The sequence below is a fragment of the Camelus bactrianus genome, chromosome 9, assembly GCF_048773025.1.
Source record: "Camelus bactrianus isolate YW-2024 breed Bactrian camel chromosome 9, ASM4877302v1, whole genome shotgun sequence".
Lineage (NCBI taxonomy): Eukaryota > Metazoa > Chordata > Mammalia > Artiodactyla > Camelidae > Camelus > Camelus bactrianus.
In genome coordinates, this window is record NC_133547.1 from 25,797,736 (window position 1) to 25,869,824 (window position 72,089).

At 41.3% G+C, this 72,089-nt stretch overlaps 1 protein-coding gene across 4 annotated transcripts; it reads left to right on the forward strand.

Annotated features, from left to right (window-relative positions):
• Nucleotides 1–8,147: 8,147 nt before the first annotated feature.
• Nucleotides 8,148–44,062, forward strand: ZNF326 (zinc finger protein 326). 4 transcript variants are annotated; one of them, XM_074369897.1, is made up of 12 exons: nucleotides 8,148–8,320; nucleotides 10,444–10,488; nucleotides 18,790–18,825; nucleotides 18,921–19,032; nucleotides 21,088–21,493; nucleotides 23,882–24,080; nucleotides 26,937–27,048; nucleotides 30,508–30,655; nucleotides 31,779–31,878; nucleotides 34,700–34,830; nucleotides 36,311–36,406; nucleotides 41,365–44,062. In XM_074369897.1, exons 1-12 carry the CDS (start codon nucleotides 8,305–8,307, stop codon nucleotides 41,719–41,721), a joined length of 1,758 nt encoding a protein of 585 aa, XP_074225998.1. In that variant the 5' UTR covers nucleotides 8,148–8,304; the 3' UTR covers nucleotides 41,722–44,062. The 4 variants fall into 4 exon arrangements, with proteins under 4 accessions (XP_074225998.1, XP_074225999.1, XP_074226000.1 ...); XM_074369898.1 differs by having other exon boundaries at nucleotides 21,352–21,493; XM_074369899.1 differs by lacking the exons at nucleotides 18,921–19,032; nucleotides 21,088–21,493 and having other exon boundaries at nucleotides 8,234–8,320; nucleotides 18,790–18,879.
• The last annotated feature ends 28,027 nt before the right edge of the window (nucleotides 44,063–72,089 follow it).

A 72,089-nucleotide genomic window follows, 5' to 3' on the forward strand; every position in this document is an offset into this window, starting at 1 on the left:
CTCCGTCTGTGTTCGTTTCTTTGCGCCAGACCGCAGCTCGTGCGCCCTTGCTAAGGACTGACGAACTGTGTGAAAGGGGAAGTAAGCTTCTCCTTCAAGACAGGAGAGTGAGCCTCTATGCGCCTACCTCCCCGCATAACTCCCCCGAAATAAAAGTAAGCAAGTGACCCCCAAAAGTATGTGACTGGAAAGGGCAGAAGCCCACAGACTGGAGATTTCAGCAAATTTCTAAAAGATAAAAAGTAAAAGGGGAGGATTACTGGTTGAACTGGGCAGAACATGTCACAGGCTAGAATACGCAAGACAAAAGGATGGTGAGGAACTTGAGAAGAAAACAAATTCAGAACAGCAACGTCACAGACGACATGTGAAGCAGGCTTCAACCAGGCATGAATGCGAGCAGGGAATGGAGTGGAAGGAAAGACAATCCGTCTGCCCTTGATGCTAGAAATGGCCCCGTTTGAGAGACCCGGGGGTCGTGACACTGGGCCCGTGGAAAATGTCACCCTCGCACATGAACACGGAACAATGTTTATATGGATCGTAACAAAATAAACGTGGTATATTGGCTTGCTTCCCAGTGTTTACTGTATTTTAATAAACTTCATTTTTTAGAACAGTTTTAGATTTACAGAGACATTGTAGCGACGCTACAGAGTTCCCCTGTTACTAACATCTACGCAATATCGTCCCTGTGTCACGATGGGTGAACGAGCGCTGACACAGCACCATTAACTGAAGTCTGTGCTTTGCGCGGATTCCCTGAGTTTTTGCCTGGTCTTCTGTCCCAGGGCCCCGTCCCGGATGCTGCACGCGTCAGCCAGCCTGCTCCTGAGGCTCCTCTTGGCTGTGGCAGTTTCTCAGACTTCCCTTGTTTGTGATGCCCTCGATGGGCCTGAGGAGAGCTGGTCAGGAATTTTGTACAATGTCCCTCGTTTGGGGTTTGTGTGGTGTTTTTCTTAGGATTAGACTGGGGCTATCTATGGGTTTTGCAGAGAAGACCACAAAGTCGAGTGCCATTTTGTCACATCGGATCAAGGGTGCATGCAGTGAACACGACTGACCACTCTTCTTGGCCCTGACAACCTGGCTGAGGTGACGTCTGCCAGGTTTCTCCAATGTAAAGTCACCTTTTCAGACTGTCCCCTTGGGAAGAAGTATACAGGCTATTAACTTCTAAAGTCAACTTAGAGACAAGGTAGGAACGAGTTTTTGTGATTGAAGTATAGAATGTAAATAGTCACAATTTTGTTCATGGTCAAGTGCTGCTGGCAAAAAGGAAATAGGAGAAGCGGAGGAACAGGACGGGGGTTGACACCTACATTTTATGGAGGAAATCCGCAGATACTCTATTCATAAAATAGAAATTTGAGCCCTTGCTTAAAAATATTAAAGTTTAGTTCCAGTAGAGGAAATAAAGCACTATCATTGCTGTGAAACCCTGGGAAGAGAAGCGTAGCACGAGACACATGCTCATCTTCATACTGTGAAGTTGACTGATCCTGACTGAAGCTGGTGATCCAAGAAGAGACACTGTGCAGTGGAAGAGAACACCAGTGACCTCACTCCGGATGAAAGCAGAGTTTTCCTCCGAAACCGGGGACTGGAGCTGCCTGAGCAAGGACAAGAGGAGAGGCTGCTGCTTTTCACTGGAAGTTCTTTTACACGGCTTGATTCATTACCATGTGCACAAATCGTTTGCTTTACCGCTGAAGAGGGCGTGTGGGGTGGTGCCAGGATGCATCCTGGACCACAGTGTGACCCTTTCTGTGTGGAACCTGCCTTCAGTGATCCAAGCAGATCAGTCAACAGCCTAAACTTCAGTCACACAAACCACGCTACTATGCAGTGTTTTGTTGAGGCAGAAACCTCATTTCTGAGAAAGTAAAGGGGTAATCTTCTTAGGTCTTTGATTTGTAGGAAAGGCATTTAAAAAAAACTCCTTTTGTTTAGAACTAAAGATTAGGAAGATTTCAGTTACAAAAGAGAAACTGGCTGAAAGACGTATCAACAGTCCCTGGTTGAGAAGTGCTGGCAGTCGGTGGAAACCCTCTGTGTCTCCTGCGTTTAGCATTACACAGCATGTTTCCGTGTAAAGCCTTTATTCTCACTAGCAGGGTTGCAGGGTAGTTGGAGGGAACACTGGAACCAAGTCAGATCTTAGCCCTGACTCAGGGTGTAGTTGTTACACTATTTCACACCCAGGGACCGATCGGTCAGCGTGTGGTTATTCAATCTATGAAGTTTCTTTTCTAGACTCAACATCTTCTCAAGAAATACAAGTTACTGAAACAGAAGCAAACTTATTCCAATAGCATCTCTTGTATGTGTCTTGAAAGTCAACATTGGTGACAATTTTAGATTCATCATTTAATCAGAATCCCCAGAGTGAGTCCTGGATTCTGGAACTTGTTAAAAGTGCCCGGATGGTTCTGGAGTAGAGCCAGGCTTGAGAACCACTGACTTAAATGGACCATAGCAACTTCTTTCCCTACCCTCAACAGTAACTATGTCTATAAAGAGAATGGAATACAACATTTGACTGAGGAGAAATTTTTATAAACACTGATTATTAATAAATATCACATGTTGTTGGGTATCAAATACATATTTTACACTCTAGATGTGCTCAAGAAGTTTGGAGAATATGGAAAAGTAAATATGTATGTCTACGGGCATATAAAAAGTCATCACAAAAAGAATCACTGTTCATGTTTGGGGATTTTTCTTTCCATTTTATTTTCATGCTTTGTCTTTTCAAAAAATTATTGACATTGTTGGATTCCATATACAATTTTGTACATTGCTTTTCAAATCTGCCATTATAATAAGCACTTTCTAGATTCATCCTTTAAAAGTCATCTCTAAAAATGGTATCTAGTGAAATGAGGGAAACAGGGACATTTATATCCACAATTGAATCAAAATAGAAATTCAGGTACTTAGAGCACAGGCCTATGGGAGTGTTCTCTACTCTGTGCCCATTTAGAACACGTCAGACCAGCACTATCTGGACCATGTGCTCAATTTCTGCAGCTGAATTTTGAGTATATGTGGTGTGTGGTGCCCTCTACTGGCTCTCCCAGGACTGTGCCTTGTTTCTGTTTGTAAACATGTGTTGGGTAAGGATCCTAAAGAAGGGGGTTGAATGCATGTTTGAGTTTTGTATGTCTATATTTTGATTAATATGTTTTGTTTTAATGTAATTTTATAATTTTTATACATACATTTATTTTCATACTCTTTTCCATAAAAGGTTATTACAAGATATTGAATATAGTTCCCTGTGTTAGATAGAAGAAATTTGTTTTTTAACCTATTTTTATATATACCGGTCAACATTTGCAAATATCAAACTCCCAAATTTATCCCCTCCCACCCCCTTTCCCTGGTAACCATAAGATTGTTTACTATGTCTGCGAGTCTGTTTCTGTTCTGGAGATGAGTTCATTAGTGTCCTCTTTTTTTCTTTTCTTTTTTCTCAATTCTATATTTGAGTGATATCATGTGGTATTTTTATTTCTCTTTCTGGCTTACACTCCAGGTCCATCCATGTTGCTGCAAAGGCATTATTTTATTCATTTTTATGGCTGAGTAGTGTTCCATTGTATAAATACACCACAGCTTCTCTATCCAGCCACCTGCCATTGGACATTTAGGTGCTTGCATGTCGTTGCTGTTGTATACAGCGCTGCTATGGAGATTGGGATTCTTTTGCCTTAATGTAGAATTGAAGCTGTCTGAATGCTGGGTATTTAGTGGTGACTGTGGGTCTGTTTCCTTTTTATTAATTGCACAAACATTTTAGAGTCTACCACATGCCAAGGATTGTGCTAAGGGCCTGGGGACACAAAGACAAAGTCTCCACCTTTAAGTGGCACATGGTCAAGTGGGAGGGACACAACCAGGTGGGACAACCTACGTAACAAGCCTTGGATATTCCAGCAGAAGAGCCTGACTCTTTATAGATCCTTGTCCTCCTCCCTCCAGAAAATTCATCCTCTTTGGTGAAGCGTGTGGCTCTAGCAAAGACACGTGTAGCAGAACCAGGAAGAAAGAGGACACCTTTCCAGCAAGGCAGATCCACCAAATCAATTCTGGCAATCAGCGGGGTTGATGGATGTCACAGACAGCTTGCTCTCAGTTTACTTAGGAAATTAAAATTTATGATGGACTATAACACATTAATAAGATGAAATAAAGGGCAATAATTCAGAGGTTTAATTGACCCCCTATAAGGGAATAAACCTCATTTTCTAGAAATGTATGCCTTATATCATATGTACCTAAAGAAGGAAGGTAATTATTACATTTTGATAGAACTTTAGCATTTAAAATTTTACCTTGATTTTTGGTGAAGGAAATGCATATGAAACCAACAGAGTTTTTCTAATCTGAGAAAGGCCGAAAGCACAGAACAGCATGAGGAATTTCTAAAGAGTTCATGATCACTTTTGTTGGCATGACGTTTCTTTGAAAACATTATGTATAATTATGCAAGATGAACTGTAAGTTAGCAAAGCACCCCTGCTTAACCTGAGGACTGTGATGGGGATATTGGGTCTACAAGGTTGACTCCACACACCACTAGAGCCAAACGTGACTGTGTAATATTTATCATGAATATGGAGCCAGCTTATATTACACTGTATGCCTTACACATATTGTATATATATATTGTATTGTATTGTATTGTATTGTATTGTATTGTATTGTATCGTATTCTATACCTCAATAAAATTTAAAAAAATGGAACCCACAATTACTTGCTGTGCAGTTTTGGACGAGTAACTTTCACACTGTGAAATCAGGACTCCCTTTTGTGACCCCACTGTCACTGCTGAAATGACTGTAGGATGCTGTGTTTTGTGCCACGAAGCTCTGGTTGTCCAGTTTGTCTGACGTCTTCATTCAGTGGCAGCTTGGCTAACGCGCCGCTCCCTCAGTATACAGTAACAGTGTGCTACACGCAGGCCTTACAAAGGGCACAGAAAAGGTGCCACGCGCCAAGGGTGTGAACAAGGAGCTGGACGAAGAGGTAGCTAACTAATTACAGCAAGAATCCCACTGTGACAGCTGCTATTAGGTAACACAGGGGAAGGGGATTCTGACTAAACGTTAGGGAGGGGCGTACAAGGAGGTAAAATTAGCGTTGAGCTCCGAAGAGCAGCAGAGGAGGAGAGGAAGCACAGCAGAAGCAGAGAGAACAAGACAAGCGAAGGCTTAGAAACATGCAACACACGACTGTCCTGGGGAGCAGCAGACGGCCCTGGGTTGCTGGAGCAGAAGGTATGCAGGTGGAGGGTTAGGAGATGAGGAGCAGAGGGGCCTGGGGCCTCTGGGCAGTGGGGTGGCGGGACCTCTCTAACAACCCCTCGTGACCAGGTCTTGGGCGTAGCCCCTCGATTCCTTCTCCCTGCAGTCTCCTCTTGGCCGCAGCCCCACATCCTTTAACCTCTGTACTTAAAAAAAAAAAAAAAACAAAAAACCCTATTGCCTTTCTTTTCCAAGGGACTGTGCTGGTCTAGCATTTACTAACCTTCTACCTCTTGCGAAATATACGACAGATGAAATGGCATAAGACTTTGTACAAAATGCTGGCCCCTCGGGGTAAAAATCAGAGCGGAGCAAAGAGGGAACAGGCCAGGTAGCCTGGCCAGACCCTGGGGCGGGGATGGGGGTCGGAGAGAGAGAACAATGAAGTCAGATAATGACGTTTGGTACACAGTTGGTGCTCAACCAGTATTTGTTCAATAAATGAATTGGGGTGACTTGATGGTCTCTCGAGTACAACGGGGTGTCTCAGGTATTGCCACCTGCCTCTGTGAGAACACTTCCCATTTGGGAAGAAGAAAAGAAGGGGAGAGGAGACCCGTGCATTCTGGCTCTCCATGCATTTGTGCTGAGGCCAGGTTTCTTCTGAAGTCAGGAGTTCCTTCCCCGGCAGTTTTCTCTTTCGGAGAGAAAGGGGTGTGTCACACACCTGATGCACAAATACGTATAGTGACTCACTGTTTATTTCCTTCCCCTCAAGCCGAGACCTGAAGACCTTAGGTTACAAAAGCATTCCTTTCCCACGGTAACAAGAAAACAGGTTAAAGCCGTCAGGGAGAGCTCAGTCTTGACGTCAGACACGGGCGCTCGGCACTTAGGGCGCAAAGCTGACGGGTCTAATCTCAGAGGGCTTTTAATGTGGGGAGACGCAAAGCCCAAGTGGCACTTGGTGCGAGGGGACAGCGCTACACAGAGGTTGGCCCAGGGAACTCTGAGCAAGGGCTTTGAATAGGGCCCAGGGCCTTGCGACTCCAGATATAGTTTGACAAACAAGCAGCATCTCCTGGAGATTTGTGAGAAATGCCGACTCTCCGGCTCCAACCCGGACTGACTGAATGTGGATCTGAATTTTAACGAGATCCCTGGGGAATCATATGCACGTTAATATTTGAGAAGTACTGGCCTAGGGAGCGTTTCTTAGAGGAAGTAAATTCTGAACTGTGTTTTGAAGATGAGTAGGGTTAACCAGGGGGCGTTCCAAGCAGAGAGAAAAACATAAACAAAGGTTCAGTGGCGTGAAGAAGCATCGGGGTGTTTTGGGGACTGCGAGTAGCTTGAAACAGTCAATCAGAAGGCAGAGAGCAGCAGAAGAGCAAGGAGGAGGGAGACGGCAGGTCAGGCAGCGGCCGGAGCTTGCGGGAGGGGCCCTGGGTTAAGGAGCTTTGCTTTAACCTCGTCCGTGATAGAGACGCACGATCTGTTCAGATTTGCATGTTAGATCACCGCAGCCCTGAGAGCCTGAGGTCAAGGTGGAGAGGCAGAGAAGTCGTCTAGGACGCTATGGCAATAGTTTGGGAGAGAGATGATGAGTCTAATTCAGGTAGTGCAGTGGGGTTGGGGAGGAAGGGCAAGTTGAAGGCATTTTAGGAGGTAATAAGCAGATGAAAGGCTTCAGTATGGATTGAGGGTGGGAGGATGGGAGAGCGCTGAGTCTTGGCTGCATGAGTTGCAGGCTTCTGGCTGGAATTAGTAGGTGGTTGCTCATGACGCCACTAACAGAGATGAAAGAATAAAGGAGGATGGGCAGGTTTGAGGAGGTAAATTACGAGTTCAGTTTTCAATATGTTCTGCTCAGGTGAATAGAAAACACGTACAAGGTGGGGGTGGGGGAGAGAAGAAAACAAAAGGGTGGAGAAGCGGGTGAATCAGTCAGGGTGGAGAAGGAAAACAATGAGGAAGAAGCAATGCCCTGCCCAGATTTGGGGCTACAGTAATGCACATCGTGTATCTGTGAGTCTTCTCTTTCTGTTCTACTTCCAAAGGCTGCCTTCTTGGAACTTGGTTCCATCAACAAAGAAGAGCAAAGGGCTTGATTCATGATTTCCTTTCCTGTGATTAACTCATTATTGACACCATTTGCTCCAGGAAAAAAAATGTTTTTTCTAACCTGGAGTTCAAGCTGCTCCAGGGTTAGAATGACCAAACAGCTGTCTTTGCTCACATTGTCTTGTGGGTGAATAACTGCCCACAGTCCCCAACACTATTTCCAAAGTGGCCGTAATACAGAGTAATATGTATGAATGTCTGCCCGTGGTCATTCTTCAAGTTCTTGGTGACCCCGGCCACAAATCTTCCCCGTCTGTTAACTTTTCCAACACTTTTAAAATTTTGCACCTTGAAATTCAGAACTTGTGAACAGCCTGAATTGGATCATACTCACAGTCGTCTCCTATCTAGCAATCTCACGAATTTCTAAACACGTCCCGGACTTCTGCATCCCCACCGCAGCAACTCCATAGATATTTTAATACTTTCTCACCAGTCATCCTCAGCCAATAAAAAGCAAAAGGTTGGCACGTGGTATATTAGTTTGGGCAGGAGGAGGTATTCCAACCAATCCTTTCGCTCTTGCCAGAATCAAACATGGCGGGGCCGCAGCCAGACTTCCAGAGCAGCCCGCCGTCTCCCCGCGACCCAGGCCGGTCTCCGGGGCCCCTTCCCTCCACCTGCCTTCCCCCGCGCAGAAGGCGGCCCCGCGCGGAACTGCACCTGGAGCGTGACAGCGGCCCTGCTTCCCGCCCCCACTCGAGGGCACGCCCACCGCCTCGCGCCAGCCAATCGCAGGACGCGCTGCGGCGGCAGGCAGCGCCGGCCGGCCCCGCCCCCAGCCTCGCTGCGGCCTGCGGCTCCGGGCCGGTAGCGCAGCTCGGGTCGCGCTGACTGGCTGTGAGGAACCTCGGGTCGCGGGCGCTCGCCGCCGGCCGCCGCTCAGCCCAGCCCCGCCGAGGCCGCGGGCCCCGAGCCTCCGCCATGGACTTCGAGGACGGTAAGCGCGGCCTGCGGCCGGCGGCCGCGGCTGGCGGGAGGCGGGGGGGCCCGGCCCGGGGTCTGTTTACCGTCTCAAGATGGCCGTGTGGGCTTTGTTCTGCGGCCCGGAGGCCGCGGGCGCGGCGCCCGGAGTCGGCCGCGGCGGGGACCCGGCCGGCCGCCGGGGGGGCTCCGCGCGGGCCGCGCTGCGGGGAGCGGCGCCGCGGCGGCGTCCCGGGCTCAGGCCCCGGCTCGGCCCCGGCCCAGCGCCCGGGCCGCCCGCTCGGGGAGCCCCGGCCCCGGGCGTCTTCTCGCCGGGGGCGGCGGGCAGGGGCTGGCGGCGCGCGGCCGCGTCGCGTCGTCGGCCCCCGGCGGGCGTGCAGGGCGGCGGGGAGAGCCGAGCGCAGGCAGGGCGCCATCCGGAGCGGGAGGGAGGGCGTTCCCGGCGAGCCGAGCGGCGCCCGGCCCCGGGCCCCGGCCCGAGACGCCTCTGCGCCGCGCGGCGCAGCGCCTCCCCGCCGGTGTGCAGGTGGGACTCGAGTCCGGGGTTCCGGCTGAGCGTCGCCTGCGCTTCGGGGTCCGACGGGGGCGCCGCCGCCTGCGCGGGCCTTGCTGTAAGCAGACCGCGGCTTAGCAAGCCCTTTCAGCGTCTCTCTCGCCCGTTCTTTACTCCATTTTCACACGCTCACAACGTAAAGTTAATTTGCTCTTCACCGTGTCTTCGTATCTTGCCCAACTTTTATAGGAATTGGTGTCAAGATAAAATGTGTACATAATGACAGCATTACGGAGACCCGAAAAAGAGTGTGAATGATTAAATTGGATTTTATCCTGTGTCACCACGTATTTCTGAATAAAACCAGTTCATTAACTGGTTGTAAGCCTCTAACCCAACCCCCCAGAAATGTTTAACTTTGAATGTGCTGTGAGTCTAACTGATCTTTTTGATCTTTGATTTGGTTTCATGCCACAAAGAGTTAAAGCTGTCAAACCCAAGGCTATGAAAGGGGTCTAGGAAAAAAACCCCTTTTGTGGATACGTTTCAGTTACTTAATAGCAAGTTCAGCTGTTAACAGTAGCACACTCTGGTGTTTTCCTTCATTTTAGTTGGACCTTGACTCATTCTGTTACAGATACCTTTAAATTATGAATATTTGAAGTGCTAGAGTTGAGAATGAATTTTAAAAATACATTATTGTGTTTTCACACCAAAGTTTGATGACAGAAGCAACACCCAAGTTACAGCAGAAACTACCAAGGTGGTGGGAGGGAGTGACGGGAATGGTTCCCTCCCCCCATAAAGGAATCCATTGTAGAGAATTGAAAAACACTAGTAACACTTAGTACATTTGCTTTTTATTATCACCATGTACCTACAATTCTAAAACAGTGTAAGTTATAAAATTCTAAACAATGTCAGTGATAAAATACTCCCTTTCTCATGCCCCCTGCTTACCCCCACTGCTATATTTGGGGAATGGAATTTGACTAACAATATATCTGAATCTAATCCTGTGTAGTGTAGTGGGATTCTGTTGTATCCAAATGACCGCTGTATTAGATTCCTTTCTTTCAATATTTATTAGTAAAATTAAGTGAAGGATTTAAGAATTGCCAAATTAATTTTGACAAATTATCAATATGATTTTTGGTGGTTCCACACCCTGGATAGATGTAGCACACCCACATATACACATATATGCATATGCATTTCTCAAATAAGATCTTGAAATTTTTAGAGAGCAAATTAAGTGGTAAAAGAAATATTAACTTTGTAGAAATATATTATGTAGAATCAATTCCCAGATGCCCCTGCTTTTTGCATTATTTGATATATAATTTAATCTGTCTTTCCTTTTGTTGCTTTGTATATGGATCCTCTTTTTTGGCTGTTATTTATCAGGTGTTTTAACTAATTTTTATATTACTGTAATTTTGATGATAAACTTGCCATTTGGGGAGATCATGAAAAGGATTTTTATTTTCCCATATGAAATACTTACAATTATTTATACCCTTTTTCTGCTGATAATTGAATTAATGGTATTTTTTAATTGCCTTTTTTGTCTTTTGAATAGATGTATAATTTCAGATTTTTGCTAATATTGTACTAATTCTTTTCTGTTAAATATGTCTTCATAGATTACACACATTCCGCTTGCAGAAATACCTATCAGAGCTTTAATGGTGAGTGTCCTCTTTCATTTGCTCTTAAATACGTTAAGGGAATGCATTTCGGTTTTTCTCTTTGTCCATATAAAGTACCAATGTAAAAAGTGAATTCTGCCTTGTTGCAGTTGTTGTTTGGTCTCTTGATGAATCTATGATTCCTTTAATTTATTGCGAAAAGCCCTGACTCCATTCTGAGTGATGACTGATGAGAAACTAGCTGAGAGTTATTTTTGTTGAATTTGAGGCTTTGGTATTGAGTAATGTAGATTAAGTGGATTATTGGCTTGGTTCTGTATTGCTTCTTTTGTAATACATTTTGACCTTGTTTTTGAGGTCACTTGCTTTAATTTGTCCAAATGTGTTAGTAGATAAAGAGCTGTCTATAGGAGTACATAAAAAAGCCCGATTATTTATTGATATAACATCAGAGTTGTGACTGCAAGCCTAGATAAAATCATAAGAGATATGCAGAATACAATTGGATGTCATTTTGTTAGTTTTTTAGAGTTAAGGCTCTGCCAGACAGGATGATAATACAAAAAAGAACATGGAACAATCCAAAGAGATTAAAAAAGCATTATGTGAAGGACCCCAAGAAGTGGAATTAAATACCCTGATTGCCAGAGAACTGCAAAATTCAGTTATTGTACAGAATGGAATATATTCACAAAATAATACTGAAACAAATGTATTACTAAATAGACTGTGCCATTTTATGGGAATAGTTACCACACAGTTAATTTCTATTTATCATCTACGAATTTAGAGAAACTTTGAATTTGATGTTGGTGAAAAGGGTTGAGCATATAGGAGGTAGTCAATATGTATTGAGTGCTGAAAAAAATATTTTTGAGCAGGAGAGTGACATAATAAAATTACCAGAGGAAGTTTTATTTGCATCCACAAGTAGATTAGATTGAAAACTGGAAAATTGTCAAGAAGACTGTTTCATAAATGTAGGTGTAAGGATTTTAAGACCCTGAACTTGGGAGGTGATGATAGTAATTTACAAAATATTAAGACATTTCTAGAGAAAATTAGCAGAACTTAGTAGTGAGTGGGAAATTGAGGGGGATGAATAAAAATGAATCCAGAATTTTAAACTGGAGTGAGTAGGGCTAGTACTTTTACCAAAAAGATTTGGAATGGTAGAAGACCATGATCTCCAGTAGGAGGTACCAGAGAGTTGGATTTAATGCCTAAATATAGAACCTTAAAATGCAGAATCATACAGGGCCAGAAGTTTCTTTTTTTTTTTTTTTTACTGAGTTATAGTCAGTTTACAATGTTGTGTCAATTTCCAGTGTAGAGCACAATTTTTCAGTTTTACATGAACATACATATATTCATTGTTGCATTCTTTTTCACTGTGAGCGACCACAAGATCTTGTATATATTTCCCTGTGCTGTACAGTATAGTCTTGTTTATCTACTTATGCCTGTCAGTATCTACAAATTTCGAACTCCCAGTCTCTCCTTTCCCACCCCCCTCCCCTGCCAGAAGTTTATTTTCTTAATGTACAGTGTTGCAAAAAGTGCTTCAGAAATTTCTGACACTAATGTTATGACCTTTTTTTCCTAAAGATGCACTTTATTTTTAGTAGAAATATAATTGTCATATTAGTTTCCGGTATACAACATAATGATTCCATGTTTGTATATACTGTGAAATGATCGCCACAATGTCTAGTTAGTATCTATCAGTGTAAGTATTTTTCTTTAATGAGAAATTTTAGGATTTACTTTCTTAGCAACTTTCAAATATGAAATACGCTATTATTAACTGTAGTTGCTATCTTGCACGTTGCATCCCCCTGCCTTATTTTATTTCATAACTAGAAGTTTGTACCTTTTGACTCCCTTTATCCGTTTCATCCCTGCTCCCCACACTCCAAACCCCAAACCCCCTTGTCTGGCAATTGCCAGTCTGTCAAATCTATGAGCTTGGCTTTTTTGTTAATTTGGTTTTGATTTGATTTGTTTCTTTTGTTTGTTTTTAGAGTCTACATACAAGTGAAGTCATACAGTATTTATCTTTCTCTGTCTGACTTAATTTCCTTTAGCATATGCCCTCAAGATCCATCCATGTTGTTGCAAATGGCAAGATTCCATTCTTCATGGCTAAGTAATTCTCTCTGTCTCTCTGTCTCTCTGTCTCTCTCTCTCTCTCTCTCTCTCTCTCTCTCTCTCTCTCTCTCTCTGTCTCTCTCTCTCTCACACACACACACACACAGCCCCCCCACATCGTCTTTATCTGTTCATCTGTCAGTGGGCACTTAGGTTGTTTTCATATCTCGACTGTTGTAAACAATGCTGCACTGAACATGGGGGGGGTACGTGTATCCTTACAAATTAGTCTTTTACTAGTGTTATGACTTTTATTTTGCTCTTATTTTTAGTTCCAGATGTGGTTCTCACTAGAGAGTGATTATTGGAATCCCCTGTGGAGCTTTCTCAAAATTTATCTGTTTAGCTCATACTCTAGTCCTCTTGAATCTTAATTTTTAAAGCACGTAGTCCTTGGCTGAGTAAGTTTTGAAGGAGTACTTTGAATGATTTGGGAATGCAGCTCTAGTTAAAGGCCACTGCTTAAAAGCACTTGGAGATCTGGTTTATCTACATTTTATAAACGAGGAACTTAATCTGAGGGATACAATTTGACCTCATTCATTCAACAGGTATTTTTTGAGATATTGTTCTTGGAACTGGCAGTATAGCAGTGAACAAAATGGACAAATATTCCTGCCCTTGTGAAGTATACAAACTAGTGGGCTGAAATAATAAACAAGATAGACAGTAAACAAGTAATAAATAATGTATTGCTACAGTTGCTAGGGAGAATAGTAACACAGGGCGAGGGGGAGGGTATGTATGTATGTTACAATTTTAAAGAGATTAGTTGGGGAAAGACTCCTTAAGAAGGTAATTTTGGAGCATAGATTTGAGGGACTTGAGAATGCAAGCCATGAAGCTATCTAGAGGAAGAATGCTGTGGGAAATAAAGAAATGTGTAGTAGTTACCAGCTGAAGCCAACAATGCATTGATTGTTAACATTGTATTTTCCAGTGACTGAAATGAAGTAGAAAATATTAGAAAACATGTCAGGGTACAGATTTCCTCCACACCATTTCTTGGAAGGAAGTTTTATTTCCAGTGTCTGCATGTTTCCTTCTTGTTTCAAAAATACTTCTTATATAAATAGCAGACAAGAAAAAGGAGAGTGTTTCAGGTAGAGGGAAGGCAGGAACAAAGGTAGGGCTGAGTGCATTGTGCTTCAGAGAGGACTTAAGAAGATGGGCTTGATTACAGCAGATGGTTCTTGCTGAGCAGTCTTAAGGCAAAGTTAGAGTAGTGAGGTGTAGCCAGAAGGCATTGAAAATCGGAGATAATTTGCTTATATCTAGGAAGCAGTAGAAAGCGGAGACCTGAAAGAGTTGAGAGAGTGAGCAGCACAGGTACAGAAGAGCGTTACTGGCAGAGGGGGTAGCAGGTGGGAACACGGGTGTAGGCCTGCTGTGTTCTGGAAACAGCAGGGGCCTGGTGTAGTTAGAGTGAGGTCAATGAGGGGAGGTCGTGGACCATGAAACTAAGAGGCAGTGGGGTGAGATTGTCGGTGGGAATGCAGTTTGGTGCAGCTGTTACGGAAAACAGTATGGAGCGTCCTCAGAAGACTAAAAATAGACTTACCATATGACCCAGCAGTCCCACTCCTGGGCGTATGTCCAGAGGAAATCTAATGCAAAAAGATGCAGGCACCCTGGTGTTCACGGCAGCACTGTTTACAGTAGCCAAGACATGGAAACAACCTAAATGTCCATTGACAGACGACTGGATAAAGAAGCTGTGGTATATTTATACAATGGAATACTACTCAGCCACAAAAAAGAATAGTCCCATTTGCAGCAACATGAATGGACCTGGAGATTGTCATTCTAAGTGAAGTAAGCCAGAAAGAGAAAGAAAAATACCATTTTTTAGATATGGAATCTGAAAAAAAGACAAATGAACTTATTTACAAAACAGAAACAGACTCACAGACATAGAAAACAAGCTTATGGTTAATGGGTGGCAGAGGGAAGGGAGTGGGAAGGGATAAATTGGGAGTTCGAGATTTGCAGATACTAACAGATAAAATAGATAAACAACAAGTTCATACTGTATAGCATAGGGAACTGTATTCAATATCTTATAGTAACTTGTGGTGAAAAAGAGTATGAAAACGAATATATGTATGTTCACATATGACTGAAGCATTATGCTGTACACCAGAAATTGATACAACATTGTAAACTATACTTCAATAAAAATATATACATTTAGGGGGGAGAGTATAGCTCAGTGGCAGAATGCATGCATAGAATGCATGAGTTTCTGGGTTCAATCCCCAGTATGTCTATTAAATAAATAGATAAAATTACCTCCCCTCTAAACAAATTTTTAAAAATTAAAAAAAATATATATATTAAAAAAATGTGATGGGGTGGATGAAGAGGTAATGGGCAGGATTTCTCAGCTTTGGTTCTGTTGATGTTGTGGACTAGATACCTCTTTGTTGCGGGAAATGTCCCGTGCGTTGTAGAATGTTAGCAGCATCCTTGGCTTCTGCACTAGATGCAGATAGCGCCCACTGCACATTTTGGTGACAACCAAAAATGTTTTTGGACATTGCCAATGTCCTCTGGGAGGCAAAATTGCTCCTGGTTAAGAACCACTGGTATAGGGCCTTATAGATTTTAAGGCTTTGGCTTTTACTTGGAGTAAAATGGGAAGCCATTGGAAGGTACTGAGCATTGAACATAGTTTAATTTACATTTAAACAGAATTCTTCTAGATTTTTTTTTAAGAATAAACAGAAAGGGAGCAAAAGTGGAAGCAGGAAAATCAGGAGGCTGCTGCAGTAGTGTAGGTGAGAGGTGTGGTGGCCTGCACCGTGATGCTGGTAGTGTAGAGGTATAAGAAGTGGTCCATTCAAGACTCAGCGTCACACACCTAGTTGTTTTGGTCACAGGTCGGTGGTTTTTTCCTGCCACCCCACGGCTCTTGTTTTGTGATTTAATAGATGCATTTTGCCATTTGCTGAGCTCATCGTTTCTGTGATAGCGCAGGCAGAGCAGTAGAATAGGTTTGGCTTAAATATCAGGTCAATTTAATTTTTGAGTGAATTACCTTCTTATTTAATTTTTTAAATTGAGGAGTGGTTGATGGAATATTACATGTTTCAGGCATACAGTATAGTGATTCACAACATTAAATGTTATATTTCATATAGTTATAAAATACTGGCTATACTCCCTGTGTTGTACAATATATCCTTTTACTCATTTATACTACTAATAAAGACATGTTATATTTTTATAGTTTTATTTTTTAAGTGATTTTTAGATTGATTTGGTAAGCTGGAGAATATTGTTTATATATAAACAGTCCTCTTATATGTCTATGTCCCTGTAATCACACTGATTATTTACAATACATATAAAAACTTTTCCTCTTTTCCTTTTTAATAGACTGAATAGTAACAGTACTGTGGAAAATGTACCAAAGTTATTGCTATGTAAAGGTAGCTCTGTTAATTTTTGTGTACTCCACAGTGCCTGGCAGTAGGTGAGTGTTCAGTAAATGTTAGGAATTTATGACTCCATAGTGAAATAGAAACATACAGAATCAAAAAACTAAACGATTTACTATCTAAAGGCAGCCTCTGCTTACTCAAAATAGAAATTAGCAGAAATAACAAAATACTGGTTTTTTTGCTTTGTGTTCCTAAAACTACTTTTTAACATGAGGCTGTAGAAGAAGACTTTTTATTTTGAAAACTTTATTTTAATTTCATAATTGTCTCTGTATAAGAGAAATGAGCATAAATTGTATACTTACCAACTCTAAAGACAAATAATTGACTACTTTATTAGTCTAGAATTATGTTAAGATGGTGGCCACTGAGCACTTGCAGTGTGGATAGTCCGAATTGAGGTGTGCTGTAAATGTAAATCACACACATGATTTCAACTAGTATGAGCAAAAAACAATGTAAAGTCTCTCATTAATGCTTTACTGATAAACTTTTTGTACTCTGTTTTATTAAAATCCATTGGGATGCCTTGCACTTTGAATGGATCTTTTTATGATGTATGATCCTATAATATCAGGCATTAGTTATTTGAAAAATAGTGGTTTACTAAGTTATTCGGATTTTCCAAATATTCACAGATTTTTTTATACAATATATAAGGTCATGTTCATTAATTTTATCAGAAATTTTATCAGAAATCAGTATCAATTTTATCAGGAAAGCCTTTAAATATTGGGAAGCTGTCAAGCTTAAGTTTTATAAAATTCTAATTTTTACTTGAGAGCTTGAATTTTATCATTGGCAACAAACATTGTCACTTGTTTTCCTTGAAGTGACAGTTTCACTTCATTAATTTTTGAGAAAATGCCTGCCAGATGCTCAAGTCTGAAAGCCATAGTTTTTGAATGTCAGTCTTTCCTTTTAGTAAAAATAGTATTCCTTGTAAAAAGTGGCTAATTCAGTTCACAAACCACACACTAGCACGATGGCTTTTCCTGGAGAGAACTATGGCATTTATGGAACTTTATGCCCTGATATGCAGCAGAATTGCTGTATGTGCATTTCTGTTTCACTACACAGGACGGCAGAGAGAAAGTATACTCAAAGGTCATGATGTACTGCAATTAATCTTACTGCTTCACTAAGGACATTCTTAAAGTGAAGATGGCATTTTTGTTACATCATTTTTTACTGCAGGTGTGCAGTACAGCTACTTGCATGGTCTGGTGTCCCTGCCTTGATTTGTGCTGCAGCACCAGGACTTTTACCCACCAGTGCTTTTGCATCTTCAGTGCAGAAAAAATTCCAACACTGTGGAAAAGGCAAATAATGTCTTAAGTATTATTTATGAAAATAGTTTGACCTTGTGGACCCCTTGAAAGGGTCTTGGCCAACAAGCTATTCCTTGAGAACTACTGCCCTAGAGTGTGTTAAAAAATAATGATTAGATCCTGACCACAAGACTCGTGAACATTTAAAATGAGGCCACAGATAACAGAATGTAAGGCAGAGTATCATAAACAGCACAGAGGAGCGACGGACTTTTGTACATATTCAAAGGAGAGAGATAATAATCAGCTGAGACAGCATCAATAAAAATGTCCTTGAAAGGATTAGTGTATGAAATGGACTTTAAAAGATGAGAAGATGTCAGTAAGCAGGTACTTGGGGTGGTAGAGGGGAGTGCTTTCATGCAGAAGCAACAGCATGAGCTTGATAGGTGATACTTAACGAGACTTTGGGAAAATCATTTCATCTCTTTAGACCTTTTTAGTTCTGTAATCTATAAAATGGGAAGATCAAATGTGATCATTTAGGTCCCTTCCATGTTTAAAGTTGCAAGATTTTGTTGTTAGAAACAGAAATACTTACATGATTGTAATTAAAATTTAGTGTTTTTAAAAAATAAAAATTAATGTTTTTGCTCTTCGTATACTATTATATATTAGTGCATAAAACTTGGAGAGTGTGATAAGGATTTAAAAGGACTTTATAGGAAACATTCTAAATTGTTTTTAAAACTTTTTGTTTTTATAATCATAGTAATTTCATGTTGTTATCTCTTTTGTTATATTTTCCATGTCAGAGGTTGAGATTTAGGCTTAGTGTCTTGATTTTATTATAATTTTTTTTAGTGTTTTTATTGTTAGAATTCACATTCATTCCTTTTATTCTAAATATTTGAGGATTTAAATATTTATAGGTACAGTACCGCAGATTGGCTCCACTCTGATTTTACTTTTTAAAAATATCTATTTCAGTTACTGTATGAACTAATTGAAATTAGGCTAATTTAAAATCTAGCTGCTTCTGAGTTTCTAGACATTTTGAGAGGAGTTAGGTGCAGAAAACTATTTATAACAAATTTTTTTCCTTTTGACATTATTAAATGCTGGCTTTTTTGAGAATAGGAATTTTAAATTGTGTACCATGTGGTACCTAACCCAGGGCCTTATGGTAATACCCTAGTCAAATAAATACCAGTTAAACTGAAGATAATTTTAATATAGAACTTTTTCATTGATAATGTTTTTCCTTGAAAAATTAGGTTTCATTAGCAAATCTGATTTTTCATTGGATTATCATCTCTGTGTTTTTTCCTACAATGTCTCGTATGAGTTTAGCTTAAATGTTAATGACAAATTTTCAACTCAGATGATTGATATGAATATCTTGTGTTTTATGCAGAGATTCCTGAAGAGAATGGTATTTCACTGATGTTTTGTTATTGACTCTCTTTTAGGAATGGATCGTGATTATGGCCCTGGATCTTATGGAGGTCTGACATTCAAGGATATTTATCTAAAAATTCTTCTTTTGAGAGCCAGTAAAGGTGAGCATCTCTTAATTTTTTTCTTTTTAAACTCTTTATAGGGATGGATCGTGACTATGGCCATGGATCCTATGGGGGTCAAAGATCCATGGACTCCTACCTAAACCAGTCATATGGCATGGACAATCACAGTGGTGGTGGTGGGGGTAGCAGGTAAATTGCATAATCACTTGGCCAAATAATTAGATGACTAAGATTCTGAATATTTTGAGTATTCCTTAGGCATGTTATTATAATACTTTTGAAATTGAATAATTGCCTTATTTGTTTAAAGGTGTTAATTGTTATAAAAATTGTCTTGGTGTCACTGGCAGACATCAGTTTAGGAAAACCGTTATCATTTCAATATAATAGAGTAAGATTTTTTGTCTTTAGCTGTGAACTTTCTTTTTTTTTTTTTTTTTTTTTTTTTACTTCTTGTGCTTTTACTGCTTATCAATCAGAATGTCCGAAACAAATGATATAAAAATGTTACTGGAAATATTATTTGTGAAGCTTTTTCCTAATGATTTTCAAAAAACTTTCCTAATGTGGGGTACTCTCTAAAGCAGCAAAGCAGGTTTTGACTAGAATAGATTTAACTGAGCCAATCTAGCTACATTCAGTTTCTAAGAAACATTTAAGACAGTTGATTCTTTTAATTTTAATTTTAAAGTAAGTTACAAGAGCATATCATAATAATAAAAATGTTCTTTAAATCCCATCTAGGCTATTTATTGGCAGGTACTACTTACACCACAAACTTGTGCTCTAGACTCGGATCATATTAAAGCCCTAAGTCTATACCTTTGCTTATTTTAACGCACTAGAGTTTGGGTTGTACTTTATTTCACTGTCGATGCTGTCAAGGCTTAAACCTGGCTGAGCTACTGCAGGCTCTGGGGTGAGCACATTTCAGGCCGAGGGGGTCTACTTTTTGAGGCACAAAGATTCCTATTAAATACAAGTAAAGCTAGTTAGGACACATTTGAAACTATTGTCCTTCGTAAAGTGAAGGATCTGGATTCTTTAAAGATGGACTGAATGATATTTTCTTTCTTTCTGCTTTTATGGTTTATAGTAGAGAAAAATCAAGAAAATAAACAGATACAATTTTGCTTATGTGATAGATGTTTCGAAAAACGTAGTTGGAAAGAAGAATAATTTTTATATGGTTACTAGGATTCAGAAGTAGTGATCCGTAGATGATTGAAGTAATGAACACATTTAATGTTTTACCGTATCAATTATTGCTCTATTACATTGTCAATGTAACGTGCTTAAACTGTGTAGATGTTACCATTTATCTCACGTGTGATCATGGGCCTTTATAAACCTATGTTGTAAGGTAACACGCAACTTCTGTACTCAATGCTTTGTGAGAAGTATGATGATTTGCTTCTTTTGTTGACTATTACAACCTTGAGGAGACTGTGCGCTCCCTTTTTTAGAGTAGTTTTACAGTTTCCTCCCAGGGAATAATTTTTCAAGTAATTGAAGACATTATAAAATGTATTCTTTCTAATCTGCTTTGAAAATTCATATGCAGAGGGTATATGTTGGTGGTCTTTTATTTTCTATTTTATGTGCTTATCCTTTCAGAATCGTTAGATTTATGAGTCTACAAGTGAAAAGTGACTGAGGATTGGTTATTGACCTTAGCCACAAATTTTTATAACCAGAGATAATTCTCCAAATTTTGACTGCTAGAGACACAACGAAGCAGTTTTGTGATAGAGATTACTGGGAGTGCAAAAGGATCTCTTTTGTGTCACAAATAACCTACATCTGTGTAGTCTTCAATTTGTGTCCCTATTGAAAGCCAAAATACTGTAAATATTTTGTATTTTCCAGTATTAGGGATGGATTCAAAGAAAGTTTGAGTAGTTTGTGAACTTTAGCAAATGACTTTTTTCAAGACTAGGGCTGGGCTTAAATAATGACAGACAAATCTTTTCTTTTAAATAAAATAGAAAAGCTGCCAAAAAGCAGATTTTGAAGCTAAGGTTTAACTCAATTCATATTTAAACGCTGACTCAGATAGCTTTCTATCTGGGCTCATGTTGAACTGCCCAGCCCTAATCAAGTATGAACCAAAGTAGAACTGTGCAAACCAGTACGGTATAAATGAATTTTAGTTGATAAATGTCATCTAATAATTTGTCTTTTGAATTGTCTAACATTAGTAAGCTTACTTTTGTTTTTTCCCTCACTGTGCAACTCTTCCAGGTTTGGACCTTATGAGTCTTACGACTCCAGGTCTTCTCTGGGTGGGCGAGATCTGTACAGATCTGGCTATGGTTTTAATGAGCCCGAACAAAGCCGCTTCGGAGGTAGTTATGGTGGTCGCTTTGAGAGCTCCTACCGGAATAGCCTTGACTCTTTCGGAGGTAGAAACCAGGGCGGGTCTAGCTGGGAAGCACCTTACTCCCGTTCAAAATTGAGGCCTGGGTTTATGGAGGACAGAGGAAGAGAGAGTTACTCTTCCTGCAGCGGTTTTTCTTCACCCCACATGAAGCCTGCACCTGTAGGCTCTCGGGGGAGAGGAACGCCTGCTTATCCTGAGAGTACGTTTGGAAGCAGAAACTATGATGCTTTTGGAGGACCATCAACAGGCAGAGGCCGAGGCCGAGGAGTAAGTACAACAGAATCTTTCCAGATTCTTTTCACTAGTCACTCTTTTAAACCCTTTCAAGACCATGGTTTTCAACAGAGTAAACACTGTTCATCCCAGTGTATTTTGAAGCAAGAGCTGAGTTGTAAGCATAATTTTTAGGTTGCCTGTAAACGTTCTTCCAGCACCTCAGAAAATACGTGGCAGCGTGAGATGATTGTTCATGAAGTTTTGCCAAATCTCCCTTTATTAAAAAGGTGAGGATATTAGGTTTGGTCTAAAAGGGGTTAAAAGGAGTTGCACTTTTCCTTGTCAACACTAGCAGTTTTGCTGGTGGGACAGTTCTTGGATTATTATAAAGGTAATAAACCCTTTTGGAGTTTCTGAGTAGGTTAAAGGTGCAATGTATGATAAAATGTGTATACTTTGCTGCCAAACTCCAGCATGTAGAATTTCTTCAAAGCTTCATATTTCACATTAAACACAAGAGGCTAAAAGTTGGTGATAGATGAGGGGAGCTCAGCCATGCTTACCTGGTGAAGAAGTTGAGATGCATAGTAGGTTGTAGAGGATTCACGGTCAGTACACTTCCGCTAACTCACCCTCCTGCAGCAGGTCCTGTCACTGGGTGGTCTGTTTTACCTGTGTCACTAGTTTTTCTAAGAGAAATAGTTTCCTCCCTGAACAAACGTCTATGGCTTCTTCCTAGGAAGTAATATTTTGTAAATTGCTGCTTAAATGAGTACATACACTAGTCTTCAAGTATTTAATTTCAGGATTTATAGTATAAAGATTATGCTTTACATTCTTAGGTAACTTGACTTACATGAATTTTTACCCAGTAAGTGTATGTAGATTGTGGAGTTATTATGTAGGTTGATCTTATAAAGAATATTGTATTTTTTTCTATAATGTAAGAAATGGGTTTTTTTGTTTGTTTTTTAAGTCAGCTGCTCTTATTCTCTTTGCAGAGGAAAGTACTTCTGATAAAAATGTAGTAGGGCACACATTTTTGACTGTCCATTATTATTAGCCTTTGGTACATCAATGTAGTGTATCATACTTGTGTAGAAATTTTGCATTTATAACAGTTATTCTTTACATATGTAAAATGCATTGCACCTTTAATGGATAATTAATGGAGACTTTTCTGATGTGACTGTGTGAATGACCTGGGAACACAATTTGCTCAAGTCTACCAGGTGAGACAGGCATTCCTTAGCCTAACACACAAATGTGAGCAACTGGCACATTGCTGCTCCACCATACTTTGTGATTGTAGATTAACTGAAAATGGTTCAGATAATAGGCTTTGGGTTTTGAAATTGAAAATCTATTCCAGTTTGAAAATTTGGAAAACACTTGCTATTTATTTTCCGTGCTATGTATTACTGTAGGCAAGTGATTTTTTTCTTAGTGAGACTTAAAGTATCCACTTTGTTTTCACAGTGGAAGAACAGGTACTCCTGTGCTTTGTCTTCACCTTCTAGTCTGAATGGGCTTTTCTTTCTGTCCTCCTGTTACGAAGTAGATGAACCAGTAGGGCTTTCTTTTTTAGTCTTCACTTGTACAATTCCCATTGGATCCTTCTCTTCAGATTACTCCTCAATCTTTATCTTCTAAAAGTAAGGTTAGCAGAATAAATTCCTGTGGACATGTGGCCTCCTGGTGTAGTGGATTTTGTTAATGACAAGAGAAGAGGAAGGGACACAAAGAGTCGTTTGGTAGTATGACTCTTCATTTGTAAACTTTTGTTTCTTGGGCTTCTGGGTCAGAATATGTTTCTCTAGGTAAGAATGTGAATGGAACGTCAGATGCAATTCTTTATCTGAAGTGTGTCTTGGAAGTTGATGCATGGTTATGCTTTAACTCTCCTATTTCATACTGTGTTCCATCTCGCCTTCTCATCCCTTTTTCAGCAGGGAGAAATCCTAAATGATTTCTGGATCTTTTTTGTTACTTCAAACTTCAAATATGGTCATCTTTGTGTTTCAGTTTTAAGCCAGGTTTTAGTAAAATAAAGATTTCTTTTAAGGTCTTTTCATGGGAAAACATCGATTAGGAACTCTGAAGAGGAGTTGTCAGAGAGTTGTACAAGTGGTAACATTCTGACAGGCACATACGTTGTTTATGATCTCAAGTAATTTTGAATTGTAAGAATCAAAAATAGGTAGGAAATACCATATTTGTTCTACTGGAAATAAAAATGCTAATTCACTGGATTTGAGTTCATGTAATAATTTACAAAGTTTTTCAGTATACTTACTCAGAGTGAACACGTGAAATTTAGTTACATTCTGAGGAATTTTCAGGTGAAAATTTTTATGTAGATAACATGTAAATTTTTTATGAATTCATACTTTATCTTTGGATATTATGCTAATATTTCTTGATTTCACAAATTTGCAGCATATGAGTGATTTTGGAAGCATTCATAGACCTGGAATTGTTGTTGACTATCAAAACAAACCCACCAATGTGACAGTTGCTGCTGCAAGAGGAATAAAGAGAAAAATGATGCAACCATTTAATAAGCCTAGTGGGACCTTTGTTAAGAAACCCAAGCTGGCAAAGCCTGTGGAGAAGACGAGCCTCAGCAAGTCACCCAGTAAGTAAGGACATGTAATTGCTGTGGCTCACGGTACTGTTTGTTTTTTTGACTTGATGCTTTTAGATAATTTTTTCATGTTTATGTGGACAAACTGCATAATAATTATAGTTGTTCAAAGCATGATGCTTTTGATACTAATCGTGTGTTTATTTTGTTTCTTGAATTTCGTCTCTTTTTAAACTGCTTCAGGATTAGTGTGTGTATCCAACTTGACAGAAGTGGGATTGTAGTAATTGTTACTAATAGTAAGCTAGCACTTAACTGAACGCTTACTGTACACTGGGCACTGTTTAAAAGGCACGATGGACATTACTTATGTAATTCTCACATCAGCCTGCTCAGGTAGAGGTGTGCATACCAGACCCTCTGTAGCTGGAAGAATAGGTACAAAGCAGATAAGTAAACTTGCTGCCCAGGTCAAACGACCAGTAAATGCAAAGTCAGGGTCTGCTCCAGGGCAGGTCTTGCTGTAGAAACCCTTCACTTAAACCGCCATGTGATTGTGACAGAAAATTACTTTGTATTATTTTTTTCCTTTTTTAAAACAACTTTTTAAAATAATTACATTACAGACATTTTACTGTATCTGAAAAATTAATTGAAATTACAAATGTTGGGTTCTTTCCTCAAAATTATAAGCTATAATACAAAACTCAGGAGCGGTTTAAATACTATCCTTAAATCTACTTTTCTGCCATGCTTTGCATTTGACATCTGTATTGTTTTTAAAAATAACAGTATTCTGGAATTCTGGACGCCTGATACTAAGTTAATAAAGTGTGCTTTAGTAGGATAACTGTGCTAATTGATAGACTGTTATTTACCAATATTACTAGAGTAGGCAATTCAATTGATCCTCTTGCGGTACATTTCAAAGATATATTTTGCAGGTGTAGTTAAATAAACATTGCAGAGTTTGATACAGAAACTGATCCGCTAAAGCGGATATCTGTGACCCAACTTTTTGTTTTTCCTTTTTAATAAAACTTGAGGATAGAATGAAGCCAAAGTTCTGTGGTCAGATCACACTTTCACTGTCAGGTGTGAGGTGGGCATTCTGAAAGATACCTGCTTCTTACTCAGGAGTTAGAAGTCTTGCTACGTTATGGTACGTATAGACTGTATGATTTGTTGAAAAGCAGTAGGAAAGGAACCATATTCAGACATTTGGCTAGAGGTACAACATATATCATAGCTTTAGCACATGGAAGGAAATGAAATTGTTTCTAGTTTAAGGTCTTATACAGGTAGATTCTCCACTGAGTGAGGGTTTGAGGGAAACTGAATGAGGATATTGAAAATGATTAGTAAAATAAAAATGTACATTTAAGCTCCTATAAAATGAGGAAAATCTAGATACTGAATTTTAAGGTATTGATTTTGTATCATTTTGAAACATCCCACTGTATACATAGCAGGAACTTAGTATATATTTACTGTTGAGTTTATGAATCCCCAGGTATTCATGATTTTGTATTAGGTATTTTTTCCAAAGTTAATCCCAAAGGATAAATAATGCATAAAAGGAAAGTTTTGAGGGCAGATGAGTTCTTTGAAGTCTAAAATTAAATGTACCATAAGAAAGAACCATTTTCTTTCTTTTAATACAGTGAGATACCACTTCACACATGTGAAGTTGATGGCCTTAATAAAAAAAAATGAAAAAGGAAAGAACAAGTGTTGACAAGGATGTGGAGAAATTAGAAGCCTCGCACGTTACTGGTGGGAGTGTAAAATGGCACAGCTGCTGTGGGGAACAACTTGGTGGTTCCTCAGTGATTAAACATAGACTGACTGTGTGACCCAGCAGTCCCACTCCTAGATACATACTTCAAAGAACTGAAAAGAAGTACTCAAACAAAAGCTTGTCCACTTAAGTTTATAGTAGCATTATTCACTATAGCCAAAAGGTGGAAACAGTCCAGATGTTCATCAGCAGATGAATGGATGGAAAAAATGTGGTTTATTCGCATAGTGGAATATTATTCAGCCATAAGAAGGAAGGAGATACTGATCCATGGTACAACACATGGATGAACCTTGAAAACATCATGTTAAATAAAAGAAGCCACACAAGAAAGGCCACATACTGTATGCTTCTGTTTATATGAAATATCCAGAATAGGGAAATCTGTAGAGACAGAGTGTGGATTAGTAATTTTACCAGTTGCTTTGGGATAGAGTAAGTGGGTAGTAACTGCTTAATAGATATGGGGTTTCCCTTTGGAGTGATTAAAAAGTTCTGGAACTAAATAGTAATGATGCACATCGTGATATGCTTAATGCCACCAAATTGTACACTTTGAAATGGTTAAAATAGTACATTTTATACTGTGTATTTTATTACTTTATTATATTCACATTAAGACATGTTTTAAGAATAAGAGGAAGAACCAGCTTTTATTTTAGAGTTTATACATTTTAAGAAATTTTGGGAGAGCTACTGTAATAAATGAGTTTTTGCATCCAAGGCTCTCTGTTTGTTGTTTTTCTACTTTTCATGCATGGGCAGGTTACTTCAGTGTTTCCCTAGTGTGATATTCAGAATGATTTTAGGTGATTTGGATATTATTGCTAAAAATGAAGATAAGAAAAAATGAGCAGATTTAGAGAAAAGTATGTAGCAAATAATAGCATATGATGAGAAGTAAATTTGGTAAAATTCATGATGATCTTATTCAGATGAATGAAGTTTCAGAAATACTGAGTAATCTCAAACTCTGATTTTCCTGGTGAGTTCAGTTTAGATAACTGCCCAGTAAATCTGGTATGTCTGTAATTTGTGAACTAGGGACTGGAAAAGGAGAATGGAAGAATGATTTTTGGTTTTAACCTTTTTGTCTGATCCCCTAGCAAAAACTGACCCGAAAAATGAAGAAGAAGAAAAACGACGAATTGAGGCTCGGCGGGAGAAACAAAGGCGCAGGAGAGAGAAGAACAGTGAGAAGTACGGGGATGGATACAGGTTTGTGCTTAGTACAGTTAGAAAGTTGGACTCATTAAGAAACCGTTTCCTAGAAGAGGCAGATATATCAATTAGAATGTGGAAAATTCCTGAGAGTCAAATTAAAAGGTTTGATTAAAGATACATAGAGATGATTTTGAGTTTTGGTATTTTTAGTTATCTGTCGGTATCCACAGTGGATTGGATCGAGGACCACCACCCTTCCTATCTTAACCCCCATCCCACCCCCACCCCCACGAATACCGAAATCTGAAGATTCTCAAGTCCCTTATGTAAAATGACATAGTATTTGCATCTAACCTACGCACATCTTCCCATATAGTATAAACTGTGTCTGCATTTCCTGTGATACCTAATATGGTGCAGATGCGACGTGAATAGTTGCTGGTGTGTGGCAAATTCAACGTCTGCCTTTTGGAACTGGGTAGAGTTTGTTTACCTGGTGTTTCACCTGAGGCTGGTGAAGCCCGCGGGTGCAGAACTTGTGGATGCAGTAACTGCTTAGGAGAGTTAAGGAAAAAGAGGTCCCATTCACGGTGGTAATCCTAAAATAACAAACACCTAGACATACAGTATTCTGAAAAATAAACACATGTCATAGCATGAAGAAGACTGCAGTCTTCCTGAGATTGACTACATGGAGACATAAGGATAGTCTTATAGGGTTATCAGCTTCTAGGCTCAAAAGCTATAGAATAAATTACAAAGGAAATGATGACTAGATTTGTCTAAATAACATCCTAAACTTGAAGCAAACAGACTTGGAAAATATAAATGTGAGAAATGATTAATCAAGTTACATAAATATTACTCAACCAGACTTTTTTAAAAAGGAAGACAAGAAGATGCTCAATATAGAATTTAGTGAAGGAAGAGCAGCCAGTTAATAATTTTAGGGACAATGTTGAAGCTCACTGTAAGTTAAATAAACTGAATATTTTAATAATAGTACAGCATTTTGTTCATGAGGAAAAGGAAATAGAGACTTACTCACTGGGGTATAATCAAAGAACGCCATTACAATTTGCTGGTGACTATATGATGTTAACACTACTGGGAAGCAATAGCAGTTTTAAAAAATGTCTAAAATTTTTTAATATTCATTAATTTCTCCAAGAAAGTAACCTAAAAATATAGAGGAGTTTAATTGAAAAAGATGCCCATTACAGCATTATTTATAATAGCTCCAAACATGAGACAAATACCAGTGACAGAGAGAGATTAAGTATATGTAAGATTTGACACATCCCTTTGTGGCCTCCTAGACCGTTGTTAAAAATAAAGGTTATAATGCCTGTAATAACTTGGAGAAAACGCAGGCAAAGTAGAAAAGTATATGTACAAGATGAAATTATGTATAGGAAAAAGGATAATTAGGCAATTTTTAAAAAGGGGAATAATTGATATATTTTTCTTTTTTTTTTCCTGTGAAATCTGCCCAGGTACTGCTTATGCTAGGAAAATTAAGAATATAAATTAAAAAAAATTAATTTAGTATATTTCCTATTCAGAATAGTTTTGCTCTTTAAAAGTTAACTTGTTTGTATAGTGTGAAGGGAATGAAATATTTCATGTAAGTGAATTTTCTGGATGTCTAAAACTTTATCTTATATCTTAGTTCAAATACAACATTTTAAGAGAAGAACCTGCGAATTACTCCATGGAGATATTTTAGTAGTGTATGAGTTTCTTTTCATATTAAACAGGATACTCTTTGTTTAGGGATATATTGGCTTTATTTATGTAAAATGTAGTAAAAGAAAATTTAGTTGCTTCTGAATCCTCAGATTTTTTTGTTTAGTCTGTCTTTGACAGCAGTTTGCTTAGTATTACTTCTGTAATCCTTGCGTCCAGCTTTAATAACCTTTTGCTCTGCATTTCCTGTTAACTCCTTGTTTGCTGGGTCCCGAGAAACAATAGAATTAAGCTTATTAAGAATTAGCTTATAGGGAGGAGGGTATAGCTCAGTGATAAGGGTGCACGCTTAGCATGCACGAGGTCCTGGGTTCAATCCCAGTGCCTCCATTAAAAATAAGCAAGTAAATAAACCTAATTACCTCCCCCTCAAAAAAAAAAAAAATTAGCCTATAAAAAGAAGTTCTAGTTTTAAGAGGAAACTGTCCTTGATCCTTGTGATCATCTCTGTTATGAGGCAGAGAGTAATCCCTTCCTTTGACAGGGTTAACGGGCTTAGTTACTTCGGTGAGGAAGTAAACTGAATTGAACACTTTGTATCAAATGCATAGAAGTCCAGAGGTGATCTTCTGTTGAATGACCCTGTGAATACTTTCCCCATTAGAATTACAGATTTGGACATGATATATCCATATGAATATGATAAATGTTGTGATTTGGAGAAAGTGAAAGAACTGAACTTAGTCGTTTAGCTGGTTTTCTCTCTAACTCTAAACATAAACCTCTAGACATAACCAAAAGAATGTCAGTTCAGTTAAGTTGTCATTTTAGTATAAGACTCCTTGAAAATCTAAAATTAATTTACTAGAGTGGTTCTGCTTTGAGTTAGGAGGACAAGAGATTGGCAGTGAGCAAGTATTCTTGTGATCGTTCTTTCTGGACACTTGAAAACTTTCAGTAGAACAAAGAGACTGGAAGAGTAAGGGAGCCTGGGGGAAAGGGATGGGTGTATGAGAGGAACAGCAGACAGCAGTGTGTGGTGAAGGGTGCCAAAGAGGGAGGGGAAAGCAGTTTCACAGGAGACGACTTCCAGGTAGGAGTACGAGCACGAGTTCAGATCCTGTGCTCTTACCCAGTGTTGTAAGGAATTAACTGGAAAATGGGAGTGAAAGTCAGAGAAGCCAGTTAGGAAACTATTGTCATAAGGGAAGGGAAGTAACAAGAATATATAAGGTAGGAACAATTAAATGGGAGGAAAGGGGGAGATTCATTCTGGAGTGGCTCCTGAGCTCCTAAATGAGTGCATCTGTCCAGTCCAGGCCTATTAGTCATCCTAAGTACTACTCAGGGGCGGGACTTTTGATCACCCAAGAGTTCCAACAGAGTGAATTATAATTACAGTCATCTGGTGTTCCACTTGGTTTTGTTGATAATACTTAAGTGGTTTGGAAGCTTGAGGATGGAATAGAGTACAAAGTAAGTAGTGGAGCTTTGGAAGCTGGTATTTCTGGACGTTTGCTTTGACTTTCTAGCTGATCTAGGCTTGAAGGGGATAGTTTAGGAATAGATTGAGGAGATCCACTGATTCCATCTTTTATACCCAGAAGCTCCAGTGTGGGCCAGAAATGCCAGTGACAGTGTTGTCCAGACAGGTACTTAAAGAAATACTATTTTTCTTCTGACTTAAGCTAAATTTAAATCAACCATCAAGTGGAAGAAAGGAAATAATTTATGCTGGTAAAATTAATTTCATTAGTATAGTCTTACGAACTCCTTCTAAGTAAATAAGGTAATATTTAAAGGAAAACTTTTTATTCTTTACAGGATGGCATTTACATGTTCATTTTGTAAATTTCGAACATTTGAGGAAAAAGATATTGAACTGCATCTGGAAAGTTCTTCACACCAGGAAACACTAGATCATATTCAGAAACAAACCAAATTTGATAAAGTAGTTATGGAGTTTTTGCATGTAAGTATCTCTTTGAAGTGAGAAGCACTTTATCTGATATTTGAATTTCTAATTTTTTCATAGTTTCCCATCTTTCTCTCATTTTGTGTTCTAAAAATTTAATTTACTGTTCACCTAAAGAGTTGTTTTAAAATTAGCTTAGAAGTAGATGTGAATTCCTCTTTTATAGATTTTAGATTTGTTATTTGAGAGAACATTTTATATTTTTCACAGTAGTTTCTGGCAGAGCTGTCAGGAAAAGAATTCCTTTAACAACTGTTTACTGATGTAGAATCAGCTGTGTTGTATTAACAGTCCTCTAGGTACCTGGTGTTGTGCTGGGTACTTTTCTTCATATTTCGTTTGAGCCTTGTGGCAACTCCGTTTTATCTTAAGAGATCATATGCTCTCAGCAGTTTATTGGCTCTTTCAGTAAATGGAGTCCAGATTCAGAGCCAGAGATTCTGGTGTACGTTCAGTGTCCTTTGTATTATCAGGACGTGGGCATCAGTCCAACAGTGTTTCCTTAAGTACCTTCCAGAGGCGCTCTGCAGGCACTGGAGACATAGGCCCTCCGTGAACTAGCAATAGCTGGAAATGGAGCGACTCACACACAGGTCACACTATTAGGCGGAAGGGCCAAGAGCCATCATGTAGGCAGAAGGGGCTTAAAGAAGGGGAGGAGAGTTGGGCCAGGGCTGGAGCTGGACTGCTCACTGCATACATATAATTAATCGGGCAAAAGAGATGGAATTGTTAGAAGGTTAGAAGTACAGCGAGCACTCACTCCTCTGCGTCCGTGTAGAACTGTGTCCCTTAGTTAAGATTTCTTTCTGTAATTGTGCTCACTGACTGGTTCCTAACTGTCGTTTAGAACTCAAGTACTGACCTGCCCTGAGAAGGTCTCTTGACTGTTCTAGCTGGCTTAGATCTCTCTCTGTATATGCTTAAAATATGTTTTGAAAAGTAAATACTTTTTGTAGTTTCCTGCTACTTTGTAATAGTCTTTTCAACTAAATTGTAAGCTCCTTGAGAACATTTATTCTTATGTAACAGATGTCATTATCTTCCATGGGCCAGGCATGGTGCCAAGCACACACTGCATGCCCACTGAAAACTGTTTGCATTCTGTTTTGTTTTCTAGGAATGTATGGTTAATAAGTTTAAGAAAACATCTATTCGTAAGCAACAGACAAATAATCAAACAGAAGTAGTCAAAATAATTGAAAAAGATGTCATGGAAGGTATGTATTTAAACAAATTATTTTAGAAATTTACATGCATATTTCATATACCGTAACCTACTTCATTGTAAATGATGCCCATTAGAGTGACACAGTACAGAGTCGTATGTGGGAGGTCTGAGTGGGTCATCAGAAATGAGTTCGTTTGGTTCCTATTCTCATGCTTGCAGATTTACCTACCCTCATTGCTTTCACTTCATTTCCTTCATACGGGAAAAATCAGCTTTGCCTCTAGACGGAAGATACAGTTGTCCCTCAGTATCTGAGAAAGACTGGTTCTGGGGCTCACTGTGGGTACCAAAATCTGCAGATGCACAGGTCCCATAGCTGGCTCTCCAGTATCCACGGATGCAGAACCCACGGATGCAGAGGGCCAGCTGTACTCCTGTGTGTCCTGTGTCTCTTATTCCTTCTCATCTTTTTAAGGACTTTTGCTCAAATGGTGAACTCTTCTGTTTTTCAGTCTTTTCTTCTCTCTCTTTCTTTTTTCTTTCCTTCTTTTGATTCTGTCTCTGAAGCTTATGCTTATCTTAAAAACAAATAAACAAGCACAAATGTTCTAAAAACTCCAAAAGAAAAGAAAAACATAGGCACTACTTCCTCTAAAACCTGCCTTTCTCTTTAAACAAACACACTTCTTTAAGCGTAGTCGACACTGGTCTCATTTCTTCATTCCCGTTTATTATTTCATCCACAGTAGACAGCTTCCTGCTACCACTAGTGTGCTGACACTGCTCTGACAGGGGTTACCAACACCAGCTTCCGTGTGCTCTTTGCAGTCGTTGTCTTTCCAGCACTTTCCACTGATAACTCTGTTTGTGGATCTGTCTTCCTCCTTGGGTTCTGTGACGTCTCACTGCCCTGTCTCTGCCCTCATGCTCTCTCTTCACTCCCTTGTCGTTTTCACTCCCTGTGCTCTTCTTTCTCTACCAGGCTTTTAGAAGTTGTTACTTTTCAGTATTCTGTCATTCGTACCATCATCATCTTTCTTTGCATTCCTTCCTGATGAATCAGTTTACTTACACAGCTTAGTTCACATCTATATATCGATTACTTACACATCTGTATCTTCAGCATAGATCTCTCTTCCGAACTCCAGGCTCACATCCAACTGACTGCTGACATCTCTCTTTAGCAGTCTCACAAAACGAACATGTCCAAAAAGTCTATCCTCCCCGTAAGCGTCCCCCACCCCATAAAGAAAGCAAAACAAAAACTTAACAGAGATCTCCTTCATTCATCTTGGAACATGGCCCTATCATCCAAGCCGGAGTGTGCAGTTAATCTTAAGTGCTTACCCTTTCTTTGCTGTGTCTGTAGCACTACGTTTTACTTATGTACTGAGTCTTTCTTTATCTCCTTTTTAAATACTGAATTTGTTCAAATCTGTATCTGTTCTCTTTTCAGTTACAGTATTTTTCTAACACGTTTCCTTACTTTTAGTCTTTCTTATCTCTAATTCTGCTACATGATTTTATTACTTGGAGAATTTTCAATGGCTTCCCCATCCTCCACCGAATGAAGTTCAAATTTCTAGGCATGGCACGTGAAGCTTTCCAGTATCTAGGCCCTGCTCTTTTTCTCTTTGTCCCTTCTTTAGAGTCTGTGTCCCAGCCATATTGAATTACTTTCAGTTTCCAGAAAGTGCCATTTTCTCTCATACTTTCACTTGCACGGACAGTTGTCTCTCTGTATCTGAGGGAGACTGGTTCTAGGACCCCTCTGCAGGTACTAAAATCTCTGGATGCTCAAGTCCTTTATAAAAAATGAATGTAGTATTTGTATATAACCTACTCATATCCTGTCATATACTTTAAATCATCTCTAGATTATTTATGATATCTAATACAGTGTAAACATAATGTAAATAATTGCCAGCACAATTTTTTGCATTTTGGAACTTTATGAAATTTTTTTTTTTTTTTTACTATTTTCCATCTGTGGTTGAATCCACAGATGTGGAACCAATGGATACAGCTGGCCACAGTCCTAGTACCTTACAACGTTACTTCAAGAATGAAATGCCAGAGGTCATGGAGATCTTTTCATATAATGGAAGCTACATGTTATCTGCTGTTTTCTTAATCAAATGTCACGATAAATTGAATTACCCAAAGGAAGAGCCAAGTCAGTTTTTTTTAACATTAAAAAATACATGATTCTTCAAAAGTGATATAACTCCAATACATATAATTTATCAATTCAATGTATTTACCAGGGTCCTGTTATGTGGCAGGCACTGTTCCTGAGAGCCAGAGTTACAGGGATAGCCAGAGCGCCAAAGCTGTTACTCTCATTCTGTTGAGATGTGCAGAAATCAACAAATAAAATAGATATTAAAACCATGCAAAGTAACCTTCGCCTCTGATAAACCTCAATCAGCATTTTTAAGATCCAACATACATTTTTGTTCCTAATGAATCCAATTTTGACATTGTTTCCCCTATTCCTACCTGCTCACTTTCATAAGCGTGGGAATTCTTATTTTACTACAGAGTAAGTTTTTTTAATACTACTTTTATTTTCTTTATTAATATTCTTTGGAGCTGGACTTACAGGCCTCAGAGCATCATTGTGTAACACGACTTGGAAATATAATGTCATTATACTTTATAATTTGAATCTGTTATCCATATAGGTTTTAATCTATACATGTAGATTTATGAGATAGGGCAGAAAAACTCAGCCTACACACTCTGATCTGTCTTTTGGAAGAAGGGGTGTAGATAATCAGGGGACTGAAACAGTGAAAATTTGACTTGTCACAAGGAAGGATGTCTGAATGGCACTTTTCTCACTGACAGCTGCGTTTCTCTTGTAGGGGTCGCTGCAGACGACCACATGATGAAAGTGGAGACGGTCCACTGCAGCGCGTGCAGTGTGTACATCCCTGCTTTGCACAGCTCCGTTCAGCAGCACTTAAAGTCTCCCGATCACATCAAAGGGAAGCAGGTAGGTTTTAGTCTGTCTCAATGACGTCGTTGAAGTATTCATTAATCCCTTACTGCCCTTCAAAGGCTGGTTTCACACCTGTCTACTTACGGTTTCCTTTTTTGGGGGCGGGGGAGGTGTAATTAGGCTTATTTATTTACTTTTAAGGAAGGTGCTGGGGATTGAACCCAGGCTAGGCATGCACTCTGCCTCTGAGCTGTACCCTCCCCACCCCAAAACCTACCTACTTGTGTACAATCCGATTAATCTCATGCGTGAATAGCTGTAACAATGCTTAGAGAGGTAGTGTAGTGCAGTGGTTAAGCGTCGTACTGTGGGCTCTGGAGCAGGACTTCCTGCGTCTGGATCCTGGTGCAGTACATCCGTGTGTTAAACAAGTAACGAGCTTTGCTTTGCCTGAGTTTCCTTATCTGTAAAACGAGGATGGATAATCACTCTACTCTTAAGTAATTGATTAAGGATTAGGGTGATTAAAATGTAAAAGGCATTTAAGTGGTGTCTGGCACATGGTATACATTCAGGACATCAGAGCTGTTGTTGAGCCGTTCTTTTTATTGTTAACATTTTTTAAAGTTGGTACAAAATAGTTTTATGAATGAGTGTGTATGTGTTTTAGAACAAAAAAGAAAGGAAAGATTTGATTGTAACATATTTTGATGATTGCAAAAATAAATTAAAAAACTAGGATTGCCAGTTACTATCTGTTGTTTACTATTTTTTACTCAAAAATTTTAGGAAAATTTACTATTTTCTCATTAATTAGCACATTTCTGCTTCTGTGTTGGTTTTATTTAATCAAATTTATTTCAAATAAAAAATGTTTATTTTGTGAGAAATTTGTTTTCTGAGAAGCAAATTTAAAAATTCAAGTATTAAAGACTTTAGTTTTAAATAGAGCATTCCTGAATCTTAAATTCATAATTTGTATTGACATGAACCTCATGTAACTCAGAATGTTTTAGCTACTTGCAGCACATATGATCTTTTTTTAAGTCTTTGTTCTTTTTTCTTTTTGATATTCCCTTGACACCTTTTTGGCAACTAGACATTCCGTATTATTTTCCTCCTTGGTTTAATACAGTCTTGTACTAACCACAGTCTAGAGGAAGACTAATTACTCTAGCAGTGTGAAAAGTTATTCTTTCTTTTTTGATAGCATGAAAATGAACAGTTGGAGTAGTTGGGGCGGGGGAGGTGGCCGTGGAGCGGGAAGGAGAGAAGGCAGCTGCGCACCTGGACTTGGGGCGTCTAGTGGCTGGGTGTCTGGTGCGGCTGGTCAGCCCAGGGAGTCCTCGTTGTTCCAGCCCAGAGCTGACTCAGGTTGTGGCCAGTGCCGCCCATGTTGCTTTAAAGCTTAATTTGCTTTAAAGAAAGTAAATAATTTAATTCTAGGGATTTGGTCGTGCAGTGTCACTTTAATTATGGAAATATTTTTCATGGCATGGTTTTCAAGTATTTTAATGTGTCCTGTTTTTCATAGGCTTATAAGGAACAAATAAAAAGAGAAAGTGTCTTGACTGCTACAAGCATTTTAAATAATCCAATAGTGAAGGCACGATATGAACGTTTTGTTAAGGTAAGATTTTAGGGCAAAGACTTTAAGTTACATTGTAGTATTGTAATAATTAAATGGTGACGTGGCCACTCTTTATGATATTTAATGTAGTACAAAATTAGGAAAATTTTACTTAATATCTTGCATGTAGAAGGTCTTTTTTCTTAATTTTTGGGATTTGTGGGGGGAGGGAGCAATAAGCCATTCCTTTCTCATCCCCTTCCTCGTGCTGGGCCATCTGAGAGATACATAAGAGTCTGATAGAAGATCCAGCTGTCAGCTTTATTCTTTTTTTTAATTCCACCTATTTCTTTTATATTTATTTATTTTATTGACATACAGTCAGTTACAATGTATAGATTTCTGCTGTACAGCACAGTGTTCTAGTCATGCATATATATACACACATATATTTGTTTTCATATTCTTTTTCACTAAAGGTTATTACAAGATATTTAATATAGTTCCCTGTGCTACACAGAAGAAGTTTGTTTGTCTATTTTTACATATAGTAGTTAACATTTGCAAATCTGAAACTCCCAAATTTATCCCTCCCCATCCCCTTTCCCGCCCCCGGTAACCATAAGATTATTTACTATGTCTGCAAGTCTATTTCTGTTTTGTAGATGAGTTCATTAGTGTCCTCTTTTTTCTTTTTCTTTTTTAGATTCCACATATGAGTTATATCCTATGGTGTTTTTCTTTCTCTTTCTGGCTGTCAGCTTTATTCTTGATTTTTTTTTAAAAAAGGTGACTTGGAGAATGTATCTTAGATATGTGGTTACTGTGGACCTTCTAGTATTTCACTCCTAGGTAGACTTACCTCCCCCTGACTTCTGTTACTGGTTCAGCTGGATGGCAACAGGCTTCTTGACTACCACATGGCATAGAACACAGACTAGAATGTACCCTTTCTGTTGCTAGGAGGACCCAAAAGAGGGGACAGAAAGGACTGAGTTGTGCATGCCCAGTTTCTTTTTCCAAGCATACCAGTTGGATAAGTCATTCCTCTTCCTTGGATAAAAGTTGGAGAAGCAGCAGGGAGATGAGAAATGTTGCTCGTAGAATCAGGAGGAAGAAGGTTTGCTTCTCATGTCAGGAACCTCGGAGGTGAATGGTTAGGTATACCTGGCCCACTGCTTCCCAGGAGTTTTGCTTTTTATTATTGCATAAAACCCTTACATGTTATAAACACCGTACAAATAAGAATTACTATTATTCAGGAAATTAATAGAAATAAATTGTAGAGGTTAGTTTTTGAGTCTTTATAAAATAATACCTCATTTAAAATCATCCCTACACTGAAGAGAGCTGCTATATTGAAGATTTACAAAAGCATTACTTATATAAGTAACTAAATCTTTATTTTATAAATTAGAGAAGTTCTGTTTATTTTGCCTGTTGTGATTAACAGTTACTCTTATTTAATGATTATTAAATGATTATACATGTATATTTAATATTTATATTAAATGATCATTAAATTATTCCTCAACTAGATGACTTGAAAGCTGAATAGATCTCAGTTCTTTCAGTTTGTTCCTATGGGGCCTATATTCTGATTTGTCCCATTTGTCACTTTACTACAGTCTTCTTCTCCTTCTTCTTCTTCTCCTCCTCCTCCTCCTTCTTCTTTCTTCTTCTTTCTTCTTCTTCCTCCTCCTCCTCCCTCTTCCTCCTCCTCCCTCTTCCTCCTCCTCCCTCTTCCTCCTCTTCTTCCTCTTCTTCTTCTCTTTTTGCTGAGGTCAAACCATTTTACTGAGGAGATTCAGGGGAGGGTCGATCGGCTGGGAGGACAATTAGGTCTGACGTCCTTGTCCGGCCGGGATCTCTCTAGCTTCACACTTGCTGAAAGCCGCTTTACTACATTCTGGACACCACTTTTAAAAAGTGAAGACAGCCCTAATTAAAATCTGATTTTGTGGAAGATATGGCATCAAAAAGATTAAAGCATCATAGCTAAATTAGGAAAAGTTAGATTTTTATCCTTGCTATATCACAAACTTTTGAGAAGTTAATGGTTTCTATTGATGTATGAAAGTAATTTTTTATGAAAGAAGAATACAAATTAGACTATCTCCTTGGAGTTTTCAAGCTGCAGTTTACAGTCAGTTCATGGGATGAGAGACATCACTAGTGGGGGTGTCTTGCTCATGTGCATGTTGTGGAAGAAGTCCCTGAACTGAGGAGAACTCTTCTAGAATCCTGTTCCTCCATGGGATCCCAGGACCAACAGTATTGACACTGCCTGCAAGCTCGTTAGAAATGCAGTTTCTGTTCATGTCCAGGTTTTATTGAATAAGAATCTTCATTTTAACAAGATCCAAGTGAATCAGCACATACATGTTACAACATGAGAAGCGCTGGTGTCACATTACTCAGCGATGCTCTGTCCAGCAGTCCTGTCTGCTCTGTTTCCTGCTGCTGCTCCCCAGAGCGTCCTCTGCTCGTGATCTGCTCCGGTCACGGTTTAAAATGCTTTCATCTTCAAGTGCTCCCAGACTGGCAGAATACCTTTTAAACTCTTTGTCCCATGAAAATAGTCAGCTTATCAATTTCTCCCAATTCTCCAGCTGTATCGTCTTGTTCTACCTTCCCTTCCTGGCCCAGGCTCTCGTGGTCAGCCCTCTGACAATGCAGTGCTTCCGTTCTAAGATTCCTGACCGCCTTGTTCTTCCACCACTGCAGTTCTCAGCTGTGCCATCTGTGGTTAGCTTTATTACCTGTCGTTCTTGTTAGAAGTGTTGTGGAATTGTGCCTTTACTATGTTTGCCGGATTTCCACTGCAGTTCACAATGATTTTATTCACTATCACCCAGTGTAGGGTGCTTCCTGTAGTGACTGTTTCAGACAGTTTCCACTCTTCACACATCCTGAGTTCATCCTTACTCCCTTCGCTTCCCATCTTCTTACCTCTTCTCTTGTTTTAGGGAGATTGAGGCCATTAGATGTGAGCTCTAGCTTTTCTGCTTTTTGCTTTAGATTTATGTATGTTTCCCTCACCTTTATTGTTGTCTTTGGAGGAAAATACTCTGGCCCTTTAACTGTGTTCTTGTTTCATCAGTTTTCTCTCTCTCCTTACTTTTCATCTGATTATTTTCTGTTTATTATCTTATTCCCCAAAGAGACATGGTTATGCGTTCCCTAAACTAAAAATGACTTGACTTTTCCTAGACTCTGCCTCCTATCTTATTATCTCTTCCCTTACTATCATCCTTGAAAAGATATTTCACCCTGCACTGTGCTCTCTACTTCTTCTGTATTATTCACCCCTAGCATTTCCCAGTTGGAGATGTGTGATTAGAATCCCCAACAAAGGTAAAATCAAATAAAAAGCTGTCTAGGCCCCTTTTAATACCTTCTGAATTAGGGTTTCTCAAAAATGAGTATCTCCCTAAGTGCTTCTTAAATACGCGTATTACCAGACTTCTTTCCTGGAAACTGCGATTCAGGAGGTTTAGGTCTTAAATTAATTTAGGAATTTGTGTCTTAGCAGGAACTCCAGTACTTGATTAATTTGAGACCTGAAAGTATTAGGCCCAGGCCTGTGTTTTCTGGGGGCTGCAGAGGAAGCTGCGACGAGTCCGTGCTGGGCGGTCGTCGCTCTCTGACTTCCACCTGCACCACGCTCTCGAGATCACCAGTGCCTTAAATTCAAAATAAAGATACTGATATATCATTCCTTTAAACATACGAAAGTAAAAGGGATCGTGTAATAAATGCCTCAAGTACCCGTACTCGGCTTTAGTAACTAGTCAGCTCTAGGGACCTTCTCCAGTTCTCTTCCGTTGTTACCGGTTTGCCTCATTTGACACAGCTGATCTGTCATTTAGTCTTGAAACTTTGTTTTTTGGATTATGTTGTGTTACCCTGGGTTTCCTCCTGCGCTGAGGATTCCTTTTCTAACCCTTGTCCCCATGTGCAGGCAACTTCAGCAGGGTTTATTCCTGGCTCTTTTCCTGCCTGCTCCCTCAGCACCCCCTCCCCCAGCTGTCCTATTTAAGACCTGGTTTCACTGTTCACTCTGCCGCCAGTTCTGAAATCTAAATGTCTTACTTGGAAGTCTCCTCTCTCTTGAGTTGCAAGCTTACAGTTTCCTATTAGACATCTTAGATTTTAATTAGATGCAGCCTATACCTGCCTCTTCCCCTTTCCCCATCTTAATTTACCTGTTCCGTTAATGGTGTCACTATCTCTTTTGCCCTTTCCTGGGCTGTTAGAATGGACTCCGCACTAGTGCTTCTTCTCTTGCTGCTCCAGCTCATCTTCCTACTTGGTGCATCTTTTTTTTAGTCTTTAGTTTCACACCTCTAAATTTTATTTTATTTTTTTCTTTTTCTTTTAAACATTTTTATTGAGTTATAGTCATTTTACAATGTTGTGTCAAATTCCAGCGTAGAGCACAATCTTTCCTACTTGGTGCATCTTAAAGTGTAGCACCAGTGTTACTCTCCCCTACTTAGTGACCTCCCTGCCTTTTCACTTCTTACGTCACTAATACAGCCTTCTTATATGGTCCAATTTATGAGATATAATCCAGGTACATAGTGTAAGTATTTAAATAAAATACTAAAATAAAATTGTATCTGTGAATGTTTAGTAAATTCCAGATTTGCTTGTTTAAAGTAAAAGTAAGGCATGCTGTCTGATACATACCTGATTTTTCATTTGAGTTTTATTTAATTTTCATTTGAATTTTTTAAAGAGGACTTGCAACAGTAGTACATTGGATACTGGTATAATTAAGTAGAACATAAATCTTCATCTGCTTTGTTTTATGGAGTATAAAGTAACGACTTCAGGAATTTATATACTCACATAGGTATGAAATAGATACTCAACAAATATTAAACAGATTTGCCATAAGTTGAAATAAAAAGCTCTAAATAGTATTTATTTTCAATGACACAGCAAATTAAAAGCACTGATTAAAAAATGAATGTGCTGATGTTAAAAACTATTTTTCTTCATGATTTTAGGGTGAGAATCCTTTTGAAATTCAAGATCATTCTCAAGATCAACAAATAGAAGGAGATGAGGAGGAGGAAGAAAAGATTGATGAGCCTGTTGAAGAAGAGGAGGAGGAAGAGGAGGAGGAAGAGGAGGAAGTGGGGGAAGGGGAGGAAGTGGAGGAGGTGGAGGAAGTGGGGGAAGGTGGAGGAGTAGAAGGAGTAGGGGACACAGAGGAAGGAGGGGACACAGAGGGAGTGGGGGAGGAGGGGGCTCTGGGGGGAGGAGAGGGAGGAGAGGGGGTCGGGGAAGGGGAAGACGCAGAGGAAGAAGAAGCCAAGGAGGAGCCTGTTGGCTTCCCTGTTGACCAACCTGAAGAAAATTAAATGTAAGGTGTTAGTCAGATTTAAAAGAAGCTTTAAATTTCTGTCCCAATGTGGAAAATGGTAAGAATTTTAATAGTTTAAAATATGAGAGTTAACACCATGTTGCATGCATTCCACACATTACAATTTGTTTTATATAATTTCTAAACGTTTGACATTTGTTTAATAAAATGAAGGTAAGACTATTTTAGTTTTTATAGCTACCAAACTTAGATTCGATAAATTGTTTGTATAATTTTTAAGCTTAATTTTTATTACTTTATTGGTGTTAAGGATAACAGATGTGTATTGTTAGTATATCTATTCTAATCATTTGAACTTAAATGCTGCTCTTGGGAGTGTATATTCAAGTGTGCATTAATGTTTTGAATACTTACCCTAGAAGAGATAAATTGGGCAAGTATTTTGTGCTCTGTGTATTTTTTTACGGCATTGGACATTGAATAGTAATTTGCGTTAAGATACGCTTAAAGGCTTTTTGTGACCATGTTTCCCTTTGTAGCAATAAAACGTTTTTTACAAAAACTCTCCCTGGATTAGCAATTTTAAATGAAACAGAATTCATTAATTAAATGAGTATATAAAATCAGGATTTGCCTTAATGTATGAGTTCAGCTCTCAAGTGTTTTAAGATAATTGAGAAGATGTGAATTAAAGAAAAAAATTACTTCAATCACTTTTTTTAAGTATAATTAAAATATTTTTTAACATATTTCAATTAGAGGTCAGTCTATAACTGACCTGTTTATACTTGTTTTAATTCATTTCTTTTCTCTGTGCCTGTGTCAGATCTTGAAATCTTCTTGGAAATATATTTGAATACAAATAATTTTTCATAGTTGTGTTAGTTCTTCTGTCATGCCTGTTTTTTGGCTGAAGAGTCAAGAAGCAAAGTATCACTTTTTTAGAAAGAATCATTTCTCCCTTGAATATTTCTTTCCTTTTTGTAGCTCGTATGCTTACATACTCAACAAGAGAAGACGAGATTGATAGGTGATCTATTTCCAAGTGACCATCTACGTCACTGAAAAAAGCCGTGCTCTTATTTGAATCCTTACTCTGGTCTCTTTTGAGAGGAGGACCCTTCCAGTGAACTTAGCTTCTCAAAATTCTGAGGCATTGAATGGACGAACATATGGGTATGTTAAGTAATTCTGAAGCATTCAGTGGATGGATGGATGGGCATTTGTGGAGTTTCATAGATGATGTATCTTTTTGCATATAATAGAGTTTTTGAAAAACAGTTTTTGAGGTCAATTTGGGTTTATTGTCATGGGCTAGATTTGCATATCTGTAAGCTGGGAAAATCCCATAGGCATTCATATCCGTTTGTAAGGAACTGGAGCCAAATAAGAGGTTAGTTGAAGACTGGAGAAATCTGGATCCTACTGGGAGTCTGGATTTACTTGCACAGGCCTCAGGGAGCCTGTGCTCAGGAGTGCAGGGCTTGATGAACCTTCTTGTTTCTCCTTTATTTTAAAATATTTGTGGAAGGGCTAAGGTAAAAACAAGGTAAAAGCCTTTTAACCCTTTGGATTAAAATTATAGGCAGCCCTGCGTACCCGAGGGTTCTGCATCCTTGGATTCACCGACTATGGATTGAAAATATTTAGGGGGAGAAAAGTTCCAAAAAATTCTAAAAAGCAAAACATGAATTTGCCAGAAACTGACAACAATTTAAATAGCATTTATATTTTACATTGCACTTACATTGTATTAGGTATTATAAGTAATCTAGAGATGATTCAAAGTATAAGAGAGGATGTTTTTAAGTTATATGCAAATACTTAACCATTTTATGTAAGGGACTTCAGCGTCCGTGGATTTTGGTATCTGCGAGGGTCCTAGAACCAATCCCCCGTGGGTACTGGGGAATGAATCTGGCATTAGTAGAGTACTTACTTAAAAAAAAAAAAAAAAAAAAAAAAAAGACTGCCCTGAGTAATTTGATTGATATGTAGAACTTTTGGAAAGAATTCTGTATAACAGGAATCTGTATAACAACCTCTAAGTAAACATTTGAATGTGAGAGATAACAAAGAACATCTTAGTACTGAGTTTTGTGAAACATCTTAAGACTTTTATTCAGATTAGCTTATTTGCAAGATATTAATAAAGTGTATTTTGTTAATTGTGCTTAATTCAGGAATTTAAACTTTTGTATATCTTACTGGATAATTTGTAGGCAGTTTACTTTGCTGGCAGGTTAATTTCTGTGATCCTTCAGTGTTTATATTTTCAGTGTTTTTGTGATAAGGATTTATGTAGTATCTTTAATAACCTTTCAACTTCTGTTACCCAGGCATTATTTGTTTTCTTTATTAAAAGGCTAAACGTGTCAGCTTTCTTTTGCAGACTCTTCCATCCTTCAAGGTACCTTGAACATTAGAAGAAGCTTTTCTGAGGAAACATAAGGATAGTAGTTCTTACATTTTTGTAGAAGTGAGAGTTTGGGGCCACCTGTACTACAGGTGTACTAGATCATATTCTTTGGAGATGATGTGTTTTTAAAAAATATCCCAGGTGATTCTCATAGTAGCGGTCAGTGATTGCGTTTTGAGAATATTTATGGTCGCTTCAAACAAATTGTAGTACCTACAGCTCCTGTCTGTTAATAAACGAGTACAAGTTTGGGAGATTCTCCATAGTATTTCACAGAAACACTGGCATGACCTGTTACAGGCCTCTGTGAGTCAGAAGACTGGGCCTTGTTTTTGTTTTTGTTTCTGTCCCCCCCCCCATTAGATTATTTAATTCCTATAAGCATTTTGTAAAGTTGTGGTAATAGGAGGAGTAGTTTGCCCATATAATAAGCTTGCTTTCGTGTTACTCCCCTACTTGAAGTCCTTCATTGGCTTTTAATACCAGGTAGTATAAACATCCTAATTGCTTTGCTGTGGCAGTCATGGTGCTGTGTGTTTTGTTCCTTGCCTGCTTCTCCAGCCTTAGATCTCAGCCTTACCATGTTTATATTAACTTCCTGTCCGCATAAACGTTTGAACTTACAACCCTACTTCAGGAGGTAAGAGTGATCCCTAGAGTTGCCGAGACCTGACTGTAACTTGACCATATTATAGCGCTCAGACACTGTGTTTGTGCTTCATAATGTCATACTATTGTAAAATATGCTTACTTATTTCTTATACTATCTATTATGTTTTATAATAGTGTAATATAATATCATTTCTAAAAAACCTTTAATCCTTTCTAAGAATGAGGTGAAAATAACTGCAAATGTCTACAGAAATTTGTATCCGAAAAGTCTTGGACATGCATGTAGAAAAAAGTACTAAAAAGGCAGATATTGGTAGGACACTTTAAAATGTATTTAAGAACTCTGTTTTTATTGGCAAGATTGTTCTTATTGTAGAGATAGTGTCAAGTTATCTTGTTACCAGACTTTCCTTATTTAACATTTGCTTCACCTACCAAATTGTCCTTGTTTTGGAGTCAGACTTTTTTTAATGTATATGTAAAATATACGTTGTGTGAAATTTACCACTTTCATTTTTTTTGAATGTACAATTCAGAGGCGTTAGTGACAGGCAAACTTTTGATTACAGTTTGACATCCGTTGTCATTCTCCCAGTGGACAGAAAATAGAGTAGTCATGCTGGCAGAAGTGTTTCAGTCCAGTTGACAGTTACAGTTCATGTAATAAAATGAACAATTTGCCTTTGATAGTTAGAGTTCCTACCCTGATAGCTGGATCACTGTTTAAATCAGGGAGCCTGCAAGGCTGGGGGGCAGCTTTTTGGCTTTGGTGAATTCAGTCAGCACTGCCACCATCTGAGGGCTCCTCGGAAACAGTCATACTTGTCTCTTCCAACTTTTTTCCTTCTGATTTTCCTAGTTTTTGTTTCTATTTAAAAAAATTTTTTTAATTGTGTAGTAGGGGTAGAGGTGAGGTGGTATTGACAGTGATGGGAGATGGTCCCTCTGGTGACTGGGAGTGGGGAAGAAAAGTATGAATTTGGGGAGAGTTGCAGATCGAAGTGGCAGGCTGGATTCAAGTCACTGTCTTCTAAAGTTCTGCTAAAATTACAGAAGATACACAGTGACAAAAAATTACAACAGTAAAGATAAACCCAGAGCCTCGTTGGAAGCACAACAAGGGTGTGCTGTGAGGCATTTCTAGAAGATGGAAAACCAGGAGCCAGACCTTGGTGAGGAGAAGCAGCCGTGGCCACAGGCAGATGACAGTAGGGAATGGCCTGCATGTTCAGAGGCCGCTGTGAGTGGGTGGCTGCAGTCTGTGTGGTGAGGCAGTTTCAGAGGACTGAGTGGTCGTGCTTGCCTCTGGCTCAGAGCAGTTGGTCCACGGAGCCCCGTCAAGTGAGAGCCATGACACAGCATGCGGTTTGCCAAGAGGAGTGAGACCTCTGATACAGGAGCATCCCAGAGGACACACACAGGGGCCTTCAGAACGTGGCAGCGTCCTGTGTGTTTTGTGGACACCACAAGAAGCTTTGGTTCCTCATACTTAGGAAACAGACAGACAAAAACCTGGTAGCTCTCCATTTCCCATTTTTCCTCCTAACCGTTCCACCCTCCTGCCTCAGCAATTCCCTCCTTGTCATCAGAGTCGGCCAGGAGATTTCACTCAGACCGAGAAAACAAACTTCAGGTGACCGCACTTAAAACCTAGCACTTGGCAGACCGCCTTAGTTCGCGAGCCTCCCAGTGCCTGCTTTCATCTGGATTTTACATTTGTAAAGGGTTGTGAGGAACAAAGACGACGTGATAGAGTCCTAATGCGGCTCTCAAAGCCTAAAAGACTTTGCTAACTGTCCCTTCACAGAAAAAGTCTTCTGGTTCCTTGCTTCTCCTTTTACGCAGACAACCTAGGGGCAACAAACTGCGAAGGAAAAGAGCAACATGAGAGAGAAGCAGTAACCTTCAAGCAGAAATAATTTCTGGGGAAACAGTGCAGGGGGGAGAAAGAACGTTAGCGTAAGCATGATTAGCATTACATGTAGTAATTAGTAATCATAATAGTTTTATATGTAATCCTTAGATACAATGTTTTATATATAATCTTCAAAGATTTGAGAGGTTTTTGCACTAATTTTAAAAAATGTAAACTATGAAAAAGAAATATCTTGGAAATAAAAAATAGCTGCTAAAATGAAAATACCTATTTCAGGCCAAGCAGTTGAATAAACATGAGCGAAGATCAGATTACTGACCTAGGGTTTGAGCCCAGGGTTGCTTCCAGAACTTCTGAGAAAAGATCAAATAGGTGGAAATGATTAATGAAAAGTTAAGACCCATGGGATAGTCAGGTGAATAGCATCCATTTAAAATAAAAATTGGTGAGGTTAGGAGCCATACAGAGGGAGAATTCACCATTGACTCTCCTGCATACATGACAGTGCCAGGCCCATGGTGAGTGATCAATATTTTTGAATGAATCAGTGAAGGTATGCATAAGAGTTCTAGAAAGTGAGAACTAAAGAAAAGAAGTAATGGGGAAAAAATTCTGATGAAAGACTGACCTCATGTTAAAATGCCTAAGTACTGAGAAAAAGTAATGAGAAAGGAGACACTTTAAAAATACATCCTGACAAAATCTATGTAATCCCAGGATGAAAAGACGATCTCAGAATGTCTAAAGAGAAACAACCTGCGTGTAAGGGGGAAAGAGCCCCACTGGTCTCAGTTTTACTCTTAACGCCATGAAGAATGACTGAAGCAGACCGCAAGAAGTCCTGTAGGCTGCGTCCTGTCGTCACAGTACGGTGAACTGGAACAACAAGTGGGCAGCAATCAGTGGACATCTAATCGATGTAAGAGAAGACTCTGCCTTGTAATGCTTGAATTTAAAAGAAAAATGAAATTTCAAGAAATTTCTATTTTCTTTAACCTGTTTCAGTGAACACAGAAATCTGAAACACCTCTCAGTTTGGTCTCTGAGGCTAGCATGACCCTTATTCCAGAATGTTGTGTGTCAAAGACAACTATAGATCAATCTCACTTAGGAACAAATGGAATCATTGAAAAAACATTAGCAAATTAAATCTAAAAGAACACAGTCATGGCAAAGTAGGGTTTATCCAAAGAATACAAAATAATCTATTAATGTAACAAAACATTGGGAAATCTATTTATTGTGACTTTTTAAAAAGGCAGATCTAATGAGGAAAAAAAACTCATGATAATCTCGACAGATGCTAGAAAAACATTTCCTAAAATTTAACACTCATTCCAGATGTGAATCTTGTGAAGCTAGGGATAGAAAGAAAACTTGAGTGAGGACATCTACCAGAACCCTTCAGCAAACGTCCACATTCAAGTCAGGATCAAGCCTGTTGGCTACAGAACAATCACTTACCCGCAAGAAACAGAAATACCAGGAAGGGACAGCATAGTCGTCATTTCAGGCAATGTGGTTGTGGAAGTGGCACCTCCAAGAGCATCGAGCGGAAACTATTAGAAATAGAAGAAGGTAGTTGTGTTTAACAGTTCAGCATGCAAGAATCTGTAGCATTCCATGGATTGAAATGGGCCAATTGGAAATGTGATTTTAAAAACCCTATTTGCTGTTAAAAATCTGAACTATATACTATTTAGGAATAAACAACAGGAAAGTGCAAGATCCGTATGGGGAAAATTACACATTTTAATGAAGGGTATTTACATATCCTGAATAAATAAACATTCTATATTCTTGCTTGTAAAAACTCAGTATTGTCCAGATGACAGTTATCTTCAAATGAATTCATTAATTATAATCCCAATGGGATTTCATTACTTAGTTGTTAGTGATTAAGCTGTGAGAGAAAAGTTTTAAAAAATGTGAAGTGGCTTAAGATTGAAATGTGTTTCTCATAAAAGTTCAGGTGGGCAAAGCAGGGCTGGTGGTGCCCTTCTGGGTGTTGGAGTCTGAGGCTCCCTCTGTACTGTTGTGCCGTCTTCCAGCCTCTGATCTCCAGTCACCTTGTTTATATTCCGGTCAGTGGAGAGGAAGAAGAGAAGAAAGTAACACAGCTTCACTCTAAGAACAGGTACCAGATATTGCTCCTGCATTTCTACATTAATCTTGGTGGTGGAAATAATAAGTAATCTATAACAGGAAGAGAAAAGAGTTTTATTTGAGCCAAACAGGACAACAGCCTGAGACACACAGATTCAGGAAGCACTTGAATTGTGTTCACCAGACTGTAAAATGGAGGGAGGCTTAGAAAGGCAAAACCTGCAGAATTTTAAAATTGTTTGTCAAGGATTTTAATTGGGGCTGGCGAGAAGTATCGGTGCTTGTTAAGCAAGGATTGGTTAGGGTCTGAAATGGTTGCATAGTTACAAGGGGAGAACTTGAGGCCACGGGTGGCAGTTGGCAGCTGCTAGCAGGTACTATTTTGAGAATGGTTGGTGGTGTCCTTGAGTTTGATACAGTTCTGAAAATTCAAGTTCTCAGTGATGCAGAAACATGTCTGAAATCACATTCTGGCCACCTGGCCCCACTGTGGAGGCCTAACCAGTTACTCCATGCTGACTTTTAAACGCCGCCTTTGACAGTTAAAGCAGATGCACAGCGCATGTTGAACAGGCCACAAACAGGTGGTTCTGGTTAGCTTAAAGTTCACGTCAAATCATGCATATGCCAGAATGACCTCCCCATACCTCAGTGTGTGAAAATTTCTTCCGTCAATCCCATTGCTTAAAACACCCACATGAGCACACCTGCCAGTAAAGCTGAGAATTGTATGTATTCTGTATGGTCATGTTCCTAGTAAGCAGGGGTTCTACTACAGGAAAGGGGAAAATGGATATCGGGGTATAGCTAGCAGTATATGTCATTCAAGCTGATTCAGAAATGCACGTGCAAAGTAAGTGACCAAGAAAAACAAACTTAAAAAAAGAACATTGACGAAAATTTGGCTTATGTTTCTTATTAGAAATGTATAACAGAACTACAGTAATGTGCTAAAGAGAAGTAGGTCAGTAGGTCAGGGACGCAGACTAGAGAAGCAGGCTCACGTGGCCCATGCTCACGTGGCAGTGATAGAGGTGCCGCTGTGAGCCCCGGGTAGAAGCAGAGCAGCCACACTGGGGGAAGGTGAGTGACCGCGTCACATTATACACAGAATAATTTTCAAGTGGGTTAGAGACAAAGATTTTTTAAAAAAATACACAAGTACCAAGATAAAGTGAAGGAAAATCATTTATAATTTTGGGGTGAAGTTCTTTCTAAGATATAAACCCCAGAAGACAAGGGAAAATACTGACAAATTTGGTATGTGAAAGAAGTGATTGTAGGGTGAAAGGCACCCTAAATGAAGTTGAAAGAAGAGCGACAGAAGGGGGGGAAATATTTGCAATGTGTGTAAGAGATCAAAGATTAAATTAAGCCAATAAGGAGCTCCAGTGTATCAATTATTGTGTTGATGAATGTTCAGATATTTATAGTAGCCACTTCTGGTGAGGAGAGTAGGCCCTCTCCCAGGTGGTTGACAGCTGAATAAGTTGTTTCACCTTATTTGGAGGGCAATTTGGAAGTAACCTGCAAAATTTAAAACACACTTACTATTTGATCCGGCCATCCCACCTATAAATAAATAGCTGTTCATTTGCTCGAAATCACAAATGCCTAAAATGCCCATGAATGCAAAGATAACTTATTTCATCTAATCTAAAATAGATTGAGGTTGATGCTTTTTTAACTGTTATAAAAAGGTGTCAAAAAACAAACAAGAAAATGGTTTTTATTACACCGCAAAAACCACCAGGCTGACAGCAATTGTAAGATGCCATCAGTTGTAAAGATGCATTCCAGCCCCAGAGATGATAAAGTGTGTGTGGGAGGGGAAGTGTGTCTAAGAATTGCTGAAACAGAACATACCTGAAAGAGTCATCTTTGCAATATTACTTGTAATAATGAGAAATAGGAAACAAGCTAAATAGCAACAAGGGGAACCGTTAATCACGGTGCAGTTGTGACAGTTCAGTCCTCTGCAGCCACTGGAAAGAATGAGAGAGATTTGTATGTCGCTAGGAGGAAAAAGGCAAGTTACAATATAATGTATGTATGAGAATTTTACTTGGAAAAACTACATGCATATACATGTAAATATGTAAATTACAAATGATATATTTGTATAGAAATGCATAAAAATAAACAATGTACTTGCACAGAAAAAAGTCTGAAAGGAAACAAAATAGTGTTTACACGTGAGGAGGGAAGTTGCTTTGGGAGACAGTAGCAGTTTGTTTTAACTCTGCCTATTTCTGTTTTCTGTTTTTTAAACACTAAGGGTACAAGCATGTGTCATGTATGTATAGTGTAAATGTTTCAGAAGAATCTGGAAAATACAGAGCAGTATGAAGAATAAAACAAAGCCAAGTAGTAGCACTGATAGCAGTTTTTGTGTATTTCCTTCTAATCTATCTTTCTTTGCAACTAGGTAGATGTTAATACTGTTGCTTGAGGTAGGAGAAACCAGAGGAAGAGCAAGTTTAGGGGGGGAAGATGATAAATGAATTTGGGGGCATGTTAAGTTGGTATTGCCTTTGGGACATTGAAACGGTGGTATGAAGTAAGTAACTGGACTTGTGGGTGTGGAGCTGTGGGGAACTCATGATCCACTTGCAGTGTTAATGCTTTCTCTTTCAAGTGATGAATTTTAACATTCATGTGTCTGACAAAAATAAAAATCTTAATTGCTTGTAGCGGCATAGTGTAACACAGCTTTTTAGCCTTGGGATTCAGCAGATTTTCTCCACCTGTTGTTCCCCACTGCCTGCCCCAACTGTACTATTTTCTAGGTCTGTCCATCTTGAGAAAAACATTTCAATTAAGAAAAGCCTCAGTTTTCTCATCTACAGAGTGAAGACACTGTTCTCGTCCTTGCACAAGCAAGCCAGAGGTTACATGAGTGTAAGGAAACACCTAGTCCTGTCTGGGGTGTGGAGTGGCCTCTCGACATTCACATTTTCACTCTCCTACTCTTACCTAAATACCTGAGTTCGTTTACTTACTTATTTTTAATTAGAGATAAAAGAGAAAAGGAAGTATTGGCTTGGTTAATCTCTCTATAAATTAATACAGAAATTCAGTTTTTTTTCATGTTCATTTTGATCTAGTCTTGATCTTTCAAAATGTGTTTTGAAGATTACATTACATCTGCTCTTTTCTCCATAAGGTTTGCATAGGGCTTTGGTCCAAATTAATTATGACCTGATAATTTGCTATGATTAAAGTTGAAGTAATTGCTGAATGGCTCATGAAACAGAACCAATCATAGTTATTCCCAATAACTTTTTCGTTCGGCATCAGAGGTCCTCAGCTGACAAGGATATTAATAACCTGCTAATGTTGGAGCTTCAGACGCAGTCACCACAAAGAGTTAAGTAACTCTCCTCCACCGGGGTTTGAATTGCTTGTCAGAGCTGAGGTCACTCTCACTGTTAAATGGCAGATGTTTGCCTGCAAATCCCTGCTATCTCTTCTTGGGATATAAAGTTCAGTGTCTGAAACAACAGGATGGTGTTCTTTAATAACTGTTACATTTAATCTTCAGAGAGTTTACAAAGATGTGCTGTCGCTCCTGGAGGACTCCCCCGACACCCAGCGCCGCGTTTCCTTTTTGCATGATGCCTGCAGTTCAGAGCCACCAGGTCCCTGTTGTGTAGCGCCTGTGTCCTTGGTTCAGTGTAACCAAACTACTTATAAATCTCCTTTTCTTTCAGCAGCTTTCTGCAGCAGCTGGGGCATGACAGTGATGTCCCTGGTCTGTAATTTGAGACAGCCCTCGGGTGACAGACAGACCAGTCCAGAGCTGCCACGTCACATAAAGTGATGCTGTTTGCACAGCGCAGTGTCCTCAAGAGGTAGTCATGTAATACTCCCAATTTGTATTCTGCATAAAACTCCTTTTACAAGTTACAACCTTCCTACAGGGAACAAACGTATCCAGCTAAAGGATGAGGAACGTACGACTGACTCTGTAATGGAATTTTAAACTCTAAAAGGAAACGGGCTAAGCCTTCTCCATCCGGAAGCTGAAAGCTATGAAAGAGCCCACAGTTTCTATTTTGAGTGTAACCTTCTTCAGTTTGGAATTCTAATCAAGCAGTGTTTTCCCGAGACCCTGTGTTCAATATGCAATGCTAGGTATTTGATTGATTAGTATAAATATTTGAATTGTATGTATCATGAGACTTCATTCATAGTTATAAGAGAATTTTAATTGATTGCTTTGTTATTTGTGTTTCATTGATTACAACTGAGGCAGCTATTTTGTGATTCTTACGATCGCGTTAGATACATGAGAGAAATCCTGACTGACTGACACACTTGCATTTTTATTTGCATAGTACTTCCTAATTCTTTCGTCATTCTGGATCAGGGCTTCTCAGTCGTGGCACTGTTGACATTCTGGACAGGACAGTTCTTTCTTGTGCCAGACGCTAATGCTGGGAGCCGAGGACACAGTTATAAACAAGCAGGCATAACCCTCATCCTCAGGAGTCTTACGGAAGATTAAGAGGTGATTACAATCCAGGAGCAACCTGCTCACTTCGGTCTGCCTGACAACACCGGTTTATGGACAAACCAAAATTGGATGTGCCTAGAAACTAGATGCATGGCACGTTAGAAACTTGGCCTGTTGACTTCCAGGGTTTCTGTGCTGCTTCAGAGATCCTTAAATTATGTTTTCCAGCTTTTCCTGTGCTCTGAAACATCAGAGGAGGAAATCTGGAGTCAATAGCATTGGGGTTCTAGTTAGGAAGTAGTGAGGGGACATTGCTCTGTTCTTCCCAACACACTGCCTGCCAGGAACCCAGGAGGCAGCAGTCCAAGAAAGCGCACGATTCTGAGTGAGAAGAGTGCTGAATAGCTTGCTTTCTCCTCTAGTTACAAATGTGTCCCTAAGCTTCAGTCAGTTGTGTGTGGGTACTGATGGGGTGCAGTAACAAGAACTCAGATTCTTCTGCTCTCACCCCTGTCCGCTCACTGACTTGCCCTGTTTAGTTCCCCTGTGAAGTCCCCACCCCGACTCCAGCTTTTCACGTGCGCCAGGGAGGATCCCACCTGGGCACGACTGTGCACTCACACTGCTTCCAGTCGCCGCCAGGCACTGAGCTCCCCCTCTGAATCTCCACGTGGTGCCATGCCAGCAGCACCGTCTGTGAGCCTGCAGATGTCTTTCTGACCTCATCTCCTGCCTTACTCATCGTGCTGTAGGTACGCAGGTCCTTCTGCTCCTCTGAGACATCACACTTACTTGTCTCACGGTCATCGGGTTTAGCATTTCCTCTGCCCAGAATGCTCTTTGCCTAAACCATAGCATGATTGGGTCTCTCCTCATCCAGGGAGGTTAAACTGCAATGTTCTCAGAGAGGGCTCCCCACGGAGTCACTCACTAGGTCTAAAAGCATTTTATTTATATGTTCATCACCTGTCTCCTTCACTAGAATGTAATCTCCTTAAGAACAGAATTTTTTCTTTTAATTCAGCACAGGATCACTGGCATCTAGAACGGTGGCAGGTGCTCAGTAAATACTTACTGGCATGACTAGTCAACCTGTCAGTACACACACACGCACGCATCCTTAACAGCTCAGCAGAGGTGTGTGGTAAAATGGGAAAGAGTATTTTATCTTCACTTGTGCCGTATTGTATGAAGACAAGGTTGCTCAGCTTCAGCACTACCGACATTCTGGACAGGATACTTGTTTGTTGTGCGGCCTGTCCTGTGCATTGTAGGATTTTTAGCAGCTTCCCTGGACTCTGTGCACTGGATGCCACCCCTCCCCAATTTAAGACAACCAAAAACATCTTGACATTGTCAAATATCTGCCTGAGGGACAAAATCCCTGCCAGTTGAAAGCCACTTTATTAAAGAGATCCAAAACTGGGGAATTTGTATACCTGTCTTACAGATTTTTTTTTGAGATATAGTTTGTTTCGGTTATTTTTATAATAGCACTGTGTAACCTACCCTAACTCAGTGGTGTACAGCTGTGTACATACGTTGTTTTGTGTTTTGTGTTTCTCTCACTGATGTGCCTGCAGTTTGGGTGGGATTGGACTGATGTTGGCTGGACTAGGCTAGGTTTGGCTTCAAGCTGCAGGTTTGATCCAGTCTGTTCCAAATACCTCTCATTCTCCTTAGGTCAGTGGCCACCCGAGTCCATTCACCATGAAAAGCAGATGTACAAGAGACAAACCCGATTATGCTAATGTATTGCAAGCTCCTGCTTTTGTCATGTTCGCAAACATATCTTTGAGAAAGCAAGACACCACCAAGAACAAAGTCAAAGGGCAGGGAAAGACACCACGTGCAGTGGGAGGTGGCGGGACTGAGGATTTGCCGGATGGTGGTGCAGACGATCACCCAGAGCTCCCGGCTCTCACTCACAGTTCTCCATTAGACATGGAGCCAAGAGGCTAGAGCAGGAGGCACCGCGAGTGATGATCGCACTGCCGCCGTCCCCGGCAGGTCAGGCTTTCTCCATGGGCCCTGCTGGCTCTGCCCCACAGCACTGGTTTGTTTCAGGGCGATTCTTAGTTTAATTTGAACCCCTCTTAGCCTTTAGAGTAGAACATGCCTATTAAAGTTTTGATAAAATATTTGGCTTTTATGTCTCGAAGAGTCTCTGAAGGACAGAGCTGTTGTTAATTCCCCTTTTCACAACTTTCTCTTGCACGTACCCTGAAGTACTTCAGGAGGTTCAGTCAGTCTTGGCAGTGTTTCATTGCAAGGAACAAAAACTGATTTCTGTTGGCTTAAACAAGTAGGGTTTCCTTTTGTCATGGAAGGAACCTGGAGTTGGGTAACTACTGACATAGGTTCAGCTGCTCGGTGCTGTCAGAGGGTCAGCCGCTCCGTTCTGCTGGCCTTTCCCTCGTCGTCTCAGGACACTGCTGCAGCTCCAAGCACTGTATCTACACTTAATGCAGAATGAAGGGAGGACGAGGAAGGCAGTTTCCAGACACATCTGTCTCTGTTACTGGGAAAGCAGACGTCTTCCTGGAAGCTCTCCAGCAGACTTCCACTGAAGTCCGTTTGGCCTGGGCTGAATCCCTTGACCACCTCCAGCTGCCTGTGGTGAAAGAGGGCACGGGGGGAGACGACCGGCAAGGCTGGCAAGCCAGTGTTCCTGTGGCCTCTGGGGCGTGGCTTTGACGTGATGCAGAAGACAGCAGTGATGAGTAAACAGCAAGAGCGGTGGCCTCAGTTGGTCGCACGCTGACAGGGATTCGTTCATGTTACTTCATCCTCACCCGAACTCGGATCAGGAAACGGAGGCCCGGAGTGAGTAGTGGTTCCCCGGACCCGTCGCGCCCCCGTGTACACAGCTGGGAAGTGGAGGAGCTGAATTCACCCCTGGTTCTGTTCCAGAGTTTGTGCCCTTGACTCTGTCATGGGGACAGTTTGAGTGACGGCTAATTTCAGTTGGGGGGTCATAGTATCTCAGACTTAAGAGTCAGTCGATTACTTGAGCTCAGGAAAACGACCCTGAGATTCAGCTGTGTAGTAACACTTAATACGTGGTCGGTTCACTCAGATGCTTCCTGAACATAGACACGCCGTGTGCTCTGCCGGGCTCCGTGTGGGAGAGGCACACAGAGCGACTGGCTATTGAAATATGGATGCTCATGAAGTTTTCAGGCCAGGAGGGAAAGATACGTACACGGAACGAGAATACAAGTGGGGAAGTGTAAATTCTAGACTGAGACGCACAAGGATAGTGCGCGTGTCTGTGTTTTCCTCAGTGTGCCCCGACCTGGTACATCTCACACACGGTAGGAACTCGGCGAGTATTTGCTACTTGAACTGAAGAAAGGAGCAGAGTGGACTACAGACAAAGGTTTGTTCCAGTTGAAGGAATTAGGGAAGGCTTTGTGAAGAAGCAGCATGTGACCTAGGTCTTGAAAGATGCATGTGATTTGGACATAAACAGCTGGGGAAAGTGGAGGTGGTGGAGGAAAAACATTCACGGAAGAGGTCTCAGTGGGAGGGAGCCAGGCCCAGAGGCCACCACGGCCACCGCAGGGGCTGCGTACAACTGTGGAATCGGGTGGTGGCAGATCACGAGGGCCCTGCCTGCCAGAGGAAAGGGTTTGCAGGTTATTCTGAGGCAAGAGGTAGACGGTAGAGTGGCATGAGCAGAGCTGAACTTCAGAAAGGTAACTGTCAGCAGTTTTAAGATGCAGTGGAATAAAGAAAAGCTGGTAGGAGGGGGAGACTGCAGGTAGAAGGCCATGGAGCGTTCCAGATGGAAGTAGCAGGGGCCCAGTGAAGGCCTAACCTGGGCTGACGAGAGGAGGCAGCAGGTGAGAGCGTGCTGATAGGAGAAGGCAGTGCCTGCGGCTCATCTGATGCCAGCACCTAGGGAGAGGGAAGGTCAGACCGCGGACAGTTTTTTTGACTTGAGTGACTGGAGGATAGCAGTGCCATGAAAAGATACCAAGCTCACTGAAGAAAAAGAAAAATCTTTCTGTTGGTTGGTTTGTGAGGGAAAACATGGGTTTTGGTCATTTTGGGGTTTGAAGGCCTTGTTGGATATTCAGGTATGAGTGAAACTGGGCTGGTGAGTGTAGGAGATTCTCCGTCAGCTTGGACACGACGGCTGAAGTCGGAGGATTGTCACAGGAGTTGCACAGACGGGCAGATCTGGGGAGTCGGGTCCACGGCGCCACTCAGCCTGCCACGCGGGCCTCCCAGTGCTTATTATCACCGCAAGCAGGTGACGGTGTGCAGGTGACGGGCTAAGATGATGGGGGACGTTTTGGGAACTCCAGTTTCGGGGTGTGTGCACGTGGGTGTGAGAGAGACCGTGTCCTTCGGTGAGTTAGTGCTTTCCAACTGTGTCTAAGCATTTTTTATGGTGGAAGGCAGGGGGCAGCAGAGTCCCACTATTTAAAGGCGATTCAGGCTGTAACTTCAGGCTTTCTGTTGTTTTTTTCCCCTTGTATCTTTTTTGTTAGTGAAACCACATCACCTTTTAAAAGCTGGAGAGCATGATTTGTTTCCTAAGCTGCTGTGTTCGGGTCCAGTTTATGGGTGTGAAGCTTTACTCTGGGGGAGATTGTCTCCAGGATGATTATGCCGACTTCTTTTAAAGAAAGAGGTCAAGGACTTGTTTACTGGGGATGGTCCCAGGCTGTGTCAGTGGAAGGCCTGAGGTTAGATCTGCAAGGGAGAGTTTTAGCCGAAGGGCTAACTCCGTGCTGAAGACTTTGGTCTGCCCTTAAAGACAAAAACTAGATCTGTCACAGTAGCCCTTTCCAGATACGTTTGCTGTTACAGTTTCAGTCGTGGTGAACACAGTCCACAGGCCCTGGCTGGTTTTCTTGAGTCAGGCTGACCTGGGAAGGAGGGTGGGAAACGCAGCCGCGTTCACAGGGAGAACTTGTATTTCTTTGGTCTTCACCCCGGCTCATCCTCACCACTGCAGCTCCTCTAGCCCTTTCCAGTTTTTTTGGTTTTTTTTTTTTTTACCCATATTACCTTTCGGCCTCTCTCTCCTGTCTAGACTCTCTGGGAAGCATTTCCTTTTCTAGTGCTTGGCTGTGCCGTCTGCCTCCAGGGGATGTCAGCACTGTGCCCTGAGCAGCGGGCCCTGCTCTTGCCCGTCTGTGTGCCAGCCGTGCTGGACGCCACGCGGAGCTGTGGGCCTGCTTCTGCGTTGGCGTTCTGGTTTGTTACGGGGGGTGAGGGCCGCCTCCAGCTAGTTGGTTACTGTACGTGTGACACGCACTGTGCTGTGGAATAGGTGCATGGACCTTTTTTTTTAATTGTTGTTAAAAAGGCACCAAAGCTTTTTCGGCTCAATGTTTTACGGAACTTTAAATAAATTAAAACAATTTGTTTTCAGTTCTTCTACTTGTGCTTTCTCTCTCTCTAGGCGTTAGACACGTGTCCGTGGGGGTGAGTACAAAAGGCAAACTCCCCTGGGTTCCAGGAGGAAGGGGGCAGCGGGTAGATGGCTGGCAGTCAGCGCCAAGGGTCGCATGCGCTGAGCTTGTGGTCGGGTCTGCCCTGTGCTTCCCTGATAGCTGGGCTGTACGCCGCGCGGTCGGGTCTCTGACATGCCGCCCCCTTAGATCCCCAGGCCTGTGCTCACGCCACTCCCGCTTAGTGTGTCCTTCCTCTTCTCTGTTTCATGGACTTGTCTTTCTTGCTCTGCTTCTTCTTTTCCACTCGTAGCATTTTCACTTTCTATCAAGTTACGTAGTTTATCTAGTACGTCTGTTGACCATTCTCCCATCCTTCTACTAGAACGTAAGCTTCATGAGTGCAGAGATCTTTGTTTTGTTCACTGACAGATCCCAAGCACCTAGAATACTGCTTAGAACATATAATCAGTATTTGTTAAATGAGCAGAAGGATCCTTGGAGGCTCACCTCAGAAGTCACTGCCTCAGTGAGGGCTTACGTGCCTGGCATGTACTCCCAGCCCTGCATAAAACGTGTTTGCCTGTCCTCTGTATTGCCATGGAGTTCTTATTTTCTACTTGCATTATAACACTTACCGGGTTATCTGATAGTTGCTTTATATTTCAATAAAAATGATAATAGAAATGTAACAGAGTATTAAGTTGGAAGTTTTGATTGAGGTACCAAGATGTAGTAAGTATGAAATTTCAAACTGAAGTAACATCCAAAGATGCAAATTTCTTTGAGTTTCTTGATTCTTAAAGAAACAAACCCACCTGCATTGTGATATCGAAAAATCGAGAGGGTGGAGATGAGGAGAGGTTTCTGAGGAGGATTTCTTTGGAGAGAGATGTGCTCGGAGTCTTCCGCCCCCACTGGGAGGAACATGGAGGGTGACAGGGTTTCAGGAGGACTAGCAGAGTTAGGTGTCCTTGGCTGTAAGGGAGACAGAGCTGGGTCTTGGGTCTTGCCTATACATTGTAGAAGGCAAAGGCTGGGTGTCAGTGTTCAGGAGCATTTGAACAGTGACTGTACTTACTGTAGCTTGTGGCTCAACAACGTGGTGACGCTGACTTACTTCGGTTTTGTGTTGTATTGGATTTTTGAATTGGCAGAGGGAGAGTCTGGTAATGGTAGACGGTTAGACCCAACCCTGAGCAAGATTGTGAAGCACACTAGAAGCTGTCAACAAACCCACATGCTGTCTGATGCCCAGGGCTAGCTGGACAGTCTGATTGGCATTTATGTTATTTCCCAGAGAATGGTACGGCATGCATTATAATTAAATTTGAAAGTAGAACCTATGGTATTACTTCTCCAGCCCTGCAGACTGTGCTCCCAGCCTTTACTCTTCAGTGGCAAACTCTGGGTTCAGACCTGCTCACAACACTTAGTCTGGCTACTGTCTTGTGAATTCTGCTAGGGTGAAATATTTATTTATCTTTGCACACTGCCTCGGTAAATGCTTATGGAACAAAAGACTTGATTCTCACTTAATGTGTGTTGGTTTTAACTTTCCTTTCATGCAGAAAAATTGAGAACACGATACAACTAGAATCAAACAATTAGAAAGGACTTGGGGAAATTGTAGCCCAGCCGTCTCATTCTACACATGAGGAAATTAAGCCAAAGAGAGATGAAACGGCTTGTAGGAGGTCGTACGGTGAGTCAGTCCCGGGCCTGGATTTAGAGCCCGGGCCTTCTGACTCCTGTCATAGGACCGTCTTGCTGCTCCAGCTATTGCGTTTGAAAATGTATTAGTAATACCCAACATTTATTTAGTGTTTACTATAGTTAAGCTGTAATCAATAGCCCTGTACATTTATTAACTCATTGTATTCTCACAACAGCTCTATAAAACAGGTACAGTTTTTTATTTCGTTTTGTTTGTTTAACTACCATAGAGTGCTAACAACGTACAAAGTTCATATGGTGATTCACACAGTCTGAATTAATATTACTCTACAGAGGATCCCTGTTTCTTTAACTTCAAACCCACAACCTTGAAATGGGTTTTTATTGGTGCTGTATGTAGAGCTACCTGAAAATTCTGCTGTCTAGACCCTTAGGTCATCATGTCCAAAGCCCTTCAGTGCAGGGGCACAGCTGAGATGAAATGGCTCGCTCAGCATCACAGCACCTGTTCAGTGGCAGGTCCAAGACCAGAACCCGGGCCTCTTGACTCTTGCCGTGCTGCTCGCTCCTCCCCACCGCAGCTGCCTTCCCGTTTCTAAAGGAAGTGTCTGGTGGATGGCTGGGTTAGCACAGGCCAGGCCGCTGTGCAGCCAGGCCTCTGGCTGCAGGCTGACTTCTCTCCGGAGCAAGGTGTGCACAGCCGCGTCTGGGAGGTGAGAGGGAGCCCTGCAGTGGCCCCTGTGGGTGTGAGGAGACTGCCCTCTGCTGGGGTGCGGGGGCGGCCTCCACCCGCACCGTCTGCAGGGACGCGGGGCCCTAAAGTGGCGTGTGGAGACAGTGGAGGGCAGAAGCCAAGACTTCCTGGAAAACTATTTTCCCCCTGCAGTCACGTTCACTTTTACGAGGGCGTGTGGAGTTGTGACCCTGCCCAGCATCTGGCTCCTCCAGCAGGGCCCCGGGCATCCCCTGCCTCATGCACCCGAACCTGAGGACACCGTGCTTACCTTTGTGTGTCACCAGATGAGTCCAGGAGGGATGAGAGAGTGCCTGTCTTTCAGGTGAAGGCCAGCACGATTGCTACAGCCTCATCCTCGAAGGCTTTTTGGAGAAAATAAGCACCGTCAGGTTGCAAGTCTGATTTTCCTGTCTACCCCTAAGAAGGAATTGCCCTCAGTAAATCATCTTCCTAAGAGAAGTGACAGACTCTCCCAGGAGAGGTAGGCCCTAAGGGCTGCACAGACGACACTTACCTCTCGAGGGCGGTAGAGGGGACAGGACCATGGGAACCTGGGCGGAGCTAAGCCTGTCTGGGGGTTTGTTCTACCTAAGTCGTTCCTTTTTTTAATTAAAAAAATTCAGTTTATCTAAACTAAAAAAACAAAGGCAATTCATCTATTTCTCACCCTCTCCCCTACAACTACCATCTCTGATTTTCACATACACACACACACACACACACATACACATTTTTTAGATTCCACATGTAAGAGAGGTCATATGGTATTTGTCTTTCTCTGCCTTGTTTCACTCAGCCTAATGCTCTTGAGGTCCATTAATGTTGTCACAAGTGGCAAAAATTCACTCTTTTTTATGGCTGAATAATATTCCATTGTATCTTTTTTTTTTTTTTTTTTTTACATTTTCTTTTTTATTTCATCTGTTGATGGACATTCAAGTTGTTTCCATGTCTTGGCTACTGTAAATAATTCAGTGAACCTGGGGGTGCAGATATCTTTTAAAAAATTTTTTATCTTTTTATTTATTTATTTTTGTTGATGGGGAGGTAATTAGGTTTGTTTGTTTGTTTAGTTAGTTAGTTAGTTAGTTATTAATGGAGGTACTGGGGATGGAACCCAGGACCCTGTGCATGCTAGGCATACTCTGTACCACTGAGCTATACCCTCCCCACCAGATATCTTTTTGAGTTAGTGTTTTTGTTTCCTTTGGATAAATACCCACAAGTGGAATTGCTGGATCCTGGATCATAGGACAGTTCTATTTTTAAATTTTTGAGGAACCTCCACACTTTCCATGGTGGCCACACCAATGCATTCCCACCAATAGTGCACACAAAAAGGTATCTTTTCCCACATCCTCACCAACACATTATTTCTTGTCTTTTTGGTAATAGCCATTCTATTAGAGATTTTATTGTGGTTTTGATTTGCATTTCCATGATGATTAATGATGTTGGGCACCCTTTCATATATCTGTTGGTCATCTATATGTCTTCTTTGGAAAAATGTCTATTCAAGTCCCCCACCCATTTTTAAATCAAATATATATATATATATATGCTTTTGCTTTTGTTTTTGCTGTTGTTCTTTACATAGTTTGGATATTAACCCCTTATCAGGTGTATGATTTTAAAGTATTTTCTCCCATTCAGTAGGTTGCCTCTTCATTTTATTGATGGTTTCCTCTGCTGTGCAAAAGCTTTTTAGTTTGATTGTAGTCCTAGTTGTTTAATTTTGCTTTTATTGCTTTTGCTTTTGGTGTCAAATCCAAAAAGTCATTGCTAAGATTGATGTCAAGGAGTTTACCACTTATGTTTTCTTCTAGGAAGAAATTCTTGTAGGAGTTTTATGGTTCCAGGTCATACATTCAAGTCTTTAATTGATTTTGAGTTAATTTTTGTGTGTGGTGTAAGATAGTATATTTTTGCATGTGGTAGAATATATTTTATAGGAAACCATGTGGCACAAACATAAAAATAGACAAATGGAAAAAAGGAGCAACAACAAAAATGCCAGCGTAGATACATGCATGGTCAGAGGCTGGCACCATAGACTGGATGGGAGATTACAGACTGTTTACTGCAGTGTGTTTGCAACGTGCAACACTGGCTCACTTTCTCGCCAGCTGTATCTCTAATACAGTTGGATTTCCATTTCACATCATGTACAAAGTTGAACTCTAGGTGGATTAAAGGCCTGAATGTGAAATGCAGAACTATAAGTCAAATAGGATCTATTATAAATATTGGTAACAAACCACAATGGTGTTTACAGTACCTGTGAATTTCACTGATAGAAGTGGCAGATACTTTTCTGCCACATTAAGTTCTGCAGGTATCTCATTACTGCTTTGAAGTCATGGTAGTCATTAGATCCACTGACTTACCTTCTCATTTGATATTTTAATTATGTAAGTCAAGTTGACACATAAAATTAATCATCACAATGACAGTTTCAGTCATGGAAAAATCCTCCTTTGGGGGAGGTAGGTCTGGTTTAGAAACAGCAAAGAGCCTTTAGAAACAGGTCTGGTGAAGCAGCAAACACTGTGCTTGGTGGAAGACAAAGCGTGACTGCAGTGTGACGAGATGAGTTTTCTCATGATGGAGAAAAACAAAACTGGCTCTGAGGGCGACACTGGTCTTGTGTGTGAGAGGAATTAGGAAGGCAGGTAGGATCCAGACTACGCAGGCTGGGGCTGTGAAGCTGCTTGGATGTAATTTTGAATCCAGTGGGGGTCCATTAAAAGTTCTGAGCAGCAGGGCGACACCTAGGACTTGGCGGTTGTCTTCAGTTGTGCTGATGTAACAGCCCTTCCCAGGAAAAGGAAGTGATTTGACACGATTTGTTAGTGAGCTGATTCTCTATCCTTCTATCCTTTTAAAAATGATTTCCTTTGATGGAGAGGACGGGAGTGAGGGAGGGCAAAAGGGGGAAGATACTGATAATCAGTGTGATGTTGGGTCATTAATTAAGTGGATTGAATCGCTGGGTAAATCGTCATTTATTTTTTAAAAATTCTTTTAAAATGGTATAAGAACCACCTTTCATGGGGTCACACACTGCATCTTACTTGTATCCTCTGCATCTTCTATGACACCTGCAATTTAGGAAGCATACTTCACCAGGGCAGAGCTGACGCGTGCTCGTTTCCTCTAGAATCTCTCTTCTGGTGTTTGAGGCGATCAGCAGTCACTTGGTCAACTTCAAGACTTCTGAGTTCTTCTAGACGCTTTTATTTCTATGCCATCTGCAATTAACTGTCCTATTTTGCCAGCATCACTGCCTTATTTTAGGTTCCCATGAACTGTCTATAAACTGCAACAATCTTACTGATCTTTTAAAATATAGTCTCAACCCCCTTCAGTAAATTTATTTATTTATTCATTTAAGTCTGCAAATAATAACCAAATGGCTTCTATTCCAGGCACTGTATTGGGCTCTGGGTCTACAGTAGTGAACAAAGTGGACATGACCCCTGATTTCATGGATTTATAATTTAGTGGGAAGATGAGCATAAACGTATATATGAGTTGTAAACTGTTAAAAATGAAAAGAACAGAGTGGTTTGAGAGAGAATGACGCTGTAGCCAAGTTAATCTTTCTAGAGGTCAAATCTAATCGTATCTAAAACCTTTCATTTAGTTTCCTGCAGGATTAAATCCAGACTCCTTGGAGTGGCTCACAGGGGACCATATGTTTGTACCTTAATGTCTAGCATAATGCCAAACTTACAGAGGTCAACAATACTAGTGGAGTGAATGGATGTTAATCTTAAAAATTGTTTTAAGACAAACTTACATTTACTTGCATTAACAACATTTGTTTGCTTTGAATCAGATTGCCAAATACTTCATTAAAAGGAAAAAAAAAATGCTTCCATCAATTTTTGAGCCCAGATTACATTTAGAACTCTTTTTTGTCCTTGAAAATAGTACTAGAATTTTAACTGAAATATCAGAAATGTGTTATTACTACAGTGTTTAAAACACTGCTTTTTTGTGTGCCAGGAGAAGACTGTAGTAAGGACAGTGAAAAACAGATTGACATTTGGTCATTATTTCTTATCAAGGGTGTTTCACTCGTAATGCCATTTGACAGCTATATTCGAGGTCTGACAGCACTGAACCAGCGTAATTCCCACTGAACTGCTCTAAATAGGCAGTATTGCAATCAGTTTAACAACCCCTGGAGGCAATAAAATCTCTCCTTTGAACAAATACTCAAGAGGAAGAAATCTCAGATTTATAAAGGGCAGCAAGTATTCAAGACAGGGGCAAAGTTTATGTGTGAGCCTGTAATTGATGTTCCCTTTGTTGGAAAAGAAAGCTTGAGGATGCTTTAAGAATTAATCTTTAACAAGTTCTAATCTGCACTAACCAGTGTGTTCAAATGAGTGAAAGAGATATGTGATTCTGCGAGTTGAGTTGCTTCCGGCCAACTAAGAAAATTTGAGAGGGTCATAAAAGTATGAGGACACTTTAAAATTAAAGCAGAAGACTTAAGCCATGTCTGTCTCCTTGATGTCTGGGCCAGAGGGTCACCATCATGCAGACCGTGTTGATTAAGCTTCATGATTGGCTGTCTCATGGTTTGTACTTACTTAATATGTATGTACCTGTATGAAGAGAAATTCAGTCAAGTATAGTATCACACTAATTCTAAATGAACTTGGCAGCTCTACTTCTACTGGTAGTAATTTAGTTAAGCACAACTTTAATCGGGGTTTAAATGAAGGCAGCCCCAGCTTTAATCTTCTGCTTCTGTCACTGTTAGCTGTGCATCCTGGGGGATATTATGTCATTCACAGTTTTCTCATCTGTAAAATGGGGTTGATACTTCTTGTTAACTGGGGGGCTTTGAAAATATGTAGCTAAAGGAGAGTGCCTAATTCAACGTGGGTCACAGAGTAATAGCTGAAGCCGACTTAACTGCTGGCTTAGGATGTGCTGCGCAACCAGGAGCTCCAGGCAGCTTGATACCCTCGGTAACATAGAGGCTGGTGCAGTAGTGGCATGGAGAGGATGCTCTGAGGGTGGGGGCTGTCAGGAGAAATAGGCTGGGATATGCAATCAACTTGTTACTTCTCTATCTTGGACCCAGATGCTAGGGAAGTAGCTTTGTCCCTCTCAGGGACTCCAGGGAGGTTGGTCCTGAAAGTGTGGACTTCCTCAGCATGTCAGGGTGTTCTTGTCCCTAGAGGGTAGTGGGGGCAGGCACTATCGTCGAAACTCCAGTGACACGTGTCCCCACCTCTCCGTTGTGTGTGTGTGTGTGTGTGTGTGTGTGTGTGCGCGTGTGTGCAGGCTTCTTACTGACTCCTCTAGCCCTGACTCTTCTAAGCTCACCATTTACACCCGCCTTGTAAATGCAGCTTCTGTAGCACTGGCAGGACTGGCCACAGGGTTTCTTTATGTAAGTGCTTCCTGCCTAGGGTGCTCACCCTCCACCGTTTATTTAATGTATCAAATTCTATTCCTCTTTGGGTCTCAGCTGAAGTGTTGTGTCCCCCAGCAAGCCTGCCTTGGCCCCTCAAGACTGGAAAGGCTCCCCCACGTGCCCCTGTGACGCCCTGACGCGCCGCCACGCCCTCTCCTGCGTTCTCGGGGTGGGGGGGCGTTTCCTCTCTTTAGTAGTATCGGCTTCTTTACTTCTGAGCGTGTGGGAGGTCGGCACCTGCTCAACTTCCTGAAGGTAGGTGCGGCCACATGGCTTGATTTGGTTGATGACTTGTGAGCGGATGGACATAGGTCCCCTCTCTTTTCTGTGCAGTTCCGCGGGCTGTGTTGGCCAGGGAGGTGCAACGGTGATTGCTCATCTGGAGGGCAGCTGCCACGGAGAGTTGTCGAGACGTGCAGTGAACACTGAGGGGTCCGATGTGTACCTTTGCTGCCTTTTAGCCACTGAGGGTTGTCGATGACTGTGACGTGTTGTGGCTGACACAGGCGTTGCCAGGCCACCGGCCTGCCTCCTCGCCTGCCCACAGGTCTTTGAGGGGAGTAATTGCCTTGTTTTCCATGCCATCCCCAGAGCCTCGTTACAGGGCTGCCAGACATGTGCTAGGCAGCCAAGAAATCATTCACAGAATGAAAAAATGATTCCATATCAAGGAGGGATCTATCTGAAGGGTTAACTTCCGCAGCAGCCAAACCCTCGGCGTGGTTCTGATGTGAGAAAAAGTGATGAAGGAATATTATTTCAGGGGAAAAATAATGACCATGATTCAGTATCTAAAGCTTTTGAAAATATTTTTTGGAAAGAAGATGTTTTTTCATTGAAAGAGAGCTATGTAGAGACAAGAAATGAACACTTCTTTATATTTATGGATAAATAACAATAGCGAAATAGCAAGGAATTGGAGAAAGGGGCCTCTGATCTGAGTTCACACTGAAACACTTTTTCCCAGGTGTGTGTCTGTCCGTTCATTCAGCGCTGCATGCTGACTGCCCTGTGCAGGGTCCTGTGATGGGTGGGGAGAACACGCCCTGATGCCCCTCCCTGAAGAGCTCCGGCGGGCGGCAGGCAGAGGCCCAGCTGAGGAGAACACAGCGGGATGAGGGCAGGGATGCAAGCGCTCGTGGCGGAGAGCAAGGAGAAGACGATGGGCTTACAGAAGGGATACTTCATTTGAGCCCCTCCACCGGTACAAACTCACCTTTCCCTTCAGTGACCATCTTTGCATTCATCCTCAGTCACTACCATGGCCTCATTCTGAACTTTACGTCACCAGGAGCTGTACCGACTCTGATAGGATGAAATGCACCACCCCCCTCTCTGTCCAGACCCACCCAGCTTGCTTATTCAGTTACGACCAGAGAGAGCTGTTCCTTCAAACTCATCAAGACTTCCCCTCTCAGATCCCTCCTGTTTCGACTTCTTTCTTTTCCCTGCCTAGACCTCCATGGACCGACTGTTTGGCCCCCCTCTTGCTGTTGTCCTGAATTCCTTTACTCCCTTACTGTCTCTTTTCGGGTTCTACAGAACCCACCTGGAAAATCTCACCTTGGAGAAAACCGCTTGTGGCTTCCTCTGTGCTATGTTTAGACTGCTGGAAGAAATCATAGGCAGATTGGGAACATTTAAAAACCATTATTTCTGCCTTTAACTAAACCTCAGCATTTCTCAGTTATCTGTTGATGTTTCCCAACCTAATCTTCTTGCCAGTCCTCCATAATGACTATTTCAAGACTCCTCTTTCCTAATACTCTTGGATCCTACCCGCTTCTGCGTACACATGCTCAGCAGATGACTTGGCCTGTTAATTTTCTGGGAAAATATGAACCATCACACAGGCACTCCTTTAACTTCCTGCAACACATGTAAAAACTTACTGATGTTACAACCATCTTTTTCTCCACCTTAGGCTCAGTGCATCCCAAACAGAATTTATTATCATCTCTTCCAAATAGGCTTTCTTTTCAATGTTTCTTATACCAGCAAAAGGCTCCACTGTCCAACCAAAACTGTAGTAGGCACCTTCGCCTTGCCTTTGCCGTCCCATCATCTCTTCCCGCTTTCTTCCCCAGGTGAATTCTTTCCGTCGTGAGTCCTAGCTTGGACTTCCCCTTCTCCAGGAAGCCCTCCCGGCCCCTGCGAGTCAGGAGTAGACGCTCTTCCTCTATGACCTCAGTGCATTACATGCATCCTCTATTTTGGCATTTATTATTTTGCTTTTGTAATTGCCTTTTTACTGGACGCTAAGCTCCATGCTGACAGGCAGGCACTGTGTCCACTTCACAGCTACATCTCCAGGGCTTGGAACTTGGTGAGCGTTGAATGAATATTAGTAGAAGGAATGAATAATTATAACTGCTAATATTTGTATACCACTTTAAGGCATTTCTACATTATTGTCTAATTTAATCTTCATATACAACCGAGAGAGAGAGGTAAGCACTGTTTTCCCTGTTTTATTGATGAAGGAAGATGGGGCTCAGGGAGTTTAAGGAAGAGCAGTCCTTGTAGGGGGTGCATCCACCTGTAAGCAGCAAGGCGGGCCTCTCACTTTCCTGGCATTTACCGCACAGCACACTGTCTCCCAGGGGTGGGGAGATTTGGCTTAGAGCAGTAACGGCCTGAGACAGCAAGGGTTCATGTGGAATGCGGTGTTTTTCTGATACTGATCATACTGGTTCCGTATTATTCCAGGCTCTCTGGGAGATTCCTGGTGTAACGGTTGAAGAAAAAAAAAAGCTGGAATCAGGCTACACATATTAGAATCCTGGCTGCTACCGCTTGTGAGCTGGGGCAGGCCGCAGCTGTCTCAAAGGTAAATTGGGTTTATCTCAGAGGTGTTTTGAATGTGGCCCATAATGTAGAGGCTGGCTCAGGCTTGGCCATCAGTCAGTGGTAGCTGTTACTACTACCCAGGCCGTCACCCTGTGTTCTCAGTCAGTACGCTGCTGTGACACGACACACTCGGGTCCTTGTTTTCTAGGGCAAGTAAAGAATGTCACCTTGGCAGTTCCTTTTGTCGGTTGACTTGTGCAGACTGGTCTCAAGGTTCAGGCCGCTCAGGGTCCCTTGTGCACGATGACACTCAGGGAAGGATCCGCCCTCTAGGCATTGGACGGACAGTGTTGCTGTGGCCCAAAGGGGGCCCGGACTGGGTAAGATGGGAGCCTGTGGGCACGCTCTAGTTCAGAACCTGGAGATTTACAAATTTGGGGAAGGGGTGGATGACGATGTATTGGGTTTAGGGAAGAAACCAAAGATAGGGATGTCCAGTAAGAAAGGAGAGGCAAGACTTGAATAAAGCCGGAAAAAATTAAAATACCTACTAAATATTGATTGCTTAGTATATATTACTAGTTACTTCTGTGTCGTACTTAATCCTGTAACAGCCCAGCAGACTGTGGAATTATCCCTGTTTTACAGTTGGGGAAACTGAGGCCCAGGAGGGCCAAGTAGCTTGGGCCCGCTCTCACAGATGTCGCCAGCGGAGCGCACCTGGGGTGCAGGGCACGTTGGAGCCTGGAGGGGCGCTAGAGCGTGCTGTTCTGGGGAACACCCTGAGCTGGATGGTCTGGTTTCCAAGGGTCATGTGGACAAACTGTTTGTACCAGGCCCCACTCAGGTCGACCCTTAAAGCAGCTGACCAAGCTGGCTGCACATTGCAGTCTCCTGGGGGCTTGTTAAATGTGCAGATTCCCGGGTCCTGCTCCCAGAGGATCTGACTCAGCGGGTCTCGGGCACGCTCAACAAATCCGTGTTGTTTACAGTCACTTCAGAAAATTCTGAATCACCTGGGCCCTCAGCAGGTGTTTAGGAACCACTGCCTTGAAGCCACCTACCACTGGAGGCAGCATGCGAGCGTTATGCAGGCATTTCCTGCCGCGAGCGACCCAGGCAGCCGCAGGTAGAGATCTATTGATTACCTAGTCTGGCTGGGGAAGGGTTGGAACCATGTCAAGAAATTCCCTTGGCTTCTCAAATCCTAGGCTTCAGAATAAAACCTGGATTAATAGCCCGCACGTGTAGAATGCAGCGTGGGCTGGGGAAGGTATTCCTGCTAAATACCGTCTTTATTCTCCACAGAATCTGCTGGTCTGTTAGGTGAGCTTAAAATCCTGAATATTGGGTTTGAGTTCTCAGCAATCATTTGTGTTCTACACGAGTAAAGAAGCAATAAGCATTTTGTCTGCGGCAAGCTAAATCATCCTGAGGGAGCAGTTTACATCATTAGAATGTAATGAAATAAGTTGTCACCAGCAGCTGCCAACAATATTTCTGGCGACTTAGAAAAAGGTTACGTTCAGCAGACATTTTCTGAGTTGCATTTACGTTTGTCCACGGGGGAGGCAGGGTATGCTGGCAGGCTGCTTTCCCTTCTGGTTTCGTGTCTTTTAATAGAGGTGTTTCTGGGTAGGTTGGGACGACTCTAGGAAAGGGCTTGATGAAACGCTGGGTGTCAGAGCAGTAATTTAGTGCTTCCCTCGGAGGCTTGAGGGGTCTGTTCCCCTCAGAGGAGAGGTGTGTGGCACGCTAAACGCTGCCCACCCCAGGCTTTCCAACCCCGCTGTTGGGCACGGCAGTAAAACTCTCATAGGGTGCCAGCGGCTCCACCTGCACCGTCACCGCTCGGGCCGAAGGAAGCCGCTGCTGCTCCTCGTCTGAGAACAGCATAAGCTCCTGACTGGTCGTCCCGCCCCCCCCCTTCTATACCCGGTGCTCCATTTGGTAGCCAGAGCAGTTGTTCAGTACATAAATCCTATTATGTTTAGCTGCTATTTCTCCAGCATTTAGAACAGCTTTGACACGCGGTAGACAGTCATTTGTTAAATGAGCAAATAGCGGTTACTCTCCTACTCAAACCTTCCAGACCCCCACCCCCCACCCCATTGCCTTCGGGATGTAGATCACACGGCTTAACATGGGTATAAGGCTCCCGCCTGCTCACCCCTCCCTCGCGCCCTGTGCTCCATCCGGGGCGACCTGTAGCTCCTCCAGTTCACCGTCTCTCTCGTCTCCCAGCCTTTACCCCCGCTGTTCTGTCTGCCCAGAGAGCTTCCCTTCCTGCATCCTGCCCACTGTCGCTTCCACCTGTCTGCAGGTGGCTCATCTCAGCCTAGACGGCAGCTCTTCCAGCAGGGCTCCTCTGGAGTCCCCTGAGACTGAGTCGCTGGACCTTGTTTGTGACCCGGACTCTGCACTTCCCCGGCGCAGCTCTGCTCCGCTGCACGGCACGTGCCGATCCCCGTGTCCTGTACGCGCCTGGGCTGTGAGCCCCGTGGTGCAGAGGTGACACCCACGCCATTCACGGCTGTACGGGGCCTCTCAGCGCGCACGGGTGCCGTCCCCCAGCGCGGTGAGCACTCCTGCCTGCTGCTGAGAGGGCGAGTCGGGAGGCCACAGACGACCTGAGAGCCCCAAGACGCAGCCTCGACCCCCGCCCCCGGCCTTCAGCTGGAGGGGGGCCTGCAGACGCGCCCGCAGGGCCACGGAGGGGCGGCTCTGGCTCAGCGCCCTCGCTGGGCGCCCGCACGAGCACCACTCTGGCCCAGGCTCCATCCGCCCTCGCCCAGATTAGAGCAGAGCCTCCCTGCTCTCTTGGTGCTTCTGCGCAGTCCTCCCTGCAGGGCCCGAGGAGCTGAGGCCCGGAAGGTCTG

Bases quoted from the DNA above. Each gene is read 5' to 3' on its own strand.
- ZNF326 (XM_074369897.1), top strand. The intron at 21,494-23,881 runs GTAAGTACAACA...ACAAATTTGCAG, and splicing joins GCAGAGGCCGAGGCCGAGGA to CATATGAGTGATTTTGGAAG. The intron at 31,879-34,699 runs GTATGTATTTAA...TTTCTCTTGTAG, and splicing joins TGAAAAAGATGTCATGGAAG to GGGTCGCTGCAGACGACCAC.